At 43.5% G+C, this 72,089-nt stretch overlaps 3 protein-coding genes and 2 long non-coding RNA genes across 7 annotated transcripts; all 5 read left to right on the top strand.

The window, feature by feature from the left end:
• On the top strand, positions 1,200–3,066 carry LOC110430723. The gene is made up of 3 exons (XR_002448082.1): positions 1,200–1,359; positions 1,467–1,823; positions 2,878–3,066. It is a non-coding gene; the product is annotated as an uncharacterized LOC110430723 (long non-coding RNA).
• LOC110431429 lies at positions 5,610–7,476 on the top strand. The gene is made up of 3 exons (XR_002448917.1): positions 5,610–5,769; positions 5,877–6,233; positions 7,288–7,476. It is a non-coding gene; the product is annotated as an uncharacterized LOC110431429 (long non-coding RNA).
• Positions 13,047–30,204, top strand: LOC8061944 (berberine bridge enzyme-like 18). Of its 3 annotated transcripts, XR_002448567.1 has the most exons (3): positions 13,047–14,397; positions 28,654–29,016; positions 29,832–30,204. XR_002448567.1 is itself a non-coding variant. In XM_021449864.1 (2 exons), the coding sequence occupies exons 1-2, from the start codon at positions 13,123–13,125 to the stop codon at positions 28,963–28,965; spliced, it is 1,587 nt and encodes a 528-aa protein (XP_021305539.1). In that variant the 5' UTR covers positions 13,047–13,122; the 3' UTR covers positions 28,966–29,175. The 3 variants fall into 3 exon arrangements, 2 of the variants coding, with proteins under 2 accessions (XP_021305539.1, XP_002438543.1); XM_021449864.1 differs by lacking the exon at positions 29,832–30,204 and having other exon boundaries at positions 28,654–29,175; XM_002438498.2 differs by lacking the exons at positions 28,654–29,016; positions 29,832–30,204 and having other exon boundaries at positions 13,062–14,945.
• Positions 35,885–37,856, top strand: LOC8061942 (berberine bridge enzyme-like 18). Its single transcript, XM_002438496.2, has one exon. The coding sequence runs from the start codon at positions 36,019–36,021 to the stop codon at positions 37,636–37,638; it is 1,620 nt and encodes a 539-aa protein (XP_002438541.1). The 5' UTR covers positions 35,885–36,018; the 3' UTR covers positions 37,639–37,856.
• LOC8061941 (berberine bridge enzyme-like 27) lies at positions 54,027–55,923 on the top strand. Its single transcript, XM_002438495.2, has one exon. The coding sequence runs from the start codon at positions 54,054–54,056 to the stop codon at positions 55,632–55,634; it is 1,581 nt and encodes a 526-aa protein (XP_002438540.1). The 5' UTR covers positions 54,027–54,053; the 3' UTR covers positions 55,635–55,923.

The following is a 72,089-nucleotide window of genomic DNA, read 5'->3' as shown; positions in this document are numbered from 1 at the left end:
AAAATTATATTAATAGATTTGTCTTGAAAAATACTTTCATAAAAGTATATACATATATCATTGTTTTTCTAAATATTTTTATAAAAATAAGAGGTCAAAGTTGTGTTTTGGAGACCGTATCGCTATACTAAACGACTTCTAAATCCTATACGGAGGGAGTACGTTATCAAGTGCTAATTAAAATGGCACATGCTAATTAGATTGAATTAATGATGACGGTTGGGAGTCATGGATTATGGCAAAAATTTATAAATAAAATTTGAATTTTACAAATATGAATCAAATGAGTAGAAATAAGTCTGATACTTTTCTAGACTCACACCCAAATCATAGTGTCACACTCGAACAATCTCCATCACTGCGTCATCATCTCGTGCAACAAGACAAACCGCTTCCTCTGCCGCCCCCACAAAACTAGCGGCGGATCACCTTCGTGGCATCTTCAAATTGCTGGTATGCATGTACGATCGCTTGTTGATGCTGGAAGCTCCAACAACACTATTCCCTCATCCCTGGCCATGAGTGTGTATCCAATCTTAGGTTAGCCGCATTAATGGTACGGTGAAGCAATTGTTGAAGAGGTGGTGAGGCAGGGTGCAACAAAGATGTCGATGGAACCTAATGTGGAGATGTTTGAGGAATAGAGTCTGCGATTGTAACACCCTAAAATCTGCTCCTTTTAAAATAGATGAAAATTGATTTAGTTTTGTATTTGAGTGCTCATGAAAATATAAAAAAAAAATTTGCTCCTTGATCGGCACATCTTTATTCCTTGTTTTACACCATATGCTTTCGTTTCGAGTTTCCCAAAATCTTTTCTGTGTAACCCAAATCACTCCTTTCAGTTCCTCACCCGTCAATCAATCTCTAAAAAGTTACCGGGAATTATTTCCGCATTTTCCTGAAACTCGTTCCACTTTTCTGTGAGCATAATCTAATTTTTAGATACTCCTAGATATCTTTTATGGGCTCTAAATACTTTATTTGGGTTCCTCATGTTCTAAAATATCTCTAAGAATTTTCTCATGATTTTTGGACCCTTCGGAGTATTTTTCGGACCTTAAATATTAATTCTGGACTTTCTAGAATTATTTTTATTCACGAAATTTATTAATTGCGAAAATAATAAAATATCTCGTTTTTCGATCAACCCAAAACCCTAACACTATATATATGCCGGCGTAGCCCTTGACGCGCTGGTTCCGAAAGTACGATCGGTTTTCTGAGCCGCCACTTCTATCGTTCTAGATCTAAAGCCGAAGTTTCGAAACCTAAAGCTCCGACGAACTTCCGGCGAAGGTTCGGCGAGCTTTTCCAGCCATCTTGGACATCTCCTGCGAAAACCGTCGCCATCTAGAGGTTCGTCTTGTTATCCTCTACACCGGCATATCATTATTATTTTGAATCCGTGGTCGTATGATCGTTTTCCTAACCCTTCTTTATGTTTTCCGACGAGCTCCACCAAGATGACTCTGTTCTTCATCTTTTTCGACCGCCGGTGACCCCTACCCCTCCCTGCTGCTGCACATCGTGCCACCCTTGGGACGTGCGCCCCAACTTAAGTCTCGTGACCCCTTGCGCTACTGGTCCCAGTCTGGCCGGCAAGGCTATCTCCGGCCAGCTGCTCCGACGTGGCCTCATCGTGCCCCATGTGCGGGGCTGCGCATCACTGGTCACCTTGGGCCTCTTGGTCAGCTGGTGAGCTCCCACCTTGGCGTCTTTCCATGGCCAGGAGGCAAGGCGAGCCTCCTACCACTCACGTACACAGTGAACGCCATGGCCATGGAGGTTACGATCCGTACAGGCACAAGATAGAAGATGAGGTATTTACAGAATCACCACTCATCCGTAATTTCTACAATTTAATCATCTTAAATCTAATTCGGTTCATTCAAGTTGCGTTATTTTCATAACGTTGTAGTAGTACCAATGTTTATGATGTGTCCCAATTCTGAATTTATTAATTTAAAAATACAATTTGTTTAGTATTTATTTAATAGCTTTTTAATTAAAACCAACCTAGGGTCGTAAATTCGTTCTTGTCGCACCACGACCGTGCCGACCATAAGCTACGTGTTAGTGGCGATGTTTAACATGTCTCACATCATCGAATGTTATAAGTTAAATATTAATTTAATTTATGCTTATGCAATTAAGTTTCAAATTAAAAGCAACACGGATTTGTGTATAGGTTTTTTTTATATAAATTAATATTAATTTAATTAATATCAACTTTGGTGTCTTTTGAATTATAAGTTGTTTAATTCAAACTTAAAACATAAGTGCTTTAGTTTATTTACCACATGCTTTCTATACATAGTTAAATACTAAAGTGATTAATACACTTGCATCTAGTTTTATAAGTAAAAAATCAGTAGGTTTTATATTTATGTATTTCATATATAAATGTTAAGCTGATTAAATGGTATACATAATCATGTTTCTAAATTATAATTTATTTAGTCCAAACATGTATGTTAAATTTGATTAGATTTTAGATGCTCTCATATGTCAGTTTGTATTTACATGTTAGTGTGGATTTGGCATAAATGATATCTAAATATTTATAAATAAAACATGATTAGTTTTAACTTGACTTTTAAAAATAATTTATGTTAACATTAATCTGAATTAATAACTTTTATATTATTTTGTTTACTTAAATAGTTAAATAAATTAAATATGTAAGCTTCTCTTTTATAATATAAAACTATCGTTAGTCATTTCTTTTAACGATAGGTTCGGTTTCGGTGGTTCTTGCGATCTTGTAGTGCTGATCATTTATTAGTACACTCTTTTCTCTTGTGTGGTGTACTGTTCTTAGTTGTTCTATTGTTGTTTGTATGTTTGCCTATGTGTGGTGCTTGATACGAGTAGACGAGAACTGTTTGTGGACGTTGAAGATGAGAAGATGATGACCAAAAGCTGTTGGTGTGAGAATTGAGCAAGTGCTTAAGGCAAGTATAACTTGGGATCATCCTTGTTACCTATTCACTTATAAATACACATATATATCATATGCATGCTTTCACCTTGTCGACCTTAGCAAAATCATAGATGATTGTTACCTGGATTCCTTGCTACCTACTTGATATGCATTTGTTGTAGATGTGCTAGTGCCTGATATGATCCATGATCTTGTAAGATGATTAATAGCTATGCAATGAACATAAAAGAATGACAAATAACTGTATGAGATCTTGTCTGTAAGTGATCACCGGGACAACAGTGCAACCATGAGGGCTATAATGGCTCTGGCTTTAGCTCAGTATGAAGACCTTTTCTAGCTTGTTAGAGGTTACCCGAAAGGGCGGAGGGGCTGAACCGACACGGGTATAGTGCGAGCCCCTGTCCCTATGTGTATAGGCTGCGCGTCATTGTGCCATTCGGAAGGGGGGTATCTATATCTGCTCGCAAAGGAAACCTTGCGGCCCTAACATGTTAGACGAACTTTTGAAAGGCTTCATAGTGATCCCTGCCGACCTTCCTTGGAAGTGGGTTAAGAGGCTGATCACCTCGGGCGAAAGGGTAAATCATGACTCATGGGTAAAGATGTACAACCTCTGCAGAGTGTTAAAACTAGTATACTAGCCGTGCTCACGGTTAAGAGCGGCCTTGGGGGTTCTTGCTGCGACGACGATGAGCTTGTTAAGTTGTTATGTTCATTTGATTATCGTTTATGCTATGAGATTAATTATGCTTACACTTGATCATGTGATTAATCAATTATTTATGCTACCTTGACATTTGCTATTTAATTATGAATATGCTATCCACCATTAAAAGCTAAATGCAGTCAAACCAGTGTCAGCTATTTGAGCCTCATGAACCCCTGGTTATACTTGTTGAGTACGATATGTGCTCACTCTTGCTATTTCCCACCACTCCAGTTTACTAGTAAGAGTTGATCAGAAGAGCGATGGAATCATGAAGGACGTTCTCAGAATACAAGAAGTGCTAGGCATATGTTACCCCCAGTCAACCGTCTCTGTGAAGATTGAGCCTGAATAGTTACCGTTCCGCGATACTCTGATGTAAGTGTTAATTATAAGTATGTTTCCGATATATAACATTGTTTTTGATACTATTGCTTTTGTTGTTGTATGTGTGGACTTCCTGGGCACACATATAGCTAGCCTGGTTTTGTTCTTTAAAACCGGGTGTGACAGAGTGGTATCAGAGCAGTGTTGACTGTAGGACGTATGCCTTAGTAGCACTGGTCGATTAGAAAAGTCTAATTTGCAACAAAACTATTTTCTTATCCCTTGACTCTTTGATTTTGATTATTTCTCAATCCTTGTCTCATTGTATCCCCTCCTTGGTAGCTTCCTTTGAGCTAATACTTCTTATCTCCTTGATTCTTTTTATGTGTTTGATTTACTAAAGTTTCTCATCTGATCTTATTCAAATTCACGATGGCCTTTCATCATCTCTAATCTGCCCTTTAGGATGACCACCATTGTTGAAGAAACACATGTAGAATCGATGATGTGTTGTGTGCTTGTCTTCTTTGATGTGTTGCTTGTGTGTTGTTTCCACCCTTGTAACAAAGAGGACCTTAAAGTTAAAGTTCTGAAGTTAAGCAAAACTCTTGTTAAGTGGGGTAGCATCTTCTGTAGATCATCTTTGCTCCTTATCTTACTTGCAACCCACCAGATCTTATGAATTCCTTTTATCATGCAAGTTCTTTCACCTCATGAATCTCAAATCAAGGAATTGTGCGCACTATAAGATGTACGTTATCTTCATATTATCTCTTGTTAATCTTCACTTCTTGTCTTTAAACCTCATAATGTGAAGACCCCGTGATCGACTTTTATCTATCTTTTTAACATTTGTTGATATTTCTCCTCCACATATGCTGATCTTCAATCCTTTGATCTCATGTCATAAATCCTGAATTAATCTTGAGAGACAATCTTTGATATCTTTGTCAACTTTTGTTAATCATTAATCCCTAAATCATCTTGTCAAAAGTCTAAAAGCAACCTTGATGATCACCTTTATCATTATCTCTAGTCTCATCGAATCTCGGGACGAGATTCCTGTTAAGTGGGGTAGAATTGTAACACCCTAAAATCTGCTCCTTTTAAAATAGATGAAAATTGATTTAGTTTTGTATTTGAGTGCTCATGAAAATATAAAAAAAAAATTTGCTCCTTGATCGGCACATCTTTATTCCTTGTTTTACACCATATGCTTTCGTTTCGAGTTTCCCAAAATCTTTTCTGTGTAACCCAAATCACTCCTTTCAGTTCCTCACCCGTCAATCAATCTCTAAAAAGTTACCGGGAATTATTTCCGCATTTTCCTGAAACTCGTTCCACTTTTCTGTGAGCATAATCTAATTTTTAGATACTCCTAGATATCTTTTATGGGCTCTAAATACTTTATTTGGGTTCCTCATGTTCTAAAATATCTCTAAGAATTTTCTCATGATTTTTGGACCCTTCGGAGTATTTTTCGGACCTTAAATATTAATTCTGGACTTTCTAGAATTATTTTTATTCACGAAATTTATTAATTGCGAAAATAATAAAATATCTCGTTTTTCGATCAACCCAAAACCCTAACACTATATATATGCCGGCGTAGCCCTTGACGCGCTGGTTCCGAAAGTACGATCGGTTTTCTGAGCCGCCACTTCTATCGTTCTAGATCTAAAGCCGAAGTTTCGAAACCTAAAGCTCCGACGAACTTCCGGCGAAGGTTCGGCGAGCTTTTCCAGCCATCTTGGACATCTCCTGCGAAAACCGTCGCCATCTAGAGGTTCGTCTTGTTATCCTCTACACCGGCATATCATTATTATTTTGAATCCGTGGTCGTATGATCGTTTTCCTAACCCTTCTTTATGTTTTCCGACGAGCTCCACCAAGATGACTCTGTTCTTCATCTTTTTCGACCGCCGGTGACCCCTACCCCTCCCTGCTGCTGCACATCGTGCCACCCTTGGGACGTGCGCCCCAACTTAAGTCTCGTGACCCCTTGCGCTACTGGTCCCAGTCTGGCCGGCAAGGCTATCTCCGGCCAGCTGCTCCGACGTGGCCTCATCGTGCCCCATGTGCGGGGCTGCGCATCACTGGTCACCTTGGGCCTCTTGGTCAGCTGGTGAGCTCCCACCTTGGCGTCTTTCCATGGCCAGGAGGCAAGGCGAGCCTCCTACCACTCACGTACACAGTGAACGCCATGGCCATGGAGGTTACGATCCGTACAGGCACAAGATAGAAGATGAGGTATTTACAGAATCACCACTCATCCGTAATTTCTACAATTTAATCATCTTAAATCTAATTCGGTTCATTCAAGTTGCGTTATTTTCATAACGTTGTAGTAGTACCAATGTTTATGATGTGTCCCAATTCTGAATTTATTAATTTAAAAATACAATTTGTTTAGTATTTATTTAATAGCTTTTTAATTAAAACCAACCTAGGGTCGTAAATTCGTTCTTGTCGCACCACGACCGTGCCGACCATAAGCTACGTGTTAGTGGCGATGTTTAACATGTCTCACATCATCGAATGTTATAAGTTAAATATTAATTTAATTTATGCTTATGCAATTAAGTTTCAAATTAAAAGCAACACGGATTTGTGTATAGGTTTTTTTTATATAAATTAATATTAATTTAATTAATATCAACTTTGGTGTCTTTTGAATTATAAGTTGTTTAATTCAAACTTAAAACATAAGTGCTTTAGTTTATTTACCACATGCTTTCTATACATAGTTAAATACTAAAGTGATTAATACACTTGCATCTAGTTTTATAAGTAAAAAATCAGTAGGTTTTATATTTATGTATTTCATATATAAATGTTAAGCTGATTAAATGGTATACATAATCATGTTTCTAAATTATAATTTATTTAGTCCAAACATGTATGTTAAATTTGATTAGATTTTAGATGCTCTCATATGTCAGTTTGTATTTACATGTTAGTGTGGATTTGGCATAAATGATATCTAAATATTTATAAATAAAACATGATTAGTTTTAACTTGACTTTTAAAAATAATTTATGTTAACATTAATCTGAATTAATAACTTTTATATTATTTTGTTTACTTAAATAGTTAAATAAATTAAATATGTAAGCTTCTCTTTTATAATATAAAACTATCGTTAGTCATTTCTTTTAACGATAGGTTCGGTTTCGGTGGTTCTTGCGATCTTGTAGTGCTGATCATTTATTAGTACACTCTTTTCTCTTGTGTGGTGTACTGTTCTTAGTTGTTCTATTGTTGTTTGTATGTTTGCCTATGTGTGGTGCTTGATACGAGTAGACGAGAACTGTTTGTGGACGTTGAAGATGAGAAGATGATGACCAAAAGCTGTTGGTGTGAGAATTGAGCAAGTGCTTAAGGCAAGTATAACTTGGGATCATCCTTGTTACCTATTCACTTATAAATACACATATATATCATATGCATGCTTTCACCTTGTCGACCTTAGCAAAATCATAGATGATTGTTACCTGGATTCCTTGCTACCTACTTGATATGCATTTGTTGTAGATGTGCTAGTGCCTGATATGATCCATGATCTTGTAAGATGATTAATAGCTATGCAATGAACATAAAAGAATGACAAATAACTGTATGAGATCTTGTCTGTAAGTGATCACCGGGACAACAGTGCAACCATGAGGGCTATAATGGCTCTGGCTTTAGCTCAGTATGAAGACCTTTTCTAGCTTGTTAGAGGTTACCCGAAAGGGCGGAGGGGCTGAACCGACACGGGTATAGTGCGAGCCCCTGTCCCTATGTGTATAGGCTGCGCGTCATTGTGCCATTCGGAAGGGGGGTATCTATATCTGCTCGCAAAGGAAACCTTGCGGCCCTAACATGTTAGACGAACTTTTGAAAGGCTTCATAGTGATCCCTGCCGACCTTCCTTGGAAGTGGGTTAAGAGGCTGATCACCTCGGGCGAAAGGGTAAATCATGACTCATGGGTAAAGATGTACAACCTCTGCAGAGTGTTAAAACTAGTATACTAGCCGTGCTCACGGTTAAGAGCGGCCTTGGGGGTTCTTGCTGCGACGACGATGAGCTTGTTAAGTTGTTATGTTCATTTGATTATCGTTTATGCTATGAGATTAATTATGCTTACACTTGATCATGTGATTAATCAATTATTTATGCTACCTTGACATTTGCTATTTAATTATGAATATGCTATCCACCATTAAAAGCTAAATGCAGTCAAACCAGTGTCAGCTATTTGAGCCTCATGAACCCCTGGTTATACTTGTTGAGTACGATATGTGCTCACTCTTGCTATTTCCCACCACTCCAGTTTACTAGTAAGAGTTGATCAGAAGAGCGATGGAATCATGAAGGACGTTCTCAGAATACAAGAAGTGCTAGGCATATGTTACCCCCAGTCAACCGTCTCTGTGAAGATTGAGCCTGAATAGTTACCGTTCCGCGATACTCTGATGTAAGTGTTAATTATAAGTATGTTTCCGATATATAACATTGTTTTTGATACTATTGCTTTTGTTGTTGTATGTGTGGACTTCCTGGGCACACATATAGCTAGCCTGGTTTTGTTCTTTAAAACCGGGTGTGACAGCGATCAAGAATACACTCGTCTTTGGGTTAGAGTGTACCAAAGTGTTGTCCATGAAGTAAGATTAGCAAGAAGCCAGAGCACAACGACATTTTGTGTTGTTTCAGTGTGCTGTTCAATGAGCCATGGTTACTATATGTAACACTGAGAGATGAGAGAGAAGGGTATTGATGATGTATGGCTTAAACTCCTAAACCCTTAATTATTATGTGTTTGAGTTGCTTGCCCCTCTACCCTAAATTCTCTATCCCGATACCACTTTGTTTCTATTTCCTTTCCATTGCCATCAACTAACAAGTGGTATCAGATTCGACAAGAAAGTCTCCTTTACAACACATACCCCATCGATTGATTGATCAACATAATGGGTTAGTGTATCCCGAATTAAACCGTTATGCTTCTGTACCAAGTTTGGATCCTATTATTTCTCTCTACGCTTGGTTGATTTGTGGTGTGCCACAACGATCTAGCTTTTTATGAGATTGTGTGTGTGTGTGTAAGTCGGGAGGGCAAGGGTTACAACAGGTGCTGCCCCTCATGTGTTAGGCAGAGACAGTGGGTCCTCTCGCTGGTGTTGCTGGTCCTCCTCTTAATTTGCCGCTGACATGGGGAGAGTGACTTACCATGGTGGTCCACTGACATCATGGTCAGTGAAACAGTGCCGCTTGATTGTTCGGTCCATTTGCGTTTTAGTAGTGTATTCCGCACAAGGCAGCCACAATGTTGGTCATGACAAACCCTTTGCTTGTCCTTGCTTCATACAAAATCGATCGGTGGGCTCCCTTCCTTAGGATGTAACTATGGTTGACCTCTTGATTGTTCGGTCGGACTCCTTAGTGCCCCCCTTATGTGAGACTTTTCAATTAGACACATCTTTCTCGGTCAAAACGTCCTTTAGGGCCCGTTTGGTTAGCAGGGAACGAGACCCTGGAAAAAATCTAGCTAGAACAAGAGGCTTAATTTGTATAAGAAAGCAAATGTGGAATGAATCCTGGCCTTGGAAGAAGCTAACCGAACGAGCCGTTAATCGGTCAAACAGGGGATCCTTGGTATGTCAAGGACCATTTCCATTGAGGGCACACGAGCACACCCGGTGAGTTGTAGTCCTTGAGCCCATGTTTGAATGGTCAGAATTGGGCAAGGAATTGATCTTCTACGGAGTCATATTATGTTAGTGTGGATACCCACAGTATGTATATATTGGTTAGATGTCACTAGTGGCCTAGTGGGCTTCTTCCAAGATTTTTGGCTGATTTACAGTTTTAGGAAAATCATGAATTGACTTACAACATGGTGGCTTCCTGATGGGCTTCTTTCGAGTTTAATTTTATTTTGTTGATTTGCAATTTCTAAATAATACAGAGACAAGACATCTTATTTATTGCCTCTAGAATCAATTTTATGAGGTGATCGGAAAATGTGTCCCACCTCTAGAAACCGATTGCTACCGGTTGTATACTCCCATGCATAGAAATTGATAACTTGTACTACCTTTACACATTTCTTAGAGCACTCCCAATGCAAAAACCATTGTGGTTTCTATAGACATTAATTGCAGTGCCACCTAAGCATTTTGCTGATGTGACAATGTAGTTATTGAAGAGAGAGAGTAAAAATCATAGAAACTGGGTCCAAGTTAGAAACCATGTCTACACAAAATCCAAGACATGAAGTGCTATGATTGGCTAAGAATGGAGAGAGAATGAATGCGATTGGATATAAAAATATTCTATAGAAACTATCCATTGGGACCATAGTTTCTATATATAGTGTCTATAGAAATTAATGAATATAGAAACTATGTGTAGTTTCTAGCATTGGGAGTGCCCTTAGGACACTCACAATGCAAGATTCTATCACAGAGTCTAAGATAATTAATTACATATTATGTATGGTATTTTGCTGATGTGATAGCATATTTATTGAAAAAAGATGTAGAAAAAATAAGACTCCAAGTCTTATTTAGAGCAAGGCTAATGATTTAGCCTGCTGCTGGCTAAATACATGTGCCATGTCACATAAACTAAGTGATACCGTCTACTCATATAATAGGTTGGATGGAAGACCGACTGTATCAATTCTACGAGCAATTAATGTTTTGCAGTTGTAGCCGAGTACAGCGGCAGCTCCTAGCCAGCAACCGGCTGCAAGGTAGCCGTTTTGTTTGGTAATCTGTGATTCAGCCGGCGAGAAGCTAAGCGTCGGCTTAGCATTCTCTCTCTTAACATGGCATTTTTACTGTTGACGTGGAGCTCATCTCGCCGACTCAAATGTCTTATTATACCTGCTCTTAGACTCTAAGTCTACATTGTTCGAGGTAATAAATAATTTTAGACTTTATGATAGAGTCTGCATTGTGAGTGCTATGGCCGTATGTAAAAACTGATCCATAGCAGTGAAACCATACTACTAAATGTTCATCAACGACCAAGATGACGAGGAGAAAAACGGAAGGAGTTTTCAACTGAAAAAACAATTGGTCAGAAGGCAATGTTAATAACGACATGCAACGGTAAAAACGTCAAATGTGGCAATCACTTCGAATTGCGATATATGCCGAGACATGAACAGTGCGTACAGTTTTAAACATCAGTGTAAACAGTACTATAGGAAACAGTGTTAATAATGTTGGAAACCGTATTAAACAATGGATGGCCAGTTGCTGCGTGGCTGAGCACGCTCCAATTTATTTGGCTTATGAGGGTTAATCATACTTATTTGATTGAGGCCTTGTTTAGTTTTGAAATTTTTCTGAATTTTGGTATTATAGTATTTTGTTTTTATTTGACAAATATTATCCAATCATGAACTAATTAGACTCAAAAGATTCATCTCATTATTTATAGGCAAACTGTGCAATTAGTTTTTATTTTTGTCTATATTTAATACTTCATGCATGTTCCAAAGATTCGATATGATAGAGAATCTTAAAAAGTTTTTGGTTCTCGGGTGAACTATCGGTTCAACTGGAATAATAAGTTGGATACTCCTGTTATTTGACTTTTGTGATCCTGTGATCCTGTGTGCTGTGATCCTGTGTGCCTGTTTTGTGATCCTGTGATCCTCCATGACAACTCGAGTAACCGGCCTATGGTACACGAAGGAACGCCATGGATATGCACGTCGTTGAAAACACAATCTCCTTGTGGTTTCTGGCATTCGCTGTGCTATGACTTTTAGAAGATTATCCGCGTTATTACAAGTCCAAACCTACAAATAAAAACGAATTTGTCCAAGCTCTAGCAGTTTTCTGCGACCGTCGTGCATCCAAGCATCTATCGCTCTCAGTATCAATTCTCGTTCGTTGCACGGGATATAGCCATATAAAAAAAAAGATCCAACCACGTCTAGTAAGATAGGGCTGCTGCAGACCAGCGGCATGTTTAACTATTTTTATTTATTGAATATATTCCCTTTTTTTAAAAATATTGAATATATATATATATATATGTATTTTTACACACTTTACAAGATATAAGATAACATAAAAGGTTTCATTACACAATACACTTGGCCAAAACCGCACCAAAGAGTAGCCTAGGATGTACTAAAAGAAGAAGCAACACCAAGATCCTATGATTAGTAATGGTGCTCATGGACAGGTCCTATTTGGATCACATGATCTAAAAAGTTTACCACTTTAATTCTTGATGAGGTTCTAAACAGATGATCTAAAGTACTGTCTAAAATTGAACCAACCTCACAAAAATCTATTAGTTCATTGGACCATATACAAGTGAGGTAAAGTGTAACTTTTTTTTTTTAAAAAAAAAACAGGCCGTAAGCAACCTAAGTTTAATTTGTGTTCTCCAGCTTCCATCTAGAGCTCAACTCTTTGTCGGATAGCCAACAGTGTTTGATCGACCGACACACACGCACCTCTGAACGTCGTCCTGCTATTCCCCTCTATTTATGAAGCTTCTGAATTTTGAATTCGAGCCAGAGAAGGAAACTTTGTCTGGATCGATGAGCTGATGATAAAACCGTGTAAACATGACGCGCCCCACACAATGCAATTATCTTCCAGATGTACTCGGCATCTGACAACAACCATCAAAATTGTCTTGCTTTTACATTTGTTATCAGGCTAGCCGTTTCAGAATGGACCCCCTCTCATATGCCACTATACTCACGACGTGACTAGTGTGGAATCGTTCATCGGATATTTATGAGCGTTGGCCATCTCTTTAGACTCAAGACCCAAACCTAGCTCGTCTGACCGATCGAGTACACCGGCTGTGGTCTTTGCCCGGCCGGTTAACCGTCGCCGGATGGAGTAGATGAGTAGATAGCTACATAGTTTGACCATGAATTTTCAACGCAGCCAGCTGGAGTATGTGGCGTGCTAGACCTTCTGGGTGCTGACACGGCCACTCTAATCACGTAGTACATGAAACGAGAACATTTTTGCACGTGTGATGAACGAAGCCGCCATCATAGCCGTAGGCTATATATACGTAGAAGATCAAGCTCCATGCCATGCAGTGCAAGTCCAACCAAACCTTCTCTTCAAACGTTTACAACAAGCATCTAATAATAAGCAAAGATGGCCATGGCCAAGAGCTTATCGCCGCCGGCGGTGCTCATATTTGCCTTGCTCTTCAGCTACGCCGCCTCCATCGCGTCCTCCCAAGCTACATCGTCGTCCGATGGCTTCCTCCAATGCCTCTCGGCGAGCATCCCCAGCCAGCTCGTCTTCACACAGAGCTCGCCTTCGTTCACGCCGCTGCTCAAGTCCTCCATCAAGAACCCCAAGTTCTTCACGCCCAGCATCGTGCGGCCGCTCTACATCGTCACGCCGACGAACGCCTCCCACGTTCAGGCCGCCGTGCTCTGCGGCCGCCGGAACGGGATGCGCATCCGCGTGCGCAGCGGCGGCCACGACTACGAGGGCCTGTCGTACCGGTCCGAGCGCCCCGAGGTGTTCGCGGTGCTCGACCTGTCAAACCTCCGCGCCGTGCGCGTCGACCGGCAGACCTCCACCGCGTGGGTCGACTCCGGCGCGACGCTCGGCGAGCTCTACTACGCCGTCGGGAAGGCCAGCAACCTTCTAGGGTTCCCGGCCGGCCTGTGCCCGACCGTCGGCGTCGGGGGACATTTCAGCGGCGGCGGCTTCGGCATGCTGCTGCGCAAGTACGGCCTCGCCATCGACAACGTCGTCGACGCGGTCCTGGTGGACGCCAAGGGGAGGCTCCTGAACAAGAACACCATGGGCAGCGACGTCTTCTGGGCCATCCGAGGCGGCGGCGGCGAGAGCTTCGGCGTCGTGCTGTCGTGGCAGGTGAAGCTCGTCCCCGTCCCGGCGACCGTCACGGTGTTCAACGTCCCGGTGTCCGCCAGCCAGGGCGCCGTGGACGTGGTCACCAGGTGGCAGCAGGTGGCGCCATCCCTGCCGGACGACCTCTTCATCAGGGTGCTCGTCCAGCAGCAGACGGCCACCTTCCAGTCCCTGTTCCTCGGCACCTGCGACGCGCTCCTGCCGGTGATGAGCAGCCGGTTCCCGGAGCTGCGGTTCAACCGGACCTCCTGCAAGGAGATGACGTGGATCCAGTCCGTGCCCTACATCTACCTCGGCAGCGGCTCCACGGTGGAGGACCTCCTGAACCGGACCACCGCCGCCTCCGTCTTCAGCAGCGGCTACAAGGCGACGTCCGACTACGTCCGGCAGGCCATCCCGCGGGGCGTGTGGGCGAACATCTTCAGCAAGCTCGCGCAGCCCAACGCGGGGCTGATGATCCTGGACCCCTACGGCGGCGCGCGGATCGGCGGCGTGCCGGAGTCGGCGACGCCGTTCCCGCACCGCGCCGGCGTGCTGTACAACATCCAGTACATGAACTTCTGGTCCATGGCGGGGGGAGACGGCGCCGTGCAGACCAAGTGGATCAGGGACTTCTACGCGTTCATGGCGCCGTACGTGAGCTCCAACCCGAGGGAGGCCTACTTCAACTACAGGGACCTGGACCTTGGCGAGAACGTCGTTGTCGGCAACGTGAGCAGCTACCAGGCAGGTATGGTGTGGGGACACAAGTACTTCAAGGACAACTACAGGAGGCTCGCCATGGCCAAGAGTCAGATAGACCCCGACGACTACTTCAGGAACGAGCAGAGCATCCCGCCACTTGCGAACAGCAACTAGTATTCATCATATTTTCCGTACATACATGGTAGCCACACACTAGCTAGACTGTATTTACATGTGTTTGTGTATCTTGAATAAATTTCATGAAACTACACAATGTGTGAAAGTTTCTTTAGCACGAAACTAAGCTTCTTTAGACTCAAAACACAGAGCATACTGTTTGGGTTTGTTCTAGCCGCAGGTTTTTCCACCATTTGCCAAAATACCAAACCTGTTTATTGTTTGGATCAGATTCACATCAATCCAACACATCTAGATCGAAGTGAATATGATGACATCCAAATAAAGCCTAAAGTTACATATTCTCAATGTTTTAGCTAGTAAGTCTTTTGCATATTCAGAGAAAAAAAAAGCTAAATGTGTCAAAGACGATTCTGTACCATGCTCGCAAAAAAAAAGACGATTCTGTACTGAAATTCAGAAAACTAAATACTCCCTCCATTCCAAATTGTAAGTCGTTTGACTTTTTTTACTCTAAGTTTGACCACTCGTCTTATCCAAAAAATTTGTGCAAATATAGTCAAATTTAAGTCATTCTTGAAGAACTTTTATTAATAAACCAATACACAACAAAAAAGTGGTATTTTGTACAAAACTTTGAATAAGACGAGTGATCAAACTTGATATTAAAAAAGTCAAACGACTTACAATTTGAGATGGATTGAGTACTTTTCGTAATTTGCCAGAAGACTCAACGCTTTCCGTGAATTATCAGAAAACTAAACCTTTTGGCTTAACGAGGTGAAAAATGAAATGAGTATTGCCGCAGTACCACAAATGTGCCAAGGACCATACTGTACCGGCTGTGATCAACAAGAAAAGCCATGGCGGGAAGGTTGCCGCCATTCAATGATTCTGAGACGGCCCAAGAAACAAACTCGTCGCCCAGCCCCCAAGCGGACAGTCAAAGCCCACTTTTACGTGTAAGGCCAGTTCCAACACACAGATCTATTTACTAGAGAGAAAATGTTTTTTTAGAACACTACAGGAAAAGTTAATGATACCTAGAAACAAGCTTTCCAAGTTCACAAAAAGGTTAGTTATAGAGCATCTCCAGGAGTTTGGTATAATTTACTTGCCATTAATAGATCTAGCAAGTTAATAAAAGAAATAGCAACTTTAAATTTTGTTCTTCTCCAACAATAATAACCTATAATAGCTTTCTAAAATTTAAAAATTGGTCTACATCTTTTTGTTGTTTTTTGGTTTACTAGAGCTGATCATATCTTTTACTAGAGGAATAGGGAGTTCTCTCCACTTTACAAATTTATGAGTTGAGGAGGATATTTGGCAACTTTTTATTTTTAAGTATCTCTTTTACCAAACTGTTGGAGAAGACTTTTTTTCTCTTTTTTGCTAAAAAACCGAGATAGGAAGTTGTTTTACCAAACTCCTAGAGATGCTCTCCAAGAGCCTTTCTAAATCTCATTCTCTAAATCATTATTTGGAGAGTTATTTGTATAAAAAATATTTTCTAATGTATCTTTTCACTATCCAATAGTTTTTCTACATCTTATGCATATTCCAGAGAGTTATTCTCATCTATTTTGGCTAGTGAGAAGTCTGAAATAGAAGATGACGATATTTGGATAACCATTAAGACAAGTTGTTGGAGGATACTTTTTCACTAAAGTCTCTATTCCTAACATCTAAGAAGGATTTAGAGAGTCACTTGGAGTTGCTTTAAACTAACATCATAGTCTAATTTTCTCTTTAAACTTCAAAACCAGACATCTTACACTCTAAACTCTTCAAATTAGCTCCCTACATTTTGTTTTGAGTGGTTTTGAATGTGGTTTTTATCTTTAATTTAGTAAATACTTGATATCGTTTTAAACCACAAAAAAATTATCTACGCTTTTAAAATTTCCCAAAAAAGATTTAGACATAGATTGCGATATGTCAAATCTAAATATAATATTTAGAGCTCACAGAAATATCTCTAAATGCTTAAAAAATAGATTAGGCACTAGAAAATGGAAAAATATCTAGAAAAATATAAAAGTCCTAAAACAATCTAATCGGTGTATAAACATGTTTTAAAAATTAGCACGACAACAAATGAGATACAACTAGCATGACTTCACCATACCTTCATGTTATGCATTGGTGCTGATTGTGTATTATGTTTCTTGTTGCGATAAGTTTCTAAAACATGTTCATACATCAATTATAATATTTTGAGCATTTTTCTAGATTTTTAGATATTTTTTCCATTTTCCTCCATCTAAATCTATTTTGTTTTACAGCAAGTAGAGATGTTTTCAAGAGCTCTAAATATTGTATTTGGATTTTGCATATCCTAATTTATCACTTTGAAATAATGGCGTTTGCTTACGCAAAAGATAATAATAATGTCGTAGGGCTTACGTAGGGGCTTTCTTGATATAGATAAGAAGGAGGTCATGGTCAGGTCAGTACCTTAGACCGTTCCAATTGAAGAGCTGACTTCAATCCACCAGTTAACCATCGCCACGTCGGGAGGCGATCTATCAGATACCTGACCATTTACTTTCCATACGTTTCCTCTCCCTTGCCTAATGGCGTAATGTGCTTGAACACTCAAATCCATTCTAGTGAACATTCATTAGAAACTAATCCAGCGAACAATTCCGTCAACGTCTTTCACTCCGTTAACGTCCCACTGACGTCATCTAAAAAATGCAAATCATTTATTTTAAATTGTTATAACTTTCAAACGGTTTATTTAATTTTTATTCCGTCTACACCAATGTATTCTTCATGACGAGACAAACAAAACTAGATCCCACTTACATATATTTTGAAGATTTTTTTCACGTAGAAATTTATATGTGTTAAGTTATAATAACATATAACTTTATAACTTATGCACATAAATTGTATTGATTAACTTATATACACAAGTTACATGGAATAACTTATGTACACAAGTTAGCTTTCATGACTTTTTATGTTTGTAAGTTTTGATATAAGTTATAAGTTAATTCATTCCTTTGTATGTTAATAACTTTTGTGTTTGCAAGTTTTGTCATAAGCTATAACTTAGTTCATTCCTTTGTGTTTAATAACTTTTTATAAATAAAATGTGTTTCATAACTCTTGCATGGTTTCGTATAAGTTATAAGTTATACATTATAAGTTATATATTCTAAGTTATATTTTCTAAGTTATATCTAATTATTTGGTAACATGTAAATGGTGTGTTCTAACTTATATGTTCTAAATTATATATCTTAAGTTAGTACATATAAGTTATTTGTAGAACAAAATTCTTCAAAACATATGTAAGTGCATCGTGTAGAACACACTGGTGCAGACGAAATTAAAATGGACACACCGTTTTTAAGTTATAGTATTTTTTAAAAAAGTTGCTTTTGTAGGTTATATGAGTGCTGACATCGTAGACAGAAAAAGAACCAAGCGAGAAAGACAATGGGGATGCACGGGAGGGGTATTTTCTAAAAGGGAAAGAAGTGAGTTTTTTTTTTCTAAAATGGAAAGTTTAATTGGTCGAAAAATTGTTCGCTTAATTTAGTTTGAGTGATGGTTCGTCAATTAGTGGCGTCGGCTTGAACACCACCATCGACGAACCTAATGTTTCCACAAAAGAGAGAATCGATCCTGCACGTGTTTCCATGTGGCAGCTCCTGGGGTTGTATTTACGTGGATCGAGCTCGCCCGGTGAGAGCTTTGCTAGCAACTCTGCAAGAAGCAAAGATGGCCATTGCCAGGAGCTCAGCGCCGCTGTTGCTCGTCTTCACATTCCTCTGTTTCTACGACACCGTCATTCCTTCCCACGCTTCACCCAATGACTTCCCATTCCTCTATTTTGTGCATTAAGATTGGCCTAATATATTCTGCATTATTTAGCCCAAAATATTTGCCGAGAGTTAGTATATGCTATTTGGATTGGTTACATCTCTGATTTAAATGAAAGCATAGAAATTTAGAAAAAAAAACATCAAAATTTCTGTGTCTACCTTTTATGCGATTAAAGTGACTATTACCAGCCTATTTTGCATATTATAATGTAGATAATATAGCATTTATCACTAGGAAATAACGGCGTTTGCTTATGCAAAGGATAATAATAATAATAATGTCATAGGACTTACGCAGAAGCTTTCTTGATATAGATAAGAAAAGAAATTCTGCAGTGCTTGAAAAAAACTGAAGTCATTCATCTGGACAACATATGAAAAGAACAAAGATTCACGACTTAGTATTTCAAGCCTATTTTTTGTATGTAAAACTGGAGCCATTCATCTGGACCATATATGAAAAGAATAAAGATTCATGACTTAGTATTTCAAGCCTATCTTTTGTGTGTACTAGAATTACCATGCGCCCTGGACCTGACAATTGGCAAGCTTTGAGATAGATGCCCAGCTACTCGGCCAAGGTACTGAAGTGGAGAGAAACTGACGTCTTACCGGAAGCACTACTAATGCAAAGTCAGAATTGATGCCTCGCTGGAATAGTATTCTGTAACCAGGCATCCCATGGGATTGCTGGATTGGCCAATAATCTGTCGAATGTAGGTGAGACAATCATGTACCCTGCACCTGTTAGCCCAGGGCAGTAAGCCCTTGCTTCTCACGGTGCCTTCGAGCCACTACTGGGCGGGGACGATGGCGACCGTAGGCATAGCATGCGGGCGGCAACAACTCAGTGCAGGTGGGCGGTCGGCATAGCACGGACTCGATACTGCAGATCGTGCTTCGTGCTCCCAAGAAAAATGACCAGATCAATTAGAGCTAACAACCATGAGTCCATAACTAAAAGTACTAAATTAAAGTACCCCTAAATACAATTAGCATTTTTTAACGATCAACGGTGCTAGTTTTTCTTTATGAAGGAACCGGCAGTTTAACAAGCCTATAAAAAAGTTAGGCCAATCTCAATAGAAGTTTCGTGAAAGTTTCATCCATATTAATTAAGTTGATGTGATATAGTTTAAATGAAGAGAAAGATGAAAATAGTTTCATAGAATGAAATGAGGATGTCCCCAACAAACATCAAATTGCTAACTATTTGCCTATGTGAATGCAAAAAGTTTAGTCACCAACGATGAACTCGTCGCCTGTCTTGTACTCCCTCCATCCCAAATTGTAAGTCATTCCAAAAACCTTAGAGAGTCAAAGTATTTTCATGTTTGACCAAATTTATAGAGAAAAATATTGAGATTTGTAACGTAAAATGAATATATTATAAAAATATAATTAAAGAAGAATCTAATGATACTTAGTTGGTATCATAATAATAATTATTTTATCATATAAATTTAGTCAAACTTAAAAAAGTTTGACTCTCCAAGATTCTTAGAATAACTTACAATTTGAGATGGAGGGAGTACATCTCATACACTCACCATCTCTGACTGCATGGCCCACTCCCATATATGATGTCCGGCTTGATTTTTTTCTTTTTTTATTCCAAATTGGCTTGCAATTTACAACTTATTTTTGAGAACGCCCTGAGTTTCATAGAATAAAACTTATTTATGCTATTTCCAATATCAAAGAGTCTTGGAAAAAGCCATAAAACTTCCACTTGTTAGAAATCGACTTCTCTGGATTGCTCATAAGCACTCAAAACACAAACACAGAGAGATGGGAGAAAGAAGGAGTTATTTCTGCATTTCACTTTTTGGTTGATTTCTTTAAAAGGTGAAAGTGACTCCCTATTTATAGAGGGATGTAGTGAATACATACAGAAATTCTACAGTGTTTGAACTCTCTGAAAATCCTCCTCCTTCATTAAATTTGGCCACCATTCAAAGTCTTTGTTCATACACTATTTCTTGACTTTGATTTTCAACACTCCCTCTTGGCTAAATTTATGCTATGTGTATGCCTCGTTAAAAACTCTCCCCAAAAACCCAGTGGGAAAAAAGGGTAGGAGAAAAGAGTACATCACACGCATCGCTTATGTTGCACCTGTTGCCTCATTAAAAACCTTGCATGAGAAAACCGAGTGGAAAAAACTCATCAAGGGAAAAAGAGTACAACAGTTGATGTTCATGTCGGTCTTTAGGACGGACTCGTGATCTTCAGGATCACGATCATGGATTGTGTCTTTGGGGCTGGTCTCCCCCTGAACCCTGCAATTCTCTAAGCCGCCTCATACCAATTCCATAGATGTATTTATGGAAGCTAGAGGCGGGTAGAGATTTTGTGAAAAGATCTGCGAGGTTATCGCATGATCTTGCATGTAGGATAGTTATCTCCCCGCTCTTCTGGAGCTCATGGGGATAAAAGAATTTTGGAGCAATATGCTTCGTGCGATTGCTCTTGACATAACCTATGTGCATCTGTGCAACACAAGCCGCATTATCCTCATAGATAATGGTGGGGGTTTCGGCGACGTTCAAACCACATGACTTCTGGATGTGATTAATCATTCGTCGCAACCAAGAACACTCTCGTGTAGTCTCATATAGAGCGATTATCTCTGAGTGGTTAGTCGATGTGTCAACTAGGGTCTGTTTTACAGACCGTCAGGAAATGGCTGCACCACCACAGAGAAAGACAAAACCAGTCTATGATCTGGCATTATGTGGGTCACACATATAGCCGGCATCCACATATCCCACCATGGTTGGAGCTTGGTTCTTCGGGAACCATAGACCAAGGTCTTGTGTACCTTGTAGGTACCTCAAGATGGTTTTGACACCAACCCAATGTCTCCTGGTTGGGGCAGCATTGTACCTTGCCAACAGATTTACTACAAACGCAATGTCAGGTCTAGTGCAGTTTGCAACGTACATCAGTGCCCCAATGACGCTTAAGTATGGAACTTCGGGTCCTAATACTTCCTCATCATCACCCTTTGGTCTAAATGAGTCCTTATCCGCTTCCAGGGATCGGACCACCATGGGGGTCTTAAGAGGGTGGGACTTGCTCATATTGAATTTTTCAAGTACCCTCTTAGTATAAGTGGACTGGTATACAAACACTCCTTCAGGGAGGTGTTCGAGCTACAGGCCCAAACAAACTTGGTCTTGCCCAAGTCTTTCATCTCAAACTCCGCCTTGAGGTAAGCCATTGCTTCTTCAATGTCCCTTGTAGTCCCGATGATGTTCAAATCATCAACATAGACGGAGATTATACAAAATCCATCATTGGATTTCTTTATGAAAACACAAGGACAATCATCATTATAGATGTAACCTCTCTATAGGAGAAAGTTACTCAATTGGTTGAACCACATCCTTCCAGATTATTTCAACCCATACAACGACCGCTGCAGGCGGACGCTGAACATGTTGCGGTTTTGATTCGGTCCAGGGATCTTGAGTCCTTCAAGGACTCTCATGTATATTTCCGAATCAAGTGACCCATACAAGTATGCGGTCACAACATCCATCAACTGCATTTTCAAATTCAAGTTAGTTGTCATAGATATAAGATATCGGAACGTTATTCCACTCATAAATAGGAGAGTAAGTTTCATCGTAATCGATGCTGGGTCTCTGCGTGAACCCTTGTGCCACTAGCCTCGCTTTGTATCTTACCACCTCGCCATGTTCATTCCTCTTCCGGAGGAAGACCCCTTTGCATCCTACAGGGATGACCTTTGGAGGTGTTGGGACTGCAGGCCCAAAAACCTCTCTTTGGCAAAGCGAGCGCAACTCAGCCTCAATTGTTGCTTTCCATTTATCCCAGTCCGAGCGCTTCCGGCACTCTATCATGGACTTTGGTTCTGGATCTGGATCCATTGAGTCAGTAATTTTTTAGGCAAAATATATGTCGACAATAGTGGTCTTTCTATGATATGACTCTCCTGATTCCACATAGTTAGTGGCGATCTCTTCATGATCGTCCTCCCACTCATCGTGATTTCCCGTAACGATTGAGTTGGGGCGTTCCAATCTTCCAATGCGATGATGCGCGCGCGACGCATTGGGATTTCCATCTTCAGGATGGTGTCCTTCAGGGACCTTCTCAACTTCAGGTTGAGTTGCCACTTCTGGGGCATTCTCGACTTCAGGTCGAGCTTCTTCAACTGATTCTTCGAGTGGTGCAAGTGTCTCAGACCGTCGCCTCTGATCCTTAGACCCGGAGGTCTCCCCCTCTTCCTAGGATTAGGGGAGACTATAGAGTTGGTAGCCTTTAGGGGTACCTAAACTCTCTCCGGTGCATTTACTGCAGGTATATGCGACCTTGTCACCCTTTTGTGATCAGTGAAGGCATCTGGCAGCTCATTTACAAGATCTTGCAAATGAATAATTCTCTGAACTTACAATTCAGATTCGCTAGTGCGTGGGTCTAAGGATTGCATCCCCGATGCATTCCATTCAATTTCCTGGCATTCTTCTAGATGCCTATCTCCCCCTAATGCTGGGAAATGGTCTTCATCGAAGACATAATCGGCGTACCGAGCCGTATGAAGATCCCCAGTCATAGGCTCTAAATATTTGATTATGGATGGAGTCACATAACCAACATATATCCCCAACTTTCGGTGGGGTCCCATTGCGGTATGCTGGGGTGGTGGTATTGGCACGTACACTGTGTAGCCAAATATTTGTAGATGGGAAATACTTGGTTCTTTCCCACGCACTAACTGTAAGGGGGATGTATCATGGTATGCAATTGGCCTGAGTTGGATAAGTGCTACAGCATGCAACACTGTATGGACCCAATAACTGGTTGGCAGCTTACAATTCTGCAGCAACGGCCTGGCAATCCACTTGATCCTCTTGATCAAGGACTCAATTAGACCATTTTGTGTGTGGACATGTGGTACTGAATGCTCTACCTTAATGCCCAGGGCTAAGCAATAATCATCAAAAGCTTTCGACCTGAACTCACCAACATTATCCATCCGGATGGACTGGATGCGGTTATTAGGGAAACTTGCTTTCAGCCTGATTATCTAGGCAATGAGTTTGAAGAAAGCATGGTTTCTAGTAGACAACTGGTCCACATGGCTCCATCTGGTAGATGCATCAATCAGTACCATAAAGTACCTAAATGGGCCCGACAGGGGCTGGATAGGTCCACATATGTCACCTTGTATCCTTTGCAGGAACACAGGTGACTCATCCCTAATCTTCAGGAGGGATGGTTTAGTGATAAGCTTCCCTTTTGCACATGTGGTGCAAATAAAATCTTCAGGATTGGGGAAGCCTCTGACATCATGGTCACCAGAATTGTTGATGATTCTTCTCATCATACCCAACCCAGGATGACCTAAACGGTCATGCCATATTCAAAACGATTTTGTGTTTCTGAATATGGTCTTCATCGCAACATACTCATCTGTGGGCTTTATGTACGTGTAGTACAAATCCGTTGGTGATGAAGGGAACCTTTCCACCACTCGCTTTTGGTACCCGTCGAATTTAGTGATCAACAGGTATTCAGTACCTTGCTCGATCTCGGTTTCTATATGGAAACCATTCGCACGAACATCTTTGAAGCTCAAAAACGTGCACTTTGAGTCGGGATATAATAGTGCATCCTTTACAAATATTTGAGTACCCATAGGGAGAACTAGTGTGGCACTTCCGGTGCCCACAATATGAGCATTGCTTCCGGCAATGGTCATAATATTTCCACTTTTCTTTGTTAATGTTTGGAAATATCTAGTATCCCTTAGTATCGTATTGGTGGTACCACTGTCTACAAGATAGAGTTCTGCTTCCGCCATCGGGTCCCCACAGACTCTGTTAAATACCATAAAATAAAAACAGTTAACATAAAGCATGCATTATCATAAAGACAACATTACATAATTCCTGGGAAATATTACAATAGTTTGGACCATCTACTACATTACAGATGCTCTTCAGGAGCATACATGACCAAACTAGTACATGTGGGCATCGCTAACATGACTCTTTGGAGATTACTGAAGGTCTCAAAATATATCAAAGTCGTCAAGAAGGTTATCCTCACTCTCGTCCATTCAGACGCCTCCACTTGCACCGACGACCCCGTCGTCGTGCTTCTCAGGCTGAGCTTCAGGCTCGGTGAGGAAGTGGGACTCATGTTGACCTTTACTCTTGTTTTTGCTTGGCTGGTAAAGGTCAACGAGGTGTTTGGGGGTGCGGCAATTACGGGACCAATGCCCCTTTGCTCCGCATCTATAGCAATCGTCTTGCTCTTCCCCACTGTGGTCACCTCTTTCCTTCTTGGGGTCAAACCTACCTTTGGGCTTTCCCTTTCCTTTGACCTTGAACATGGCACCCCTCTTCCCCTTCCACTTTCCCTTTCCACGGCCCCTCTTGCGGTTGCGAGAACTCTCAGCAACATTAGCATGCATGTGCTTCAGGCACAACTATGGAACCAGTAGGCCGGGCAGAATGATTGTTCATGAGAACCTCATTCTATTGCTCGGCAACAGATCATACCTCACTCAACTTAGAGTACTTGGTGTATCTTGAGTTTCTATACTGCTGTTGAAGTACAATGTTGTCGGGGTGGAAGGTGGACAAGGTCTTCTCAATCATATCAGCGTCAGTGATCTTCTAGCCACATAGACGCAGTGTGGTCACAATCATGTGTAATGCGGAGTTGTACGCTGCCACAGACTTGAAGTCTTGGAAGCGTAGGTTGATCCAGTCTTGTTGTGCTCTGGGGAGCACAATAGTCAGCTGCTGGCTGAAGCGGTCCTTCAGGGACTGCCATAAGACTAGTGGATCCTTCTCCGTCATGTACTCACACTTCAAGTCAAGATGAAGGTGGTGTCACAGGTAATGCAACCTCTTTGCCTTGTCCTGCTTTGTGCGCTCATCCTTGCCAGCTTCAGGTTAGACAATGGTATGATCGAGGCCCATGCCATCGAGTCTGATCTCGATGTCGGTCGCCCAAGTGAGGTAGTTGCTGCTATTCACGGCGAGCAACTCGAAATCCCTCTTTGCGATGTCCGACATGCCTGCACAATTAATGCGCAGGGTTAGTAGATGTCGGTGCGTAATCTTCATGATTACGACTTAATATAGTCTTCAGGACTATATAATTTTCCCAGGTGTAATCTTCAGGATTACTTTGCAATATAAAGTCGGACATTAAATAATTAAATGCAATAAATAATTATAGAAAATAAATAATAGCAATAATAATAAATAAATAAATAAATATGGCGGACTTCGTGCCGCACATAATTCACGGGCTTCAGGCCGTGTGTTTTTTTATTACTATTATAGTGGGCTTCGGGCCACTATTTTGCGCAAATAATAAAAATATGTGTTGCCCATCTTAAATGGGCCGCTGGGCCAAAATCATCCTCCATAGGCTAAACTGATCGGCCAATCAACCGTAGCCATCCATCACGATGGACGGCTCAGATTCGCCCAAAGAACATAGAAATGGGAAGGGTAAACCCTAACCCCATCGATTTTCCTTTTCCTTTTTCTCTCTCTTCCTTATCCTCTTCTTCTTCTTCACGAAACCAGGAAGAGGAGAAGATGTGCCACCAGAGAGGTGGCTATGGGGAGGGCACGGTGACCTGCCTGCAGCCGGCCCAACGCACAGGGGCGGCGGTGCCCGCGGCCTAGCGCGCGGCCCGTCTGCGGCCCGCCTGGCTCGCGGCGGCGCCTGCGGCTTGGCGCACGGCTCGCCCACCTGCCTGGGCGCGTGGTCTGCCCCCCTTCCACCCCCTCGGCGGCCTGGCTGGGCCAGGGTGCGCGTACGGCAGCCGAGGCCAGCCTGGGCGAGGCCTCGGCGAGCGGCTCCCGACGGCCTGGCCGGCCAGGGAGGAGCGTGCAGCCCCCTAGCGGGCGCGTCGAGGCGGCGCGGCGGCGCGGCTCCCGGCGGCGGCCCGGCCGGCCAGAGGCGAGCCTACCCCGGTGAACCGGGTGAGCGAGATACTAGTCATGTTGATCGAAAGTCTGATCTCCATCTTTTCCTGGCTTGGGCGCGCGGCTCCGCTGGCGGGCGCGGCCTGGCGGCGCGGCGAGCCTGCTTCCCGCGGCCCGGCCCTGGCGGCTCGCGGCCCGGTGCGTTCTCGTCAGAACGTCTTCAGGACAGCGACGGTTTGGTATGCACATCTTCAGGATGGCAGTGGGATAGTCGTGCTCGTGTCTTTTGTGTGTGCTTGTTCATGAACAAGAGGATACAAAACAGTGAGCATCGATTTCCTACCTTCTTACCCTTAGCTCGGTAGAACTCGTGCTGATAACGTGTTAGAAATCGACTTCTCTGGATTGCTCACAAGCACTCAAAACACCGACACGGAGAGATGGGAGGAAGAAGGAGTTATTTCTGCATTTCACTTTCTAGTTGATTTCTTTACAAACGTGAAAGTGACTCACTATTTATAGAGAGATGTAGTGAATACATACAAAAATTCTACAGTGTTTGAACTTCGTGAAAATCCTCCTCCTTCATTAAATTTGGCCACCATTCAAAATCTTTGCTCATACACTATTTCTTGAGTTTGATTTTCAACACCACTAAGCCTTGTGGCCAGTCGTAACTTTAGACCGTTCCAACTGAAGTGACTTCAACCCGCCAGTTAACTGTCGCCACGTCGGGAGGCGATCTAGATGCTGATCATTTATTTTTCATACGTTTCCTCCCCCTTGCGCAATGTGCTACAACATCACCATCGACGAACGTAACGTTTCCAGGAAAGAGAGAACTGATCCTGCACGTGTTTCCACGTCGCAGCTCCTGGTGTTGTATATACGTGGATCGAGCTCGGTGAGAGCTTGCTAGCAAGCTGCAAGAAGCAAAAATGGCCATGGCCATTGCCAAGGGCTCAGTGCTGTTGCTCGTCTTCACATTCCTCTGTTTCTACGACGCCATCATCCCTTCCCACGCTTCACCCGATGACTTCCCTCAATGCCTCTCGGCGGCGAGCATCCCCAGCCAGCTCGTCTTCACGCAGAGATCGCCGTCGTTCACCTCGGTCCTGGTGTCATCCATCAGGAACCCCAGGTTCTTCACGCCATCAACGGTGAGGCCGCAGTGGATCCTCACGCCGACGAACGCCTCCCACGTGCAGGCCGCCGTGGTCTGCGGCCGCCGGCACGGCGTCCGCCTCCGCGTCCGCAGCGGCGGGCACGACTACGAGGGCCTGTCCTACAGGTCTCAACGCCCGGAGGTGTTCGCCGTGGTGGACCTGTCCAGCCTCCGCGCCGTCCGTATCGACACGCGGAGCACTACCGCGTGGGTGGACTCCGGCGCGACGCTCGGCGAGCTGTACTACGCCGTCGCGCAGGCCAGCGACCGGCTCGCGTTCCCGGCCGGCCTGTGCCCGACCATCGGCGTCGGGGGCCATCTCAGCGGCGGCGGCTTCGGCACGCTGCTGCGCAAGTACGGCCTTGCCAGCGACAACGTCCTGGACGCCGTGCTGGTGGACGCCGACGGAAGGCTCCTGGACAGGACCGCCATGGGGAGTGACGTCTTCTGGGCGCTTCGAGGCGGCGGCGGGGAAAGCTTCGGCATCGTGCTGTCGTGGCAGGTGAGGCTCGTGCCCGTTCCGCCGACGGTCACGGCGTTCAGGATCCCGGTCGCCGCCGCCGGCGACGGCGAGCGCGCCGTGGACGTGGTGACCAGATGGCAGGAGGTGGCGCCAGCGCTCCCGGACGACCTCTTCATCAGGGCGCTCGTCCAGAACCAGAGCGCGACGTTCGAGTCCCTGTACCTCGGCACGTGCGACGAGCTCGTGCCGGTGATGAGGCGCCGCTTCCCGGAGCTCGGGATGAACCGCACGCACTGCCAGGAGATGACCTGGATTCAGACCGTGCCCTACTTCTTCCTCGGCGCCGGCGCGACGGTGGAGGACATCCTGAACCGGACCACGTCGCTGAGCACCTACACCAAGATGACGTCCGACTACGTCCGGCAGGCCATCCGGCGAGACGCGTGGGTCAGCATCTTCGGCAAGCTCGCGGAGCCCAACGCGGGGCTGATGATCCTGGACCCCTACGGCGGCGCGCGGATCGGCGCCGTGCCGGAGCCGGCGACGCCGTTCCCGCACCGCGCCGGCGTGCTGTACAACATCCAGTACGTGAGCTTCTGGTCGGCGAATGGAGACGGGTCGGCGCATACGAAGTGGGTCAGGGACTTCTACGCGTTCATGGCGCCGTACGTGAGCTCGAGCCCGAGGGAGGCCTACTTCAACTACAGGGACCTGGACCTTGGTGAGAACGTCGTTGTCGGCAATGTCAGCAGCTATGAGGCCGGCAAGGTCTGGGGCGAAAAGTACTTCGGGGATAATTACAAGAGGCTTGCGATGGTGAAGGGTGAGATTGACCCCGACGACTACTTCAGGAATGAGCAGAGCATACCACCGCTCGTGCTGGGCAACTAGTTCTTTAGTGGTGACGGAAATGGCGCACTTGCGGTCAAAACCATATTATAGGTACTTTTATTTGTATATATAAGAACTAGGTGAATTCCCCGCGTGTTGCTGCGGGATTTTTTTTAAAATAAATCATTATATGCATAACATTACTATATGGTATTCAGTCTATTATGTATGTATACATATGAATTTAACTTGCATGTATTTATTGTATAATATCTAGTAAAAAATTGCTAAGCTAATAGAATAAAAACTAATATTTGGTTACATTATAGAAGAATTAATTGGTCTATTATGTATGTATTTATATGAATTTGACTTGCATGTATTTTATTGTATTAGATCTAGTAAAAAATTGCTAAGCTAAAAGAACAAAAACTAATATTTGGTTACATTATAGAGGAATTAATTGGTGATGAAACAAATAGTGTATGTACACAACTTGTATGTTAATAGATTAAAGATTTAAAGTATTTCACATGATATAGATGACATGGTCATTTTTTGTAATTAATATGAGATGACATGGACTTAGTGGGGAATGATGTGGACACCTTGCATGGAGAGATAGAATTTTTAGTGGGTCACTTAGTGGGGAATGATGTGGACACCTTGCATGAAGAGAGAATTCATCTAGTGGGGTTTAGCTTTATAAGAGTTATAGATAAGGTCGTTTTTTGTTTCCCTTGCTAAATTTTAGTTAGCTAAACTCACTTTAGTAGCTAAAGTTCTAAACACATTGACTAAAAGGAGCTAAAATAGTTTTATTAGTCACCTAAAAGTAACTAAAATAATTTTAGTTAACTAAAATTTAGTAAGGGAACCAAACGGAGCCTAAGAATGACAGTATATTATATGTATATATTATATAGAGAGGAGAAAAATCGACAACAGCTACAGGCCAACGACACCCCGAGGAGGGAGAAGGGGCCTCGAGCCCACAGGCCACACAGCCCAAAGCCACGCACTGGGATCAAGCGCCCACAAAGACCAAGCAACATGCCAGCCCAACTTCTCATTACCTAATCTGCTAAATATTGTTGTTCTTCCGCACATAACAATTCCTTTCGTCTTGATGAAACGAGGGTATAACAACCCGTTCGCAAAAAAAATATGTTCTTCTTCCGCACATAACAATTGTAGCTAGTACCATGTTACCGCATTCGCCTGTAGTTTAATTTTCTAGCAGAAATGTCTCTATTGTTTATTCCAACTTGCATGCAATGCAGATTGCAATTTGTGTAATTACTACTCCATCCGTCCCAAATTAATTGTTATTTTTTATTTTTATGCCACAAGTTTGACTCGATCTGTAGCAAAATACATGCAATCTTTGTATCTCTAAATAAATTTGTTAAAAAACTAGATTCAAAGATCTTTCCAATGATACTAATTATGTACTATAAATATTAATACTTTTTAATATATACATTTAGTAAAATTTATTTATCGGAAAGCGCAAACAATAGTTATCTTGGGATAGAGGTAGTATGCTTGTTTCCAAAAACTTCATGTCATTGTAGCAAATATTGATAGTAAGGGAGATTTGCATATAGTACATATTGAGTAAAGCGATTCATGCATGTAACTATAACCAGTGCACAATGTCCCTTTAGAGGCCATAACAACCTATCAGCACAAGGTAAAGTTAACTCTAACTTTAGCCATAGATCTTCTAACACTGGGATCCCTAATAAAACACTTGAGCGTGACCATGCAAACGAAACTTCCTCATTTTGGAAAACTTGTAGTTTTAGGAATTTTTTAGGATAACTAATAGTGAAGATAAATTGTATATATGCCCTATTAATTGATTTCTTTGGTTTCCTTTGTTGTCTCCAAGAGAGTTGTTATCATGAAAGCTAGTTTAGAGTTTTTTTAGAATAAATTAGACTCCAATAGCAAATCTAGGATTCTAAATGGCTAGGAGTCCATCCCGTCATTCTTAGTGGCCATAGAAAGTGAGCTGCGATGCTCGCCATCTCTATTGCCTTTCTACTCCGCACGTACTCTGCCATCCAAAGGGTAGCCGCACGGATACAATAAATTTGAGGACCGCTAGTTAGCACACGAGCATGATCCTAGTATTTTAAGTATGATTCTCGAACTTGTTCCAAATTTTCATCCATGTCTGGTACTTTCAAATTGCACAATCACCTATCTTAGCTTGTCCTAGTACTTGCGAATTGCAACTTCGAATCGTTAAACTTATCATGAGTTCTCATCCTAGACCTCATTCTTTCAAATAAATTACACACTCATGTCTCTAAAGTTTTATTATTGTAACGTCATGCCTCCACGAGATCGGATCCGCTTACATCTGGTAGCTTTTCTAGGATATAATCAGCCCTCACAAACTAACACCAGACTTTTCTGCACACTTTATCCTCACTCATGTGCACCGGGAAATACTTTCCGGTCGTTCGCCCATCCCTAAATTTCTTCGGGCCAAGCACGCTTAACTTTAGAGTTCTTTGGAGATGGGCTTGCGGAAAAGAAGTTGCAACTTGTTGGTATGAGTCTCCTATTAATCCTATTAAGCCCTCGGTCGGGTGTTACATCCTCACTCCCTTAAGAGATTGACGTCCTCGTCGATCAACCTCAAGCCAGAAACGTTCCCTCTTGGCCACGTCCATGTGTCCAGTGCCAGCGCATGTGCTATACTGTGTGACCACTCCGGATCCACACCAGACATGTCCAGGCCAAGCACGCTTAACTTTAGAGTTCTTTAGAGATGGGCTTCCGAAAAAGAAGTTGCAACTTGTTGGTATGAATATCCTATTAATCCTATTAAGCCCTGGGTCGGGTGTTACATCCTCACTCCCTTAAGAGATCAACGTCCTCGTCGATCAACCCCAAGCCAGGAACGTTTCCTCTTGGCCACGTCCATGTGTCCAGTGCCAGCGCATGTGCTATACTATGTGACCACTCCGGATCCACACTAGCCATGCACACCATGTCTGCGCAACTACGACACAGCGTCCGTGAAACCACGAGGGTCGGCTCTGATACCATTCTGTAACGTTCAGCCTCAACGAGACCGGCTCCGCTTACATCTGGTAGCTTTTCTAGGACATAGTCAGCCCTCACAGACCAACACCTGTCTTTTCTGCACACTTTGTCTTCACTCATGTGCACCCGAGAAGTACTTCCCGGTCGGTCACCCATCCCTAAATTTCTTCAGGCCAAGCACACTTAACTTTAGAGTTCTTTGGAGATGGGCTTCTGGAAAAGAAATTGTAACTTGTTGGTATGAGTCTCCTATTAATCCTATTAAGCCCTAGGCCGGGTGTTACAATTATTATACTATGTCTATCCACTAGTGCACCACCGTCCTCACCTCTACCACACTGCACATATCCACTCTACCCACGTAGCCACATAGCGTGCAACATGCTCATCCTACTACCCAACGCCTGCCTATGTTAGATGCATTATCAATGCAGTGCCACACTTACATTGCCACTAGGCCATGTCGTGCCCTACTGTGTTGCAGTGACAGCCTTGCCATTGCCGAGGGAAGTGAGGAAGGCTGGGAGAGTGGGGAACTAAGTGCGAGGAGATGGAAAGACTGAGCATGAGCTTACACGCTCTGGGGGATAAGGAGTGTTGTGGTGGTGTTGAATGCGACCGTGACAAGGTGAGGTCTAGCACCACAGTGAGATGAGGCGGGGGTGAGTAAATAAAAAATAAAAAAAGGACCACAATGATGAAAAGGCTCGACTGGGACATGGCGAGCATAAAAGGGCGGCTAAGCGGCGTTGTGGTCTACACATCCCTCCTAAGCGCCCACCGCATGTCCTGACCCACGTGTGCTAGCCACTTGGGTGGACGAACGCAGAGCAATGCAATGTGGCTGCATGAGTGTAGTGGGCACATGGACTGGGATGCCGAGTGTGTGTATATATACTAAAACTTAAAAGTACTGGTACCGAAATAAGAACTTAGGACCAAGTGTAGGAGCTGAATGTAAAATTTGAAAGTACATGACTTTGATGGGATTAACGACAAGTTTAAGGATTTGGGAAAGTTTCGGCAATAAACACACACACGCCACCTTATAAGGGCCGTCTCCATTCTGGGCCTGCTATAGAAGCCGACCGTTAACCATGATGAGGCCCTGGCCGCCCCCAGCTACAGTGTCTGCTCTTGTAGGCTTGCATCCGCTGCCGTGCCGTAGGTGACCCGGGCCGATCAACGGTGCGCAACAACAACAGCCATCTAAATCATAGCATGATCTATTGCATACGGTCAACGTTTTACTAGCGTAAAAACTGAAACGTAATCCTGATATATAGGCCAAAACTAATTGCACAATTTAGTTATAAATGACAAGATGATTTTTTAAGTCTAATTAGTCTACGATTAGCCATAGTTACTATAATAACCATCATGTGCTAATGACTAATTAAGAAGGCTTAATAATTCGTCTCGTAGTTTTCAGATGAATAATGTAATTTGTTTTTTAATTAGTCTACTTTTAATACTTCAAATATGTACTAAAATATTCGATGTGATATTCAAAAATTTTGTTTTCGCAACCATAGTGCCATAATTAATGGGATCGGATCGTCAGGGACTTGCTTGGCCAGTAGTTGAGACATACACCAAAGCTAGCTAAGTGAGGTAATGCTAGGCCATAAATAGCAAGTGGAAGCATTTCTCTAGCTCTATATATGGGACCAACTGGCCATATTGTTGCCTGGAAAGGAGTTCGATAGAGTTAGAGCCGTCTCTCTCCCATGTTCTTCATGTACCGTCATTTCTTTCCCGTGTACATGCGTCCATTCACGGATCTCCAGTTCGAGCTGTATAGTGGATTTTGTCTTGTCCAGATAGGACTAATTTGGCTCGAACATGGGGATCGAATATTTAGCTGCAGGCTGCAGCTCAAGGAAAGACGTGCTACCCCACCAGACACTAATGCATGCATGCCGGCCAACCAAAACTTTATAATAAGCCAGGCTCATATTTTCAACTGCTATGCGCTTGATTCCTTTGGCTCTCTCGGTCCCCATGTACCAAGTGGCTGCAGCCAGTTTCAAAAAAAAAAAAAAAAAAAAAAGGTGGCTGCAGCCAGGAGCCAGGCAGCCAGCTACGAGAATACTACTTTATCTCCAACAGATCAGAATCCCTAGTTTATCCTATGATCATGTACCTACTACGTACCGTCAATCTGACAATCTCCAAGCACGCGTCACTGCGTCCTCTAGTTCATGCATGTTACTACGTCCTTGACCGGGCATGTACGTATATATATACACATATATAGCAATGGAATATTATTATTCATTGAGAGATATGGGCGGCAACGATCTCTGCTTGAGCACGTACCTTAAGCAGCCATCAGTACTTAGAAAAATAATTTCAAGACATAACTCATTTTATCAATAGAGGCGATAAAAGACCTCGTCTCTCGAAAATACTTTACTATTTTTAGAGTTGAACAGCTAACTAAAAAAATATCCTAAAATCATCTGCCTCAGAAAATCAATTAACAGAAATTGACCTCTTCGAAAGGATAACTTATTTTTAAAAGCAGACATCTTAAGATACTCGCCTATGTTAATAAATCAAGCTCATATCCATCCTATATTTATCTCCCCTACCTAACTCTAGATCATGTACTCTATCTTCTCTACCACACGACACAGAAGTCACCACATTTTTTCCCTCCATACCCTCCCACACGGGACGCCGCCACACCCTCCCTCTTTTTCAACGGATCTCTGTCCGCACCCTCCTCTTCTTTTCTATGCCTCTACCTAAGCCCTAGCAAATTTAGATCCGTGGATGTGTGGCACATATGCACCTCACTGGCCACATGGACGGGGATGCATGGTGGCTAGGTTGACAAGCTACGCGAGGCTGGGTGAGGGGGCGAGGAGGCGATGTCTCTCTATCTCTCTCTTTCTATCTATCTATCTATCTATCTATCTATCTATCTATCTATCTATCTATCCTACCCAGCGACGCTCCTCTTCTCTTCATCCTCTCCCTCCCTCTCTTCTACTCTCACAACCAACAACAGGTGGATGCATGACCTAGGGCCGGTGACATCCAAGCGTGGGGACACTACGGCGAGGTGAGGACATTTTAGTTTCTCTTTCGAGTTTAGACTGTCGCGGCGCCATCCCTTGTGTGTTCTTTGTCATTCATAGGACAAGGGGATCAACACCGAGCTTGCATTGGTGGCTACATGCTCAATGGTTGCTTCTCCTTTCACCGACCTTGTGGCCTGATGCGGAACACAGATTGTGACGGCAGCAACCCTCTCTTATCTTCATGTGGTAGGGCCCTCTCTTAAGTATCAATTTTTATGATATCAAATAAATACCGTTAGATTAGTTACGAAATGTATTTTTATAATAAATTAATTTAGAGCTATAAATGTGAATATCATCCACTAGAAACTTGGTCAAACGTGAACTATTTTATATGGCACGTAACAGTAATTATATTCTTTTTGGGATAGAGGTAGTGCTTTGTAATGTTTTTTTACTAGTATATGCGGAATGGGAACCTAAATGTCCTGGAAACGACATTTCCGAAATGAGGATTCGATCGTGGCCATGTTCCGGCTGCTAAGTACAATATTAACCTGAATGTTGTTGGCACTTGACAGTAGCACTAATTACTCCAGCCAATCCAAATTCCATGAGCGCTCTTGTTTACCTCCGGTTTATGAACCAGATCTGAAGATCAACGAATTAATATACCGACCTTCGACGTGTTGCAAGCGCTTGTGAGTGACAGATGCTGCTCACATGTTGCTTATCTGATCGACGATCTGATGTTGTTTTCGTGCATGCATGCATGGAACTCTGTCGGATTAGTTAACCGCCACCAAAGGCTAAAACTAATCGGGCACGCTTCCCAGAGTGATGAGCCATAACTTACTAAACACGCAGCTTGCCAGTCACTAGCTACACAAGTATAGATGGAGTGATGACCTAGCCAATCCAATTAGTACTCGTACGACTCCTATATAATAAGCTTTCGAGCACAAGTAATGAAGAAGAAAGGCATACTGTTGTATTGTCATTGCAAGAAGCAAAGATGACAGTGTTCAGAGGCTTAGCACTAGTGCTCATCCTTAGCTGCTTCTCCACCTGTTGCCTCCCCACTGTATCCTCAGTTACCTCCGACTCCGATGGCTTCCTCCAATGCCTGTCGGAGAACATACCTAGCGGGCTCATCTACACTCAGGCCGCGAGCAACTTCATCGACGTGCTGGTGTCCTCCGTCCGGAACCCCCGGCTGTTCAGCAACGCCACGGTGAGGCCGCTCTGCATCGTCACGCCCGTCGACGTATCCCACGTGCAGGCTGCCGTGCGGTGTGGTCGCGCCAACGGCGTGCGCCTCCGCGTGCGCAGCGGCGGGCACGACTACGAGGGCCTCTCGTACCGGTCCGAGCGGGCCGACGAGGTGTTCGGCGTCGTCGACCTGTCCAACCTCCGCGCCATCACCGTGAGCGCCGGCGACGAGCGGCCGATGCCCACGGCATGGGTCGACTCCGGCGCCACGCTTGGGGAGCTCTACTACACCATCGCCAAGAACAACTCGGAGTTGGCGTTCCCTGCCGGCATCTGCCCGACCATTGGCGTGGGCGGGCACTTCAGCGGCGGCGGGATCGGCATGATGATGCGCAGGTTCGGCCTGTCCATAGACAACGTGCTCGACGCCAAGCTTGTCAACGCCAGCGGCGACATAGTCGACAGGGCCGCCATGGGGGAGGACCACTTCTGGGCTATCCGGGGAGGCGGCGGCGAGAGCTTCGGCATCGTGGTGTCGTGGAAGGTGAGCCTCGTCAGAGTCCCATCCACGGTGACTGCCTTCAACATCTTCAAGACGGTGGACCAGGGAGCCATAGACGTCCTGACAAGGTGGCAAGACGTCGCGCCTGACCTCCCCAGCGACATCACCATCAGGGTCATCGTCCAGGGACAGCGAGCGACGTTCCAGTCCTTGTACCTGGGCACCTGCAGCGACCTCGTGCCAATGCTTAACGGCTCCTTCCCGGAGCTCGGCATGACGAGCGCCGACTGCCTCGAGATGACATGGTTGCAGTCGGCGGCCTTCTTCAACTTCTGGAACCGCCACACGCCGGTGGAGGCGCTGCTCAACCGGAAGACCAGCCTGAGTACCTTCACCAAGAACAAGTCTGATTACGTCCGGCGTGCCATCCCCAAGGAAGCGTGGAGCAACATTTTCCCCTGGCTCACGATGAGTGGTGCCGGGATGATCATCCTGGAGCCCCACGGCGGGTTCATCGGCACCATCCCCGCCGGGGCGACGCCGTATCCTCACCGGAGCGGCGTGCTGTACAACATCCAGTACATCACGTTCTGGTCGTCGGGCGACGATGGCTCCTCGGCGATGACCTGGATCAGCAGTTTCTACGACTTCATGGAGCAGTACGTGAGCGAAAACCCGAGGGAGACGTACGTGAACTACAGGGACCTGGATATCGGTGAGAACATGGTGGTCAACGACGTCAGCTCGTTTGACAGCGGCAGGGTGTGGGGAGAGAAGTACTTCGCCGGAAACTTCCGGAGGCTCGCCGCAGTGAAATGGGCAGTGGATCCGACCGATTACTTCCGGAATGAGCAGAGCATTCCGCCGCAACAGAGCACGGCGGCGAGCAAGCGGCGTCGTTCCGGGAAGCGGTCGGATTGAAACATGAGTTAGTGCGTTCGGTACGTGGATCTCGATGTGATGTTTCCTCTGCTCGAGTTCCTTCGTATACACAGTCCAGAATTTGAATCTGAAGGGAATAAGACGAAAACTACTGCAGCTATCTGCGACATTTTGTTCCTATCTAAATGAGAAAAATGTACTTGTGGATCTCAAACTTTGTTGTTTGTAGTATCATATGGGTCTCCAAACTCTTAAAATGTGCACTAGCTACAAAAACTTGTCTCCGACTACCACACATGTCCAAACAGGGTCAGCCCCGACCCGTATGCCGACATGGCCATCCATGCTGGCATGGAGCAGGTTCTAGCAGGATTTTATATTGGGAAACACCCTTGTTCGCGGTCTCGTCTCCTACGCCTCTTCGTCTTCCTCGTTGTTCTCGCAGTTATCGCCACCAGAGAAGAACGTCATCCATCGGAGCGTGTTAGGGCCAAAGAGAAGGATAGAGGTGAACACTGTGGTTGGTGCTAGCCAAGTCTGCCTTGTTGGTGGCGGTCAGCGATAGCTCCATGACTGCGGAGAAAGGGTGACTATGCGTCAACATAAAACGAGTTCCCGAAGCCCCAAATGTGTAATCTTGTTTTCTGTTGTTCTTTATTTGTTGGTAGTAGCTAATGTAGGATGCCCCTCCTCCGACGTAGACAAATATTAGGGTTTACGTTTGGGGCCTTTATTTATTGGGTTTGGGTTTTTGGGGTGTTTTGGTTTTGTAGTTGATTACACATTTGATGGAATCTTGATGATTGTTATTTTTTTAGTGGACGAAAGAAGCAATTGCTCATGAATTTGAATTATCTTTGTCATCAACTAGTACTGTACATAGCATTTGAGTCCATACATAAGAGTTTGTGTCCAAGTTTGATGAATGTGAGTAAAAGTTTACTCTTTTTTCTGTGTTTGTCAACATAACATGTGTATAGGGGAAAATGATGAAGAGTTCACAGTAGAGCTTCACTATGATGTTTTTTTGTTGGGTATGGTCTCAAGATGACAACAGGTATCCGAAACCCGAGTACTTGACGAGTTTTACCCGATAAAGAGGCGGGTACGGGTGAGTTTTTCTACCCGCGGGTATGTTATTGGATGAAATCCTTTACCCATCTGGTAGATAGGTGTGGGTGTGAGTTTATATTACTAATACCCGTCTACCCATGGGTAATAAATACCCGCATATACAGCTAGCTATCCTAATAAATTTAGCCCATACAATATAAGTATTTGGGCCAGCCCAACTAAAACCTACTGATATATATAGCCCATTGTATAACCCTAGCTCCATTGTAATCTCTCCCTCCGTCTCCACCTCCTAGCCGCTGCAAGCGCACGACATCAGCAACGCACGTCGCACATCGCGTGCAACCCCCAACTACACACAACATCAATTGGTGCCACCACAAGATCCAGTACCTTGACTCTGGCTTCCTTGCTTCCATGGCGCTGGTAGCAAGAAACTCCAGCATGACTCCCATGGTCTCATTCTCCTACTCCCCTCCAACACTCTAATTCTGACCAGTGAGGCCACAGGAAGCAACCAAACCACAACTGCAACTATGGACCTCCACTTTTCCTAGATCTAACAGTAACAACACAATTGATTAAACTAGCTAGGAGCGTTCCTATTGTCTCCATTCATGGCTCCATGATGTTGGGTGAGTAGAATGTAGTCGATTTGTATCAGATTATTTTTCTAGATGTGAGATTAGATAGGATCGCTTGTGCTGATTTGCGTCAGATTTGCTTCATATGACATGCTCAAATGCGTTCTTGAGTATGGGTTACCCTTCAGGTAGTTATTACCCGTGTGGGTATAGGTATGGGTGAATTTTCCACCCGTATCCAAATACAGGTAACCTGACGGGTAAAATCTCACCTAGCGGGTGCGGGTACGAGTATGGGTTGGTAGTACCCATTGGGTATGTACCCATTGCCATCTTGAGTATGGTCACATAAGGAGTTATGTGGATGAGAAGATCAGCTGGTTTGCCAATTTTCAAGTTGATACTTGGTCCATCCTTTGGCTCGATGACTTTGTTGAGCAGCAAGGTTACATAAAGACACATTTTCTAAAGACTTATTGGTTGCTACTAGGGAAAGATCTAGCCGATGGGCTTAGGATCACTATAGGGGATTCCGATACCAATGCAATGTGCTCTATTGTGGATAGGATTAAGACTTTGGTTGCGTATTTTGACCATAATGACACCTTTGTTTGTGTGAACTAGGTTGATATTGTTGTGAATCCATTCTGTGAGCTACCAAAGGTGATAAGCCCTATTAACATGATTGACATTGATAAGGTGTAGGGAGAGGAGCTATCTAATTTTTATACAACTATTCTAGGGAAGCAGAGTGCAATTCCTAATCTAGAATGTGGAAGCACTAGTGTTGATAATGGTTCCTAATCCAGCTCGTTCCTTGCCACCGTGGATGCCCACATCAGTAGACAGGTCAGGGCTAAGCTTGTTTGGACATGTGTGGCAGCCAGGGACAAGTTTTTGTAGCTAGTCGGCATTATGAGTGTTTGGGGACCTATATGATAAGGTAGACAAGTTCAAAGGTCACCACCAAAGCCTTTTACTCTCTCCAAATTGTCCCTCAGTTGTCTAATGCCTATCTTTACTTACTATGATGAACACAGAACAACGTCTCCCATCTGCCCAAGGTAGTTTTGGTTGGCGTCCCTGTGCCTGTCGCCTTCAACTCTGGTTTTATGTTGCTCTACTTTACTCCTGTCTATAGATAGCCAAATGGGTTGCCTAGAATGGCATGGTTCGGGCCAACCTAAAGGCACGATACGCCTAGGTCATTGGATTGACCTAGGAATGACCTTATAAGGCTTGGGTCATGCTAGGCTAGCTCATCGAGCCCGTTAAGTCTAAGTTGTTGTGTCACCGCCACCAGGCACCGTGCTCTAATAGGCACAACAACAACATTGCTTTGACACTTCTACTTAGAGAAGCACTATCAAGGGAGAGGAGAGGAGTAGGGGTGAATTAGGGAAGCTTAGAGAAGCGTTATTAGGGAAGGGGAGAGGAGCAGGTGGAGAAAAAACATTATCAAGGGAGGTGGGAGGGGAGTGGAGTGAGCAGAGAAATAGGAAGGAAGCACTATTGGGGGACGGGTGAGGATCGGCCAGAGGAATAGGGAGGTGGTAACATTGCATAGAAATAGGGAGGTAGCCGTCAGGAGTTAGGAGATTCGAAATTAGGGTTTGAGTATTGTATTTGTGAGTTGGAGGTGACTTAGTTGGACCTTAACTAGCCTTCTCTAAATTGGGTCATGCTAGGGTGTCAAAATGTCAACGGGGAATTCCCCGTCGGAGGTTACTACCTCAGACCCGTCCCCGTGGGGACAAAATCTGCCCCATCCTCGTCCCCGTGAAACCTCACGGGGGGAACTTCTGCCCCATCCCCGTCCCCGCTCGGGGATTAAATCCCTGCGGGGATCCCCATCCCCGCTTCATTGTATAAACAACACCGCATATTCCACAATTCAACATAAATTCACATGCAAATAACAACCATTTGTTGTTCATAATTTTAATACTACATAGTTCATAACAATAAACAATCACATAGAGTTGTTGTCTCAGACCATAATGCATAGTTTCATACATTCACCATTGGTGCATCAATAGCAATGGGCCGTGGGCTAATGGGCCTTCGTTAATTTCAGGTCTCCACGGGGGTCGGGGACGGGGGAATGCACACCAAACCCGCCCCCGTGAAACCCGACGGGGACAGATTTGACCCCAATTAGCTCCCTGTGGGGGGAAATTTTGCCCCAAACCCATCACCTAATAGAGGAATTCCCCGTGGGGAATCGGGGATTGGTTCCCTGTTGACATCTTGACTAGGGTGGCACGTTGTGCCAAGGGAGCAGCTAACCTAGGCATGAATTTATCATCGGGCAAGGTCGACATAGGTATGACGGTCATTTGCCATGCTATGCCTAGGCCAGGCCAAAATAGCAAGCCATGGGCTATGCCCATTGGCCTTAGACCATATGGCCATCTATATTTCCTCCCTTCCATCAAGCCACAAAATAACGGTGTACCCTTCCAATCCAAATCTATTTTGTCTAGTTGTACTCGCAAAACTACGCACCAGGATGCATGACTCATGCCTCTTGCACTAGAGTTCACCAGTAGATCTAGATGTATCTAAACACATAAACCATACAATTTAGAATGTAAGGAGTAGAATAGTAGCACTCAATAGCACACTAGGTAATTATGATGTAGAACATAGCATCTTACACTAAAACTATACCTGCAAAGGGGCCGGTTCGGAGCGCTCCTATCCCTGACCCTATGCTCCATCTGACGCAAAGAAGGTTCACGGATCGAACCTGAACCGCGATGTGCCTGCCCCGCATGAACCGCGGTTATCCACGGTCAACCCATGTATCACACGGCCAGCCCATGTATATATCGAATCACAGTCCACGCTAGCCAACGTATATACCAAATCACAGTTCACGGCCAGCCCACGTATGTATGTGTGGCTGTTGCTCACGTACAAGCGCGTGATCCATACTTTTTGGAAGAAAAAAAATACAGAATACAAAATCTTGTCAAACTAATACTTGATAGAAGCACTAGTTCTTAGCAGCTTGTAATAGGCTTATCAGTTCACAAGAGACATTGCACCATATTAAGGATATATGGCATACGGGGAGCAGCTTGTACAGGGAGCACAACATCAACGTTGACACGGTACCAAAAATTAGTAGCACAGGGAGCACAACAGCAACCAAAAATAACAAACGGGTTCACACAGGGAGCACAATATCAACCAAAAATTAGTACCAAACCATCAACCAAAAATTAGTTGTATGTGAAACTGAAAATGCTCAATTTCACCTGTATATGCACAATAAAGAAGCAACATAACAAGTTTCCAAAATTCAGCAATCATACAGGAAAAGTAAATGAACTGCAATTGTGGCCAATTTGTCATAGGAGCTATGAACTTCATGCTTGATCCTCTTCCATAACCAAATCATCGACTGCAACTAGAAATCACTCTAATCAGTAACACCTGCAAAGAACATCATAAAAATTAAGTTACAGAAAGATCAATAAGTATTTTACACTGCTCCAAGCATTTTACAGGGCATGTAAATTAGAAGCTCAGTCATAGTCTCATACTGTCATAAACTTACTTCACCTTCTAATTCTAATACTGCTAGCTGTGTCACTATATCCAATTGTCACTAAAACCGCAATTGGATGCTCACACTGCTCCAAGATCAGGCTATATCCTCCTCTTTCTTTTCAGCTAGCCGCGACTAGGTACGATCAAATACAAGCTCAGGAGAAGGGATGGTAAGAGAGAAAAACAACACATGAACTCCATTGCTACTGCAGTCTGAAAATTAGCAGAGTGGTTTTCATAGGGAGGGATGAACTTAGTGATTAGCTCTTGAAAATAAAAAACCACCCAGTCAGCTAATGCTGCGACTAGCTCTCTCATCTTCTAGACAACTTAGTGATCAGCTCTTGATTCTGAAAAAAAATGTCTGCACAGCTATTCCTTAAACTCTGGAGGTAAACATGCAAAAACACTCTACCAAGGCCGTGCGAGTAAAGACAGTGATAGTGGTACTGACAATTTACATCACAAGCAGCAGCTAAATTCCAAGTTTTTGTTGCAACTTTACTTCAGCTATTTTTTGCATTACTACAAATGTGAGTCAACATAGATTGCAGTTTACACGAGACGACACTTCATGTGAAAGAGAATGCTTAACAACTAAAAGATTCCAGTCTGTACTACTAAAAGAACAATTCCAGTTTCAGAGTAAGACTGCGATTATGGTAGCCACAAGCTCGCGTATTTATTCCGACAACAATTTCAAAATTCTAACAACGACTCAATGTTTTGACTGCTTTCTTTCTTTTTCCTCCCTGACTGAGGACTGGGACTGCTTTCTTTCTTTTTCAAATATCTAACAAAAGTCAAACAAGTAGCCAATGTCTCAATAATCCTCCAAACAAGTAGGCAACAAGATGGTGCACCACGACACTAAACATGCTGCTGTGCTGGTCTTCTTAGGAAAATCCACTACGGTGTCGGTTCTGTTTCAAAGATGCTACTTGGTTCCGGAAAAGCAGATATGCTTGGACGCAATGATAAACCTCACGTCTGCACTAGTTCTGAACATCATGGCCATGCCATTGCTAAAACCGTGATCTCTTCACAGTTTTATTAGGCAGTAGAAATCTTGGTTTTGCGCACCTCTGCTTTCTAAAACTATAATTCAACCACCATTTCATTTTATTTCTTTTTTTCTGAAACAAAGAGAATAGCTAACCAGGCTTCATCTGAATGAATGAATTCACCAACTTTGTTTTCCTCTACCATTTTGTTTCCTTCTCTTTTCAGACTTTCAGTGGAAGGGGGGAAGTTACTAACAGTGAACAGATCTTCTTGGACTATTGGCACATCGTTTTCACTCTTTGCACAGAAAAAGGTGAACTGGACCTAAGTAAAGCCAAATTAATCTTACTTAAAAAAAAGCCAAATTACAGTGCAGAGTACAATCCAGATCTGGTTTGGATGCAGAGCAGATGTAGGCCAGATTCAACTTACTAGCGAGTAGGGATCCATCATCTACTCGCTAGTAGCCAGAGGAAAATCACCCCAGAAGCAAATCACAAATGAACAAAAAATCATAGCAATTCAATCAGGGCAAGGTGAGCGAGGAAGGAGCCTCACCCTTGTCTTCCCGTCAACTCCTCGCGCCCCCAACCAGCTCGGCAGTCGGCACCGCTAGGTTTGGCGAGGCTTCCTGCACCCGCACTCCACCTACCGCACAAGCGCGGAGCGGCTGAGGCGAGCCCGTCCAAATCGCCAGATGAGCCTCTCGGTGCAGCGTTTAGTGGCAGATCTTGTACTCGTGCGCGAAATCCAAGGTAGGGTAAGGGAAGTGGAGGAGGAGGAGGCGGTGGAAGGGGTTACCAGAGGAGGAGGAGGCGAGTCGAAGGGTCGACCCGAGGTTCACCGGGGGTCGATAGGGTCACGACCCTTTTGCTCCTATTCTACTTCGGGTCGACCCGAATCGGTCCACAAGCTAATTTCAGGTGCGGATCGGCTTCGCAAGCGGGTCGAACCGAACCCTTCACAGGTATAACTAAAACAATGCTGAAATAGAAAGAAACCATAAAGTGGCTAAAAGGCTTACCGCTAGAGCAATGGCCTCCAACAGGTTGATGAATGTGAAACCAAGATGATTTTCTTGGTGGACACCTTGCATAGTAAAAAAATAAAATGGATCCATTTTACAAAGTGCAATGAAAGAAAGAGAAAAAACAGGGATAAATGAGATGGAATAGAGCAGAAAAGGTCAATGAACAAAATGCCTATATAAAACCAGAGGTAAGAATCATAGAACTGATATCCATATATATGAAAAATCATAGCATAAACCTCCAAAATGCAAGAAACAACTTGGCATTGCATAGCTATAATCCCCAAATACAAACGCGAGATTCATGGGCATCCACTATGACTAAAATGTAAAATTGATGGATTGAAATGAAGTGTATAAGCCATTACAGAGACTGAGTGAGGGGTACAACAAGAGCAGACATGAAGCCAAAGCTAGGTAGAGAAGCCCAAATCATTAGCCATCCTAGCTTTGACAATCAAGCGTTAGAATAATATCGATTTGGACGTTGCACGCCAAAGCAATAGCTCCTGGTGTGAGCCAAGCCGTGCATGGAGGATGGGATCCTCTTAGCATGGCAATGTCTGGTGTCATGCACCAAACAATATAACTAGCCTAGAGGCACTAGATGTTATCCATTTGTTAGCAAATAATGCAGATAAAGATCAAACATGAGACACAAATTTTTACATGCAAAACCATCACGGGAAAAAACCACAGGTGCCAACTGGCGATCTTGACTATATGATAAGATTTTACAAAACACTTGAAATACAATGAGTCCTCACTTGGCAAACCATGGAACTAGTTTGCCTGCACCATCATGATGAGGCCAGTGCGGAGCTCAAAGTTTCTAGACCCTATGTTGACAGTGGGCCCGGTGGGTACATTGGCAATGTTGGGAATAGAGTATTCGTGGAGTGACTTGGCCATAGCAATAGTAGTGGATGGTGCGAGGTTGACTGGGTCATCTATCGGTAGAGGTGGAGTGGTGTGGTTCGGGGAAAAACGGTACGGGACCGGTTCCTCCTTAGGATAACCTTTGGTTTGTGGATGAAGTTTTCTGGTAGATCAAACCTGGTCATACACTATTGAAAGAATCTAGCAAGTGGCCTAGAGGGGGGTGAATAGGACTTTTTCTAAAATTTAAGAAACCTCACAAAACCAGTCAGAACATGGAGCCTCCAAGCTGAAGCACAGAGGTTCCAAGGGTGTGGAGGTTCCGAGGCTAAACGTGGAACCTCTAGGGATCAGAGTACACAAGTAATCTATAGCAGAAAGTAATGAATGAAAAGAAGATCCATTCTAATACCAGTCTTCCTATTGAGTGTGTTGAGCTACTCAAACGGTTGGTTGCACCTAGATGATGTGAACACAGTAGATCGGATGCAAAACCTAAAAGATAAAACAAATCACAAGTAAAAGCTGCACCAATCTCGATCACAAGAGACACAAGGATTTTTCCTATGGTTCGGTTCGCCACAAAGGCTGACCTACTCCATGTTATTGAGGTTAGCCACAAAGGCTATGGAGTCTCTTGCAACTGCTCCTCTTCTCCAACCTATCACCAAGGTGATAAGTTAGAGGGTTCTACTAAGTCACAAAGGGTAATACGAACTTCCCGATGCTCAATCACAGCGGATTGGGAGCTCCCAGGCGCCCGCTAGCTGTCTAGGAGCCAAGCTCCAAGAGTAACGAACACACCAAGCGCCTAGGGATTCACCAAGTGCATGAGAACAGAGGAGGGTCATCTTCTTGAGCTTTCTCACACTCTCTAAAGTCAAATCCCTCAAGGAATCATAAAGATTTAAGCAAGGGAGTTTGAGCACTAAGCTTAGGAGAGAGAGAGGGCTTCTGTCATGAGTCTGAGTGAATGAGGAAGAAGATAACCATTGGGGGCGAAGGGGATAATATAAGTACCATCCGCGTCACCCACAAAACATTTGGGCCAGACAGACCTCGGAACCTTCGCGCCTGAGCGTAGAGGTTCCACGCTGGCCAGAATAGAAAGGAATTTAGCACAACTAGCTATCTATGGCTGGGATAATTTGAAGACGAGTAAGGTAAAATGAGCACTTGGTTTCACCCCAAACCACTATTAGTATCCCCCTTGATAGTACTGCTTGGCCTATAACTCAATTTCAAAAGGCAAAAAGAATTAACTCGCTCTTGAAGCGGTTGCAAGGCATCCATTTGAATTTAGGGGTCTCATCCTTTAATTATTTGCACCCATGATTGAAGCTATGCTGTCACACTCTTGTCAATGTCATTAGTTCTTTAATTATGTTATCAACTTCACCAAAACCCACTTAGAGCTTGATTGCACTTACAATCTCCCCCTTTTTGGTAAATGTTGACAACACAATTAACGCTTACATTTAATTAAAATATTGAGCTTTTGATAGCATGAATACAATGGCTCCCCCTTAATATATGCAAGGTTTAATTTGAATTAAGAAAATGTCCCTTCAAGACATACTTTGCATATATTAAGAGCAAATGTTACAGATACATTGTATTCATATTATCGTGGGGTGCAAAAGAACTGTGTCAAGAGAAAATCCATGATGCACATGAAAGAGAAGCACCGATCAAACCAAGAGAAATGTTCTGAGTGTACAGATCATGGAGCCTCCGAGCCAGACGTGGAACCTCTGCAAGCGCGGAGCCTCTAGACCCAAGCATGGAGCCTCTGTGTTCTGTATAGCCAGAACACTTCTAAAATAACACAAAAGATAAACAGGCATCACACAGTACTAACTGAGCTAGTAAGGTAATGATAAACACAAACAATAAATTTACACAGTTCTACCAAGGCATTACACACAGAGTGATTAAAACCATGTCCATGACCACAAATCACCACACAAAGATGATACAAAGTTATTATTATTACAGACCATAGAACATAGAGTTTGAAGGGATCGAATCGAAAAATGAAAATAGCCTTCCAACTCTCACAACTCTAGATACGACGCAAAAGAACCCACCGACCTCCTCCATCTTGTCTCTCTCCCCCTTTATCAACAAGAGCTAAAAAGGAAAGAAAAGAACAATAGAGGAGAAGCAAGATCATCTCACTGCTCCCCACTCCAATCACTGCCATCATCATTGTCATCATCACCTGCTAACTTAGTCTGCTGTTTGCTACTAGACCCATTCTCCTGTGTTGACTCCTCATCACTGTCACTGACAATAGCTCTACTAGCCCTATGTGTAGTGGTGGTGAACCTCTGTGGCCTGGACTATCCTCTCTCACGCCTGATGGCACTCATCCTCTCTCCAAGAGTATCATGATCATGTGGAAGATCTCTCACAGGCTCATCCTCACTAGAGTCCTGATACGGTGGAAACACTAGAGGAGGTGCAATGTCTCTAGTTGGAAGACCTATTTGTTTCATCACCTCATTTATGTCCTTTCTTCCCTCATATTCATTGTCTACAGCATACTGACACATACAAAAGATGTTCTTGAGCAAGTCCTTGAGCTTGCTACTAGCCTAATGATATGCTCTACCCTCTGCTGCAGTTGATGTGCTTGCTGCTCCCACAAGTGCCTCCCAACCAGCATGTTTCCACTGATTTAGCTTATAGGGCCTATGCTCCACATCCTTCTTGAATTCAATGCCAGACACCCTCTCAATGATATACATGACATAGGGTGCTTACGGTAGGTCATTTCTTGCATCATCCATAGAGTCACTCAACTCAGCCTAGATGAACCTACTAATAGAGAAGCCATCACTACTAGGTACCATTGTAGCAAGTAGGTTCTTTGCAAAATTTCTTAGTGAAGTAGAGTCACCACCTTTTAGATTTATTGTCTCTCTAAAGAGGTTGTTCATAGCATAGTAATAGGGCTTTAGACCCACTATTTTACCATCAGCTACGTCCCTCCTTTCATAAGCAAAGACAATGTCATTTGTCTTCAATACAGGCTCTATCTAAATGGTGTCAGCAAACCTATCTCCACTTCCAAAACCAAGCAGCCGAGCAAAAGTAGTAAAGTCTACCTTATAGTGGATTCCTTCTGTCATCCAATGAATGGACTCATTTGCTACATCATGGAAGAAGGTGGCATGAAAATGAGCTAATATTTCTCTGTTCCAATCATATTGGAACCCCATGATATCCTTTAGTCCATGCTGAGTCACTATATCAATTACTCTCCTAAAGTCTGAAGTGTCCATGCTGAGTCATTGTATCAATTACTCTCCTAGAGTCTAATGTGTTCATGCTCTCAATTTGATCCCAGTCAATGTATTTCATTTGCACTATCTTTTTGTCCTTGGCTAGAATCACAATCTTGTAGAAATCAAACTGAAACAATGACCAAAACCTATAGTTAATGCCTTTGTCATTCAGCCATATGTATGGGTTTTCTGCTCTAGCTTTCTTCACTTGCACTCCCAAGTTGTGATAGTTGTTGTGCTACCTCTGGACTCCTTGGTCATAGATCACAGGCTCTCTTCTCACTGGAGCTCCTTGATGCTATAATCTATATGATGGATCAAACACTACAAATTGTGCATGTGTGTCTAGTGCACCAATAGCAAGATTTGTTTTTCCTTATGTTCCTCCATCTTCCTCTGGTCCATTACCATGACCAGCACTACCAGCACCACTGCCCTGACCTCGCCCTCTCCTGGCCAAAGCCTTCTGAGCTCCTCTTCCCGTGCCTCGTTGTCCACTACTCTGCTCTTGCTATCTACTACCACTAGCAAGCTCTCTAAAGACAAGGTCTCTGATTTCTCTGTCAACTGACTCATGAGACCCCTTCTGTCTTTTCTCACCCCTTTTTCTCGGATCATTCTCCATCTAAGTAGAACATATAGAAGGTATAAGAATCCAATGCCAAACTTAACAGTAGCATCACACTAGATTTGAGTAGAGTTTTGAATCAAACCAAGATAGTCAATCTTTCCAGATCATGGAGCCTTCATGATCTGGTGTGGAGCCTCTGCATAGAGGCCTAGAGCCTTCACATTTTGACAGATTACACCCTAAGCTTGATTCAACCTTCAACTTGAATCTATATGTAATGTACTATCAGATCTAGCACTAGAAGAGAGCCGAACTTCCATCTATGCTGAGAGTGAATGAAATAGGTAATAAAAAATAATTCATGATGAATTTAGGGTTTCACCTTGGATGAGGGAAATTAGCAGGAGAGATGAACGATGATGAACTCCAACGCCTTCAAGTGAGTTTCCTTACTGCGGTTGCAGCAAGGAACGCTAAGGACTTGATTTGGGTGAGGAGATCTTCTAACACCGGCAAGATTGCATTCTTCTCCTCCACTATGGCTGGCTCCCCCTGAGCCCTAGCCCCCAGCACCACTGTAGCACTCGCCTGCGCGGAGACAAAGAGTGGCGGTGCAGCAATGAAGGACGATGATGTGGTGAAGGCGATGGAGAGATGCACACATGCGAGGGGAGAAGAAACAAGCAAAGTTAGCCTGCATAAACAATTGCTAAGTTACATGCATACTATCATGAACATATCATTATATGCCTTCCCCTATAACGGCACTAGAAATGCTTGTTGGCATTCCTTAACATAATCACTAAGATCAGGTAGAGAACTTATCCCCAGCAACTGCACCAGAAATGTCCTTGTGGTTTGTACTTAGGAGCATCACTAGAGTATAGCGATATCAAAAGTATTAACCTTGATAGTTCCTTAACCTTTTTAGATATTAATCAGTAAGCACACGGAGCTATCATTTGTAGCATTTCACCCGGTGAGTATTTGAGTATCATTATTTATATTTTTTCAAAGGAAGTCACTGATTAAGATTCTGATATGATCATGGGTAGTAATGTTGTGCAAGTTAAGAAATTGTTAATACAGGGGTAAGAAATGATAATAGAGTTAGTGGACACAACATGAGCTTTCCTCAAATGATAAATAGAAAAGAAACTAATAAAAGAATATTTCTAAGCGAATAGGCATTAATCTAGTATAGTCATATTATGATTAGTTAATGTTCATACAATCTGCATAACTTGAATTAGTGCTAAGTGTGACATGGATTAGGAGAGCATGTGTGTACTAGTCTGCCAGCAACCACTATGCTAATTTAGACTCCTACATCTCAAATGAACAGAGGAGAATGCTAAGGACGGATAGAGCTGTCACCACCTGCCGCCATCCCCTTGACTGAAGTAAGGACCATGCAGAAACCTATCTCTCCATACCCAGGCACCATGCCTACGTATACAGAGACTACCCAACTCACCTCGAGACTACGACCCTACGGATCGAGAAGTTATGAATTAGGCACACCTTGCGGTACAATGAACCACCACACCCAACTTAGCTCTAATCTTCATTATACAAGTTCTATGTTTTATTAAGCACAATATTAATGATGATACTCTCATGACATATAAACTATACACTAGTTCATACATCAAGATTATAGCATCACAACTATACTCTAGTTCATAAATATGACTATAATTGGATAATGAGAGAATAAACTTGAAAGAACCATAATTCTATTCATACCCAAAGTGGTCTTCTTCCAAGGAGTCAAGCTCTCCAAGGTAGTTTTGCTTTGCTCTTCTACTACCAAGAAAGTAAAAGCTACAACTATGAATTGAAAGTGGAGATTGCTCAAGAGTGTTGTGTGTGTTGATGAGGGGGTGTGCCTCCCTTCTTATACAAGTGAGTAAGGCGATAAGAAGCCACAAGTTGTGCTGGAGCACACGATGATCTGCCTTAGGGAACCGCCATCAAACTACTAGAGGAAGGTGGTGCTGGTCCAGCCCAGCCAGGGTGCGGCCGGCCCCTGGGCTACGCCGCCTCTCACCACCGCCTCTGTGTGGTGGGTTCTGGTGGACTCTAGGTGGGTACCTCTGTGTGTAGGGCTTCTTTGGAGTTTATTTGCTTGATGTCCTTATTATTTGTTTGTGCAAATACGTGTCAAAAAATGCCTTTTGGATATGAATACATGTATTTGTGTATATGTCCTATGAAAAATACAATTCTCCAAATACACGTGGAATAAGTTAGAAATAATTGCATATGTGATGTTGGTTTGCTGAATTCTCCTATCTTTGATATTAATTGACGGTCGGAATTCATCGTTATTGACCGTCAATAATGGCGGAGGGAGAGGGGGCTCCGTGGTAGGTTAGCCACCTAGGGTTGGGCTGGTCGACCCACTTCTGAGCCCTTCTGGCCCAAGCTTCGGTGTGGTGCTCTCTGGATCCCTATAGAACCTTCCCAGATAGGTTTCACAGTGGAATTGTGTTATTAACTCTAACATGTAGGTCACCTTTGACGGTTTTGTGGATATATCCTACAAAATTCATATATTCACCAAAACTCATAGAATTTGTTAGTTTAAATCCTAAACCATTGTTAGCGATCACAATTGTGCCCTTATGAATATATTATTGACTATTAAATATGGTTGTTAACTGTCGTCAACATTCATCCCGCAACTATTTGACATGGGGATCCGTTTGTATCATTGTCTGCCTCTAGTTGTTCTATGAACTAACTGCAGTCAAATACAAAAATAAATCCGCTAATAAACATAACCCAAACAATGGGCCCTCCAAGCATCCCTAGAAGACTCAAATTAGAATTCAGATAATATTCCAACACCATGGTCAATAGCTATGATGGACCCTTAGGGTCTAGATCCATGACCAATGCACAGTTGGTATGCCACGTTAGCATATACAGTGGGTTAGGACCCTTTTGGACCTAGATGATACCGAAAGCCAAGAAAGCCAAGATCATGGACTCAAAAATAACATTTGAGAGTAATGCCTTGTTTAGTTCACCCCAAAAATCTAAAACTTTTCAAGATTCCTCGTCACATCGAATATTGCGGCACATGCATTGAGCATTAAATATAGATAAAAATAAAAATTAATTATACAGTTTGTCTGTAAATTGTGAGACGAATCTTTTAAGCCTAGTTACTCTATGATTAGACAACATTTGTCAAATAAAAACGAAAATGCTACAGTATTATTTTTCCAAATTTTTTGGAACTAAACAAGGCCTAAAGAGACCTAAGTGACACCTCTTGCCAAGTTAAAGGACCGGGCTTATATATAGGGTCCACGTCAATGCACAGTCAATATGCCACATTGGCCTACAGAGCAGGTTAGGTCCCATTTAGACCTAGAAATATTTTTTTATATTAGAGGACTTAAGTGACACCTCTTAACAAGTTAAAAGATGAGCCACAAATTTTTCTCTAAGGCTAATCTCAATGCATAGTTTTATGACATAGTTACTAGGGCGCCCACAACGGTGGGCGACGTCGTTAGCAAATATATTATTTTATTCCACGTGGACGAGAATACGAACTCGCTAACGAGTGCTGAAGCGATAGTCTCGCACGGACTCCAACATTTTTACGGTCTCTGACACTATACGCTCCTCCTATACAGCTTTTATTTTTCTCTTTTTATATTCTCTTTCACCTTCACATCGCTAGCGATTTCATAGCTGCCGTTGAGGACGCCTAAGACTATAAACTAGATAACCGAACCACATGAGTTTGATGGGAATGAAACTCTTCTCTCTCTCATATGATGAAACTCTTTCATTTAATGATTCTGCCAAGTCAAAAATTTTGCTTATGTAGCATCCTATTCAATGTGTATGACACTTTTATGAAACATACATTGAGACTAGCCTAACACAGCATGCCGAGTCCACTGAAAACAACTCGTGGCATGGCACCTCAGGACCTCAGCTATGGGGCGAATTTTATGGTCAATGCTACATGCATGGGCATGTAAAGGTTTGATACTGACATGAATTGGGGCATTGGGTGGACCAACCTAATAGTGGTCTCCTCTTCTGTGTAGGAATTCTATCCTCGTGTAACGTGTGTGGTTTCTTTGATGCATGCATGAGCTTAGAGCCTTAGATCATTATAGCATTCTTTTGCATTAATGCGAATATGCAATGGCCGGTCAGCAGGTCACATTAACACCGATGTAGTAACCTGCAAGAAGAAGAAATCCATCCGGCATAGGCCCTGTAAAAACGCCAGGCTTTGACCTGTTACCTTCCCTATATAGTTTCTTCCATGCATGCAGTACCTCTCCTCCTCGACCAATCAATGGATCGATCCGCGCGAGTAGGAAACGGTGAAGATCAATGCCCACTCGTAGCCTCTATATAAAGCCTACGCCCTGCCCTTGTGGTGCAGTGCTCTATCTAGTATCTACTCCCCTGCGGCAATGGCGACATCAAGGTCCCTTGCCTTGGCGCTCCTCTTGTGCGCCTTGTCATCCTCCTGCCACGCCGCCATTTCCTACCCACCGTCGGCCATGCCCGCCGCCGCGCCCGCCAAAGGTGACTTCCTCGCGTGCCTCACCAAGAGCATCCCCCCGCGGCTCCTCTACGCCAGGAGCTCGCCTGCGTACGGCTCCATCTGGGCGTCCACCGTCCGGAACCTCAAGTTCGACTCGGACAAGACGGCGAAGCCACTGTACATCATCACCCCGACGGAGCCCGCCCACATCCAGGCCACCGTGGCGTGCGGCAGGAAGCACGGCATGCGGGTCCGCGTGCGGAGCGGCGGGCACGACTACGAGGGCCTGTCGTACCGTTCCACCAAGCCGGAGACGTTCGCCGTGGTGGACATGTCCTTGCTACGGAAGGTGTCGCTGGACGGCAAGGCGGCCACGGCGTGGGTCGACTCCGGCGCGCAGCTCGGCGACATCTACTACGCGCTGGGGAAGTGGGCACCCAAGCTCGGGTTCCCGGCGGGCGTGTGCGCCACCATCGGCGTCGGGGGGCACTTCAGCGGTGGCGGCTTCGGCATGATGCTGCGCAAGCACGGCCTCGCCGTGGACAACGTCGTCGACGCCAAGGTGGTGGACGCCAACGGCAACCTGCTGGACAGGAAGACCATGGGCGAGGACTACTTCTGGGCGATCAGGGGCGGCGGCGGCGAGAGCTTCGGCATCGTGGTGTCGTGGCAGCTGAAGCTCGTGCCCGTCCCGCCCAAGGTGACGGTGTTGCAGATGCCCAGGAGTGTCAAGGACGGCGCCATCGACCTCATCGTCAAATGGCAGCAGGTGGCGCCGTCGCTCCCCGAGGACCTGATGATCCGGATCTTGGCCATGGGAGGCACCGCCATATTCGAGGGCCTGTTCCTCGGCACGTGCAAGGACCTCCTCCCGCTGATGGCCAGCCGGTTCCCGGAGCTGGGCGTGAAGCAAGGGGACTGCAAGGAGATGTCGTGGGTGCAGTCGGTGGCGTTCATCCCCATGGGCGACAAGGCCACCATGAAGGACCTCCTGAACCGGACGTCCAACATCAGGTCGTTCGGCAAGTACAAGTCGGACTACGTCAAGGACCCCATCGCGAAGCCGGTGTGGGAGAAGATCTACGCGTGGCTGGCCAAGCCCGGTGCCGGGATCATGATCATGGACCCCTACGGCGCCAAGATCAGCGCCATCCCGGACAGGGCGACGCCGTTCCCGCACCGGCAGGGGATGCTGTTCAACATCCAGTACGTCACTTACTGGTCCGGCGAGGCCGCCGGGGCGGCGCCGACGCAGTGGAGCAGGGACATGTACGCGTTCATGGAGCCGTACGTGACCAAGAACCCGAGGCAGGCGTACGTCAACTACAGGGACCTCGACCTCGGCGTCAACCAGGTGGTCAACGACATCTCCACCTACGAGAGCGGCAAGGTCTGGGGAGAGAAGTACTTCAGCTTCAACTTCGAGAGGCTCGCCAGGATCAAGGCCAAGGTGGACCCCACCGACTACTTCAGAAATGAGCAGACAATCCCACCATTGTTCAAGTGAGCAAGCATATAGTATACCACACTAGCTACGTACCAGCAGATCCAGCCATATATATATTCTTTCGACCGCGCCAAGCAAAGGGAGCCGGACTACTCGTAACTGTCCGCCCTCCAATCCTACAAGTATAGTAAATAAGGATACACGACATGCACTGCCGTGCCCAATTACTAGTAGTTTCTTCTTTTTGTTCAGTTTTTAGTTAGCGTGTGGTACTTAATTTTTCTTTGTATACTGATGCTACTGCATCTTATTCATATATATACATCGTCGTGACGTTTTTCTTGCATCATTGATTGATCTATCTATCTGACACATTGGCAATATATTAATTTGCTGTTACTTGTGCAGAAACATTACGAAATTGCATTGCCTACATACGTATATTATTTTTTTTAAAAGAGAATATCTCTGCTTTTAAGAAAGCACCAAGTTTGAATACAAAGGCTGGGGATACCAGTGTCTCAAGCAAACAGGAAACAAACTGAACCGATAACAAAGATAGGCAAATACTAGATCAGCAAAGACTCCGATCTCAACAACGTTTGTAGGCATCACCAAGCTTGACTCAAAATTCCTCATCCAGCGCAACAGCATGCTCTTCGCCTGGTCCACCTTCTCCTTGTCAATTGCCTTCAAGAGCAAAGACCACCTCTGCAACAATGACAACGTGTCATATAGAATGTCAGCAGGCGTCTTAGGATAACACTTCTCAATCGCCATCTTGTTTCTTGTAAACCCATAGGGTCCAAGCAAAACCTGCGAAAAGAAACATAATATTCCATATTGGCAAGGGTCCCTTGCCCCACAGCCGGCCAACCCTCGGACAAATCCTGTAGGGAGTGAGGAATATCTCCCAAACAGAACACTTTCTTTATGACAGCCCAAATCTATTTAGCAAGAACACAGTCAAAAAGCATATGATTTATTGTTTCCAACACCCCACAGAGACAGCACTTGCCATCTCCTTTCCATCCTCTTTTTAACAGCGCCTGACCAACTGGCAACTTGTCATTAAAGATTTGCCACAGAAAAAACTTTATTTTAATGGGATTTTACACTTCCAGATGAATCCAGCAACTCTACTTGGCATGCCTCTACTGGATAAAAATCTGTATAACGATTTAGTAGTGAACATTTTAGTTTTCTCAAGAGCCCAGGACACTCTATCAGGAATGGAACTATCTAAATTGATGTGTTGAAGTTCATCATAAAGAAGGGTCCATCTTTGGAATTCATCACTCGAAAGAACTCTCCGAAACTCAACAAACCAATCCTGATTAACCCAGCAATCAGCCACAGAACAATCAGGATGTCTCACCATTTTATACAGATCCTCATAGTAAATTTTCAATGGGACATTATGCAGCCAACAATCATGCCAGAAAAGACTACCCATTGCCAATTGTGAAGGTAGCTCCCCATTTAAAAAGGTTTTTAACTCTTTGAAGCCCCTGCCAAAATTGAGATCCCCCTTTGGATTTAGAAGAGAAAAAATTAGTGTCCTCCATATACTTAGCTTTCAACAATTTGAACCATAGTTCATCAGGTTCCAGCTGACAAGCAAGCAATCATTCATCAGTCTAGTATTAATGATGCCCAAACCCCCTTGGTCTTTAGGTCTAGAAACCATTTCCCATTTTGCAATGTGATATCTAAATTTTTCCTCAGTTCCTTGCCATAAGAAGGTGGCCCTAATGCTATCCATCTTTTTGTGCACACCATCCTGAAGCCAATAGAAACCCATGCAGTATAGAGGAATGCTACTAAGGCAAGTGTTAGTAAGGATTTGTCTACCCCCAGAAGTTAGGTGCTTACCTTTCCAACGGTCAAGCCTCTTGTAAAGTTTTTGATGGAGAAAGGAAAAAGCATAGATATTGAGATGTTTATTACTAATTGGAATACCAAAGTATTTCATAGGCATCTCACCCAAGACACAGTTTAACATATTGGCCATCTTTTCCTTTTCTTCTTGATGAGCTCCAAAAACATAGACTTCACTTTTATGATAGTTAATTACATACGTATATTATTGTAAATGAGTTAATTCTAAACTCGGCTGGTCCATGTTCCACAAATTAAAGGGCGTCAAGGCTATCAAAATTCAACCAGGTGGTAGAGGTCAGATGTAGCAGACGGTCCTGCGGAGATGGAGATGCAGATCTAAGGCGTGGATAGCAAATAACTTACATTAGGGTTGACGAGCTCATTTTCGCGCAATGGAAAGGGAGAAGGAAGGCAGGGACGGATGAACCTGCGCAGAGCTTCGGGTCCAAACGGCCGTAGAGCTTTGGGTCCGAACGGCCGGACCCGAGCATCACGCCGAACTAGGAGCGAGGGAGAGGAGGAGCGGGAGCCGGGAGCGCGAGCGCGGGAATCAGCGGCCCGACGAAAGCAGGTTCGGTAGTTTTTCTTTTTTCTTATACTAGTTAAGTGCCCGTGCGTTGCTACAGGTATACAAAGAATCTCATTGTGTAAGCTACACGAGTAAAACATATATAAAATCCCATAACATTTAGTAAATGTTGAAATTGGATCATATTGAATAATTTTGTTAGCAACTTTAGCCGCTATTGGACATTGCCTTGAACGAAAATCTATTGCAAATTTGAGTGCAGAACCCTTGTCTCTCTGATTTTCAGTTGTGAATCATTGTTCTAAGTTTTGGGGATGCCATGCAAGAATTACAGAAATTACTTATACTCAAATGTACACTCAGGTTTGACAACATTTCAAACGGAGAACAATGTTACACAATCCCAAACAAGGTAGAATAGAAACCAATTGCAAAAAAAGTCAATATATAACCTTAATAGATCTCCAAGAAATTGAGCTATTGCAAGGTGAGGCTGAGGTCTGTCTTTCCTTTATTACTTTGTGGTGTAAGATAATTGGGATAACCTCTAACAACTAAATCAGGACAGCATATAGAACAATCAGTAATTATTGTAGGGAAAACTTCGGTGTCAAATTGTCAGCCTCAACTCCATGACTCAAAGCTCTGAATTCTCGCTTTTAGGACTCATGACAGAAGCTGAGATCTGTGCTCCGACAAACTTTTACAATTTCAATCAGTGAAGAACCAATGCCGTGCACCTAGAATGCCAGTAAAAGCACAAGATACGAGAAAACAACAAACCAAACAAAAAAGGAAAGATTATTATTGTATTGCTTAAGCACCGCACATATACAACTCTCTAGCGCACTCTATGACTATAAGGGGGAGAGTGAGAGAGATTAGAATGTATTAATCAATTTTAAAACCACAACATAATTTTGAAAACTATTACTCATCTACAAGCATATTTTAACATTAAAAGCATATAGATAGGACTCACAACACATAGAAATAACAAAGGCAACAGGATCAGTAGGTGTCTACCAACATGTTCTGTACAGATAAGTAATTGTGAGTTGGTATTGCACAGTTTAGTCATTCTTACATTGGATGATGGAACAATATCAGGCCTCCAAGATGTATGAGGCTCAATCAGTTGGGTAGGTGTTGGAAATAATGTTTTTTCAAAACCTTTTTCGGTAGATATTGGAGGTCTCTAGTCTTCAACACTAAAATCAAGAATTCTTAACCACATGATCTCTTCAAGATATTCTGTCTCATCCCTGTAAGACCAAAAAGGATCACATGCATCTGAAGTTCTAAATCTAAATGCATAATAAATTCAAGAAAAACCGGGCAACCACAACTATTATTTGATATAGATACAAATCTTTCTCCATACGATGTGTGGCCGACTCCAGTTATGGAAGGTGTGACAGCACACGCTAGCTTGTCGATGATGCACAACAGCTTACAGTGGGATCCGTCTGTCTCACGCGGATGACGGTGATGGAATTGACACCGAGAAGGAGAAGGTAGTAGCCAGGTCAACTGGCGCTGCCCACCTGTGGAAGCGGAGATCCACTCGGCGTTGTCCGCATAGCTGGTCATCATGCGCCATTTTTAATTACAAAGCCTGCATAGGTTGTTGGGTGCCATTATCGTCCTTATTTTTAGAAGGGATTAATAATAAAAAATAGTTGCACAAGTTAAAAAAGGACATAGTAGTGAGAAATTAATGAAACAAATAAAAGCTAATGAAAAGGAAGTTAGGTACATAATATTGAATCTGAGGGTTAGCATATCTGTATTACTCTCAGCATGTTAAGGAGCTGCAGTTTTTCAGTAAGGAAATTAATATATACCCTCTCCAAAGGAACCAATTACATATAGATCTCTGTGCAACGTTATTTTGCATAGCCAAACCATCCAATTTAGTGAGGAGAAAAGTCCTACTAACACATCCATTCCAATGAAACTTGAAGGCTCTCTAAAATCATTATTAGCTGTGTCAAAAATATGAAGGTACATTCATTTATCAGTGATCCAAATTTCCTTTTCATTTGACGTATAACAAATAAAATTGGGGATGGTGCTCCTAAATTTTCACAACCATGCACTTATGGATCAACAAAAATAGATAAAAGCTCCCTCTGCAGTTTCGAACCAGAAGCATGAAGGCATCAAGGACAATATCATACATGTTTCCAACACCCTCCAGGGACACACCATGACCCTGCAGATGTTCATGCCAATGTGTCATCAACGAGGAACTGCTGTTACTGATCCTTCAAGTCTTGTTTTAGAAATTTCAGTCATTTATTAGCCCAAAAATTAGTACCGATTGCAAAAATGCAAGAAAAAATATTTTACAGAACCAGATGGCTGTGCTTTATGAGTCTCAGCCTAAAATTAGCTGTTGGACGAGCAATTGCCACCATTTCTATGTTTATATGTTTAATGAGCTCTATACAACACTAAGATTTTAGAGCCATCACATTACATTGGCCTACTAAAATTCAAAACTTATATGGGTCAGCTAGGCAACTGCATATGCACCGCGACGCCTCGACACCGCTGGACATGTCACAGCCCTGCTGAGTGGCAGGTATTGTCAATGTCCAAGCCACTGTCTGGTGAGCGATGAATCCCTCGCCTATCTCGACATAGCTGACACCAGTTGGTGTGCAAGTTATACTTGCCGTTGTTGATCTCTGATCCGTCCCTACGTGCCAACTGATCGATAGGCAGCTTAGCTGTTGAATTGGGCAACAAATTCACAGGCCTCTTTTTCAAAAAAAAAAAAACAAATTCACGGGTCTCTTCATTTAGGTCAGTGGCAAGTGCCCCCTCTTTACTGATTCAGTTTAAAGTAATAATGCAAAATACTGGGCAACTGCTGACATCTAGAATTGCTATACGGAACTAATCATCTTGAGATACTGTTGGCTATTGTCACTCTCTCACATGTATTTGCTGACATCTAGAATTGTTTTGATTTACTGGTAGAGTGAATGTGTTCGTATAAAGCATACAATAAACCATATAGTGTCTCCAAGCGTAAACAGCTACATCAGGCAAGGGCAGGGATTGTGCCGAGCAGGTTACATGCACAAGCAACAGTTTTTGAAACCCACGCATCAAAAAATTTAGAAACTAAGTAGATAGCAAGAACAATCGCAAGAGAAAACCTCATGCATTGGATGGAAAGTGAAGGTATATTACCTACCTTGTGAGCTTGGACCGGGCAAGCAGCCTGGGTGGCTTCTTTGACGCCTGCAGTGGGTCCTTGATAGTAAGAGGAGGAACATGAGGAGATCCGGCCAGGTCAGAGGAAGAGCGGAGAGGGAAAATCATGGCGTCATCGATCTCTGGGTAGCCACCGCCGATGACCCCAAACCCTAGCTCAGCGAGGAACAGCGAGACGATTAGCGCGACAACAACGGAGACGTTAGCTCGGCGTGTGCAACGGTGAGGGTAACGTTGAGGGCCATGACGCGGGGAGCGATGGCGGGTGCGGTGTTGACGGTCCTTAAGTATCAAATATAATCAACAAATAAATAGAGAAAAGGACCCAAATGCAACCGACATCCAGATTTAGGGTTTTATCTCACAGAATTCCACGAGTTTTGGTGTTTGTCTATTTCTGCAGGGGGTTATCAGGAATTATGGAAGAAAGGCCCACACGTCGAGTTTACATAGTGATATTAACGTGCACCACAATTATCCAACATCTAGAAGAGTCCAGAAGCCACGGAACGAGCAGGAGGCCGAGCGGGCCCGGGGACAGGGCGCCCGCCCTCCCCCCTTGGGCGCCCACCCTGGCCTGAGAGCCAATCAGGCTCCGCCTCGCAGATCATGCTCCACCGACCTTAGGGATTAAGGAAAACCGTGTGATTAAGGTTGGTTTGATCCGACGGTCCATATTTATTTGGAAGGACTATATAAGCAGGCCCCCTGGCCCCTGGAGGAGAGGACCTCTGAAGCCCTAATTCATTCATTCATCTCGGGAGAAGAAGTCTCTGATCAAGCCCTAGAGCCACTACATCAACTAGATCTCTAGTTTAGCATAGCTACATAGGATTAGAACTAGAAGGAGTCAATCTTCGATTGGTTTTCGGATCTGTCAAGAGGATTCTTGGTAATTCTTCTACTGTTCTTCATTTGTTCATCATTGTTCTTCTATATTATGAATATGACTTTGTTCTACTTCAATATATTGATTATGACTTTGCTCTACTTGTTTATATTTGCAATTATATCGTTCTTAGTTTATCATAGTTATATGCTTGGCTTAGTTAGATTGTAATTATATATATGTTTAGGATCGTATAGCGTTTATCCATGTGTACAGTGGGTAAATGATAAGTATTGTGTAGGCGTGGTGCCTATACCGTATTTATCTGCGATTGTACCCTATATGCCGGATCGCGGGGTAGTTCATGGTGGTGACAGCTCCATTGATTCTTATATAGTCCCCCTCTCGTGTATAGGGGAGTGAAATATTATTACAGGGGAGTGATTGCTATGTTTCTCATTTTGCTTGATAATATCACTATGCATGGGCGTAGTCCTGTCTCGCAATGATTGCCAAGTATAATTGCACTAAGTATGATATGCTAGACTTTATAGTTAAGAATAACTTAGGGAATATTCTTGTAGTTCATCCTAATTCTATGCTAATGACTTGCTAGAATATCTGTTGAGGTGCTTATCATTATTATATGTGGCTAGTTATGCAGATCAGATTAATTATCTTTTTCACTATTCATATTTTATCTATATTTTATGTGACATTTATCCCTGTATAAAAGAGATAGATAAATGCTCTCTATTACACATGCAATGATAGATACTCAATTCCATATTCCATTCCATAATCAACATTGATGATTAGCAATCCATTCCCAGTGGTAAAAATATAAATAACGATACCTGTAATACTTTCTGGTTAAAATGCTACATCGGTATTAATCTGTGCGCTTGCATATCTCATTTATTATTCATTAAGAAGAGCAATTGTATATTTTAATACCGCGTCTCTCATGTCATGCTGGGGATGACAACTTGGCTTAAGTGGCATGAGGGATAGGTTCGGCATTTTTGGCGCCGTTATCAGAATTAGAAAACTAAGTCTACTTTTGGTAATGATGTTAAGAATGCCCAACAAGCATTTTTGGCGCCGTTGCCGGGGAAGGTTAATTACTAATAAGGAATGAATATGGAATTTTGAGTCATCATTCGCATCACTAATATGATTGAGATTATCAATTCTCTCATACAGCTTTACCCCTGTATTTTTCTATTTTGATTATTTTATGCAGGGTAATGTATGAATAGAAGACATCTTCCAAGAAATTTTGTTGACAACTCTGAAGCATTATTCAGAAAAACAAGAGCCAAGCTCAAGAAGACATCGTCAACACTTCAGCACGAAGCTTCATCCAATCCAGAAGATCGCAAAGTTTCATCCGGAACTTGTCTTCAGAGTTTGAAGTCATGGCGAACAAATCGATCCGCGAGTTCTCAGCTCCCAGTACGGACAACATCCGCACTGGACCTGCTGCGGAGATCGACTGCAAGTTTGAGCTCAAGCCTGGGCTCATCAACATGGTGCAAGCCAACCAGTTTTGTGGAAAGGCACACGAAGATGCTAGTGCTCATCTCCAACACTTCCTGGAGATTTGTAGCACATTCACCATGTCAAGAGTCCCCAGAGATGCTATACTACTTCGCCTCTTCCCATTCTCACTGTTAGGGAGAGCGAAGCAATGGTTCTACGCTACAAAGGAGAAGAATACTACGTGGGCACTTTGCTCCACGAACTTCCTGGCTAAGTTCTTTCCCATGGGCAAGACCAATGCTCTCCATGGGAAAATTACAAGTTTTCAGCAACAACATGATGAATCCGTTCCAGAAGCATGGGAGCGCTTCCAAGACTACATCCTAGAATGTCCCCATCATGGAATGGACAGCTGGCTACTGATGTAGACCTTTTATCATGGGCTCGACAATAGTGCCCGTGAGACCATGGATGCTGTAGCTGGAGGAGCATTCCTATCACTCACCATACCACAAGCCACAGCTCTTGTGGAGAAGATGGCGTCCAACCAAGGCTGGATTGAAGAAAGGACCTAGACACGCAAGAGAGGTGGAGGTATGCACCAGCTCAAGGAGGTAGACATGCTGTCTGCCAAGCTAGACCTGCTCATGAAGAAGCTCGATGATAAAGCTGGAGATAAGAAGGAAGTTATGCACGTCTACGACTCCCACATGACTTGTGAGGAGTGTGGAGATACTGGACACTCAGGCAATCACTGCCCTAAGATGTTTGAGGATGTGAACTACATCAGCAACAATAACAACAACTACTACTACAACCGTCCTCAACAAAATCAAGGTTGGAATCAACAGAGGCCTAACTACTCAGGTAATTATCAAGGTAATAATTCTTACAATAATAATAATAATTTTCCACCTGTTAGAAAATATAAATAATAGAATGGATAATTTCTCTACTGCCATCAAGAATCAAATTAGCTTTAATAAAATGATTAAATCTCAGTTAAATCAAATAGCTGTTGCTGTTCCTGCTACTAACCCCGGTATACCATCACAACCGGAAGGATTAGAATCTGCAAATCTTGTAGACATGTTTAATACAGGTAACTACTGGAGTAACCCCGTTGCGAAAGTTACTACTGACCTTCTGCCGGTCAAGAGAGGCGATCCAGGACGCCTCATCATCCCGATCTCCATCGGCATGGTGGACTTCCCAGAAGCACTCTGCGACTTTGGCTCTAGTGTCAACATTATGCCCAGGGTACTCTATGAAAAATTCTTTACACATCCTTTATTAGAAACAACCATGTGTTTGCAACTTGCAGATCAGACACTAAGTTTCCCATCAGCTGATAGGTCTCCATGGGGCACCAGATCAGGCGTCAACATAATAGCGGCGTACCTTCTCCGAGGGGATCAGCTTTTGTTCGGAACCATGCCCCTAAAACTGACATACATTCAGCTCCAGATGGCAGATCAGACATTCTAAAAGGTTGAAGGTATAGTAACTGATGTCCCTGTCAAAATAGACGATCATTTTGTCCATACAGATTTTTAGGTTATTGACATGGGAGAAGTCGAGTACGATCCACCCATCATCCTTGGGAGACCTTTCCTCAGCACTGTTAAAGCAATCATCTACATTGGAACTGGAGAAGTCCACATGCACTTCCCCTCGGAGAAGGTACGCCGCTATTTTACTGACCCTAACTATATAGTTGAAGACTCTAAGCAGGTCAGGTCAAGAAGAAGACGACGCAACCGCAACCAGAGGAGGCAAATCTTCAAGGACGGATGGGCAGACTACGAAGGAGAAGTGGTAAGGTCTGAAGACATACAGCTTGAACAGAATTGTCCTAAGGAGACCGTAGCACCGAGTCAGGTGTGGAGAGAGAAGATAGTTATACACGAAGAGGAGGTGCCGCCGGAACCACTGACTACGCCATCCAGCGAATCCCAGGACGACTGAGAAAACAGAGAGTCCCGTTCGGAGGACATAAAAACACCGAACGCCTTGCTAAGAGGTAAACTTGGTAGTTATCCTTTTCTTTTCAATTATTTAAAATAGTTTGCTTAGTTAATTATGTTCATACTATCCTAAAAAGAAAAATGTTAAAACCAGTAAGCCCCATGTGAGTATACAAGTGCCATAAAACCCATAAGTACATTCACTGTGGTGGCATAAAAAACTAATAAAATAAAAATATTCTTCTGCTCTATAAAAATATAAAAATAAAATTGTGACCCTACGAAAGAAAGTAGCATTTATTGAGGAAGCTCAACATGATAAAGGGCTAGATATTTATGCTAACACCTAATCAGTTCCACAAAGCTTTGTTGTCTATTTGAGCTCCACAGAATTCAAAGATCAAGAAGACTAGCAGACAGAGGACATTCTAATCGCTGTCAGGGTGCTGCCGACATTCAAATACACCTCTGCCACCTGCTAGCTACATCAGAAGAAATGATGTCAAAATCTAGCTTGGGGGAGAGCACCCCCATTTATCCAGCTAAGTATTTCTATCTACATTTATACTTATACTATATTAAAAAAATATACATAACCATAAAAAACCAAATAAAGATTTTGTGCTTATATATATATATATCTTTTGCTTAGTGTGCTTAATAAATAAATAAAGTGGCTATGCTAAACTAAATCTTAATAAAACTCTAGCATGGATATGATGAATAGTTGCTCTGCATAATTCTCAAATTTGAAGTTCTCTCTCAAGTTTAGACATAACTGTTGTAATTTAAAGCTTGCTCTAAACCTGAACTTGTGGGAAGAGAACATGATCTGAAGTCTAAGTTGTTAACGGATATGATATGGGAAGGTTGAGCTGCTGTTTATCTGTTCATAGAGATGCTAGAAATCTGGAGAATTCTATCTTTGAAAATCTTTAAAATATCACATGATGAGTTCCTATATGATGAGAGTTTAAATTCCTACCACAACTATATATACATGCTTGCTAGACTTTGAGCCACACATTTACTTTTTACTGCTTATGAGCATTGAGTGTGGTCAAGCTGTGTAGACCCTTAGGAGCTTGTCATGTGGTTAAATCAAGATTCACTTGCACGTTCACTCACACATGCTGCTTCTACTCCGGAAGTACGCATCCACATATATCCACTCATTTCCATCTCCAGAGCCACCCAAAAGTATTCTACTCCTAATCCAGGAGAGAATAGCTAAAAACATTCTCCTATTTCTGTTTTTTCCTGTGAATTAAATGCTCGAGTTATCTTGGTCACTACCACTTGCTATATTATTTCAGGAGATGAGTGCTCTAAAAAAAGAGAGAAAGGATACGAGGAAATAAAAAGGGGCAAGTGCCCGGAACCTCGAAAGAAAAGAAAAAGTGAGACGCGAGGTAAAATGGACAAGTGTCCGACACTAGAATTAGGGGTACAAGATACCCACCTAAGAGGAAAGAAAAAGAAAATATAGAGCATCTTATTCTCCTCAAAAAGTTTCAAAAGAGCAAGAAAGGTATGTATCCCCTCAAAAGAGCACAAGTAGAATTAGACTTTCACCATTGTTATCACCATCATCACCATACACCATTCATTCGCCACACATGCACATCTTGATTTGACTTATTTACTTGTTTCTCTGGATCCATGGTTTGACTATGCAATAAATGTCTTGTAAGTATGTATACTCTATCTCCCACCTATGAGCTCCAGATATCAAAAGCCGTATTAAAGTAGGGTGAGAGATAAGGCAAGGTCACTATGCTTCATACCACAAATACTACATACTTTGAGAGAAGGCATATACCATCACTGCCTTGGTAAGGATCCAGAAATACCACAAAAGAGAGATCTGAGAGAGTCATACAAAGGAATCTCTGAGTTTTATTTGAAAATCTGCAAAACTCTAGAGCTATAGCTGATCAAGAATAAGAGACATGGCACTTGACTAGATTGTTCTATCTTTTAACTCCTCAAGACAGAAGTGACGGTTACAAGTCCCATGGTGAAAGGTAAAATGAGTAAGTTTTAAGTCTTGTTGGTGCAAAAGTAGATCTGCAAACACAAAGGGCTAATACCCGATTCAACGTTAAGGCGTGCCAGTCGATTTGACCTTACAATCGACAAAGGTGGTAACTCGAACACTTTGGTCCCGACAACAGCGATGCGCCCCGATGTCACGGCCAAGAGGTGTCCACGCGGAACTCGAGAACTCGCCGAGATTGACTCGGTGAATTCCTAAGAACTTGTAGTAAAAGGAAAAATATGCAGGGTGACGAAGTCGTCGAAAAAGTAGATGCTAGATGTAAAAACTTGTGTTTGATTGATTGTGTATATTCATTACATCGCCACAGGGTCTACATTTATACCCTGTCCAAAGGTGTTACAATCAGACACGACTAGGACTCGAATTCCAAATTGAACAGAATCCGTATACAAAGCAAACTCTAATAACTATGGAAAACATTAAATCATCCTCCACAACCAATCGACACACCACCATGAGTCGATCGTCAACCCCTATGCCCTTCTGCATGACCATTAGCAAACCACCTCTCATAGCCATCAGCAACCGTCAGCACCAGTTATCGGCACGAATCCATCACCACCCCTGGACTTGACCATATCTTGTCGTTTCCTCATCGGCACCAACCCTCATCGGCAACTCTTCTGTAGACTAGTCACCACTTCTCTGCCTACCGATCTACACCTCATTAACTCCAGATACGCGCCCAAAGATACGTGTCCAAAAACGGTATCAACACATACCCCCCAATTTCGGAGTATAAAATCATTAATGCTTCGAAATTCTCCTCAGTAATGAAACCTTTCCGCAATTACCCCTTTCTGTCAGTAATTAATTACCAAATCCAAACAACCTTAACCCGGTACTCCAACGTGCTCCTCGAATCTCTCAACTCCTTGAATCGAATCTCCCAAACATACGTTCATCAGCAATATTTCTGTTAGAGAAAACTGTCGATGAACCGACCAGGAGATCTTCCACAGTAAGATATCTCCAAAATCATGACCGCTTGCTGTAAAATCACCTACGTAATCCCTTGATTACCGTGCGAACAGTTACCATATCCACTTGAACACCCTCGAATTTCACGGATACGGCGAAGAGATATGTCAGATTTGCCCCTGCCCTCTTTGTCCTATAAATACTTTCTTCTCTGGTACTCTTCCTCCATCTTGTCATTCTACAGCCTCAAACCCACCTTCCTGGCGGCGGCACTGTTCGAGAACTTCAAGAACTCCAGCAAGGATTTCCTCCAACAATCTTCTGAGTCTTCGATCCTTTCCTCCTCTTGGGAAGAAATGACCATCAACTTCGTCGTCCCTGAGGTCATCTCAACATCCCCCCTTTTTCTTATTGTACTTTTATTTCTCTGTAAATCTATTTACTGAGTATGTTTTTCCTCTTCTTTGTTTCTTTCCTGTTCTTTCAACCTTCAAACCTTTAGGAGTTGGCTGAGAAAATTGTTAACCCCACCGATCAACCCCACTTCCAATGCCTTGGTCCATTGGGAAACCCAAATCCTACCGATTTGATAAATGCAGAGACAAATAGGATCCCCTTTAGAGCTGAGAACTTCTCTTTATATCTGTGGAAAGACACTTTATGTTCCTGGCCCAGTTCTACCAAGGGGTGGAAAGACTGGTTTCTAAGAATCGGCAACTCAAATGAAGTCCAATGGGGTGGGCGCAAACTAGACCAGTGCATTAGGCTATCTATTGCCGATATGGAGAGAAACGAATCCCTATTGATAGCAGCTTCGTATTTCTGGTCAGACACCCTTAATGCTTTTGTATTCGGCCATGGCCTTGCTTCTCCTACCCTTGCCGATGTACTTATGCTTAGTGGTCTGGAAATAGCAACTGCCGATGATAGCCACCTGTTTGACAGTAAGCCTAGCTCCAAGGTGGAAACTCGCAGCATCGACGGTTGGCCAGGGTTCATTCAGAAGTATAAAAAAACGGGATCAGTCGGGCAAAGGGAACACGCCATCTTTCTGAATATGTGGCTAGATAAATTTGTATTTTGCGGCCGATCGGCAGGTCCGACTTCTGTTTATCTATCGGCAGCAGAGAAACTAGCCAACGGTTGTCGCTTCCCCCTTGGCCGATACTTGTTAGGCTCTGTTTACCATCTCCTTCACCAAGTAGCCGAGAAGCTTCTGTTGGGCCAACCCATCGGAAACTTAGGAGGGCCTTGGCGGTTCATCAACATGTGGCTTAGTGTTCACATGCACAAACGCCTCGGATTCAACCTCTTTGCACAGCGTTTTCCCAGAGATGTCGCCGAAGATCATGAATTGGCTGATGAGGAATCGGCAACTCGCCCACCCTTGAACTATGGTGAGGCTGCCACAGTCTTACCTGGTACTAGTGGCAATGAAGACTAGGTCAGCTGATTCTTCCAAAATCTCTATGAGGGTCTTGCCAAAGATCAACGGGCATGGATGCCCTATGAGGATACAGAAACCAGATTCCCGCTCACTTTCCACTCTTTTGATGATGCCCTTAATAAGGACCATGACCTGATGATGGCAATTATTTCTCCAAGGGCCATACCAGTGAATTTCTTCGGCAGTGGGAAGACTTCCAACCCCACCTATGAATATTATAACCCATCGGCACTGGCTCGTCAACTAGCTTTTGGACAATTGTCGATTCGACTCTGCTATGCCGATGTGGTGAAGCCAAGGGAGACCATAACCAGCGGACTTGAGTGGATAAGAATAGCTCAGCTTCATCCAAATGCCGATACGTCAGATATTGATTTATCGGCATGGATCCCAGCCCTTTTCATTACTCAGATGTACAAGCAGTGGTGGGAAGAGTGGAAGGAACACCTGTTCTGCACATCGGCTCTGACATACCGTGGCATGATCGACCCCAAGTACAAGGTCCCCGATAACATTGTAAGTCTCCAACTAATATTTCAATTCTTTTTGTTGCTTTTATTCTCACTGATAACTCACACTTTCCTTTTTAAACAGATCGATAACCCGCCACCGACAATCAGCAGAAGTGGAAGGCCGATTGAACTTCTCCCATCAGGCCCAATTTCTCTGATCGGCAACAACGCACCAAGCCTGGTAGCTCTAATGCATCGGAATGTGCGTTTCAAGAAGATAACCACTAGGCGGTCAAACACATCTCCAACAGTTGTCGATGCTACCTTGGCACAAGCTTCCAAGGTATACTTTTGATTTCCTCTGCTTATACCGATTCCATTCTATACTCACACAATCTTTTTAGGACACATCAGCTGCTATGGGAACTTCATCGGTAACTTTTACTGTTCAACAAGATCTCATCAATATTCTGTTATGTTTGTACTCATGAAATTTCTGTTGTTGTAACAGTAGATCGGCAAATCGGCAAGAACCAGAAGTGCTCAAACAAGTGCTGATGCCCCCCAGCCCAGCCAAGCCAAGAGAAAAGGACCCAAGAGCACTAAGTCACAACCGCAATGCCAGAAGACAGCACTGCCTTCTCCTCCTCGTCCAGTGTCGCCGATTCATGTGGAATCGTCCCCCTCTTCTCCAGAAATTCAGACACAGCAAGCACCATCCCCTTCTCGATCAATACCTCAGCCACAAGAAGCGTCAGCCGATGTACTTGAGCAGACTGCCGATCTAGCGGATCTAATCACATCATCGGCTGTTCCTCCAGAATAGGCAAGCACTGCACCCCCTCAAGGTAAAATACTGATCATAAAATTAACATCGATGGATTCATATTTTTTTTCAAACTATATTTACTCTCGTTATTTTTCAGCTGACATTGTTCCATTGGCAACTCCAGCCGATCAACCTGTGATACCGACGACATCAACCAGCCAGAGGCGTGAGATAGCTTTGAAGCAAGTAGGTCATCTGATTTCCATCCTTTATATCACTAATATTTGATCATCAAATAACTTATCTTATTTTCTTTCAGGAACAAGACTCTCCAGATAGCTTATTTTCCTTCGCCATTGAGATTTCTGATGATGAGGGTGAAGAAGCAAGCTCCTCCCAAGCAATAGGTATCTCATCGGCAGAAATCAGAGCCAAACTGGAAGACCTGCTGGCCTTGTTACACCAAGACACTGCTCAATTGGTTGACGATTCCAAACCAGCCAAAGCTCTGTTCAAGACTCTTCGTAGCCAAATTTTAGCCGATGCCGAGGAGATTCTTTTCCAAGCTGCACACTTGGAGAGCCGTCAGCTTCAGAACCAAAAGGCTACCCAGCCCAACTCTCAGACGAAGTAATGCAAGTGAAACGCCTTGCTGATGAGAAACACATGAGCATCGGCATCCTGCAGTCCTCAGGGGGGACACTGGAACAGAAGATTTCTGACCTATCGGCAAGAAGAGAAGCCCTGCTAGCTGAGCTCAAGCAAGTAGAAGAGGCCCTATCCCAAGCTCAACAAGAAGAAAGCCAATTGCCCGATATGATCAAGACTCTACAGCAAGAACGAAACACCCAAGCCCGCAAGGCACTGCAGATGAAGAAAAAATTGAAGCCAGTGGAGGGTTCTGCCAATGAAGATATCCGAGAGATAGAAGAAGCCGAC

The sequence above is a fragment of the Sorghum bicolor genome, chromosome 10 (assembly GCF_000003195.3).
Source record: "Sorghum bicolor cultivar BTx623 chromosome 10, Sorghum_bicolor_NCBIv3, whole genome shotgun sequence".
In the NCBI taxonomy this organism is placed as follows: domain Eukaryota; kingdom Viridiplantae; phylum Streptophyta; class Magnoliopsida; order Poales; family Poaceae; genus Sorghum; species Sorghum bicolor.
Note: the sequence above shows the minus strand (reverse complement) of the source record. Positions and strands in the feature narration are given on the sequence as shown.

What these genes read in the sequence shown, in the direction of transcription:
- LOC8061941 (XM_002438495.2), top strand. Translation starts at nt 54,054, where the DNA reads ATGGCGACATCAAGGTCCCTTGCCTTGGCGCTCCTCTTGTGCGCCTTG.
- LOC8061944 (XM_002438498.2), top strand. Translation starts at nt 13,123, where the DNA reads ATGGCCATGGCCAAGAGCTTATCGCCGCCGGCGGTGCTCATATTTGCC.
- LOC8061942 (XM_002438496.2), top strand. Translation starts at nt 36,019, where the DNA reads ATGACAGTGTTCAGAGGCTTAGCACTAGTGCTCATCCTTAGCTGCTTC.